Below are 60,948 nucleotides of genomic sequence, written 5' to 3'. Positions count from 1 at the left end.
AAATGTTCCCAACTCATATTTAAGGAGTTCCCAATTAGTTTTCATTGTTTGCATCCTTTTTTAGTTTCACTATTTTGTAGCATAGAGCAGTTAAGTTTCCAGTAACTGGAACAAATGACAGGTGTTAAAGCAGTGAGGACATTAATAGAGATGCATATTAATGTCATGCTTACATCATCCTTTTTACAGTTTGTAAAAATGATACATTTTCATCGATGAAGTAAAGTTTTTAGATAAATAATTAAACGTTTTATCAAAAAGTCTAAAATCATTAAAAAGTCTAAATGTTCAGATACTAAAAACAAATTTAATGTAAAAGAGAAAATATCAAAATGATTTTTGAAAACATTTGTTGAAGATTTTAAAAATTCAACATTTCAAACACAAAGTCAAACATTGTGAGACTGAATGTTAAAATAATGATGTAAAATGATGTAAAATATCAAAAGTCTGCGATCAGAAATCAATAATTCAGTCTATAACTGCACATCATCAGGATGAACCCTGGCTGCTCACCAACCTTCTGCTCATTGGAGCAGAACCAGAGAAGATCTGTCAGCAGGTTGGAAATTCATCTGGGCTGATTGCAGCTCAGTGATTCCTCTCTGATGTCACAGTTTGTCACATGTGCAGCAAACTAACTGCAGCTGACAGCAACTGAATGGTCTCAGCTGCAGTGAGCTGCAGAGAAACACAACGTACTGATATTCAGTGTGAAGCTTTGACTGGAAACACAGAAAAACAACATCCTGGAAGAATGGCAGCTTCCATCTTTAAAGGACTGGAAGAGGAAGAAGTTTCCAAGGAATCATTTATAAGAGTTTCAACCAGAAACTGACTGAATCCATGAATCTGAAAAGGTGTTTCTGAGTGAAAGAGACAGACATGTACAGACTGAACTATCTGTTCAACAGTGATTCTCTGACAGGAGGAAACTCTTTGTGCTCAACACAGAGACACTGAGGAACCATGTGACCAGAACCAGAACCCAAACCCAGGAAGCAGAGGTTCTTCAGTGAATGTGGTGTTGAAGGTGTGGAGGTGGATCAGTGTGTCAGAGGAGACTCTGTAGAAGGACAGAGTGCCAGCAGGACGGTCCACATACACTGCTACTCTGTTAGAGACAGAGGAGAAGGGGATGGATGTTTCTCTGTTATTGTGACAGACAGAGTAACCAGAACCATCACAGCAGCTCAGACTCCAGGACTGATCGTTGTATCCAAACACACAGTCTCCTCCTCTCCTGCTGATTCTTCTGTAACTCACTGATATATAAACTGTTCCTCTCCACTCGACCTCCCAGAAACAGCGACCAGTCAGAACATTTCTACACAGCAGCTGAGACCAGCCATCAAATCTATCTGGATGATCAGGATATGACTGAACCTCCTCCACATGTGTCACCTTCCTGTTGTTGTCAGACAGTTTCAGTCTCCTGTTCACTGTGTTTGTGTCGATGGTGAGTCGACAGGAATCTGATGGAGAGAACAAACACAATCCAGCTGCAGTTATTGATCTATCATCTGTTCACTTTGATCAGTGAGTGATGTGACAGTGTGAAGATGGCTGGATGTCATGAATCAGATGAAGAACACACTTACACTTCCTCAGACCTGGTGTCAGCCATCGTTCTCCAGCAGGCTCCACCCTGAAAGGAGGAGGGGGGTCAGAGCAGCACCGTCTCTTTCAGCATGCACACATGGACATTACATGGCTCTCAAACACACATTGTTCTACACTGAGGAAGATGCTGACTGCTCACGAGTCCTTCACACAGCCCCACTTGAAAAACACAGAAATATCCCTTTAACTGGATGAGTAAAGTCTCTGAATCTGCTGAATATGTTTCCTTACAGGCTGTGCATTAACCAGCAGATGATTGCTGCTATGTATGTTTTCTTTGTGGCCCATTTATCTCAGAAATGACCTGATAAACCTCCATCATTCTGACAGATCCACACTGTTTTAAGGGGACACCGGCTAATGCTGGCAGACATTTCCTCCTCCTCCTGACAGAGGTTTGCTCCTCCCTCGCTGCTCCTCATCACTTCTAACCAGCTCATGAGCCGGTGAAAGGAAAAGCAACCGACTGTGTCTGAAGTTATGGAAATAGGTTATGAAAGTACGTGGACAGTATGGGATGTTTCAGAAGTTTCATCTCCACTTCGGATCAGACTTAAATTACACTGAAAACATCTGTATGCATGGTCTGAGGAATGTGTGAAGTGTGCAGATTCTCTTTATTTAATGCAGGAACATCTGTATGAGTGGTTTGTGTGTTTGTGTGTGAGATGGACTCTAGACCCACCCAGGGTGGATCTGCCTCTCACCCTGTGGCTGCTGGGATAGGCTCCAGTTCCTGCCACCATGAACTAAATTAAGCAGGTAGAGAAAATGGATGAATGGATTTATGCATCTGGTCCCTGGACTTTGGATCATTTTGGATGGATCTAAAACTGAATTATTTGGACACTGTAACAGGGAACTTGTTTGGTGTAAACTAAAGGCAATATTTGAGCAGAAGAACTTTAAACCAACAGTGAAGCCTGAAGCTGTAAATGTAATGGTTTGGGTCTGAGGCAGGGCCCGGTCAACTCTCCATCACAGAATCCAACATGAATTCTTCACCATTTCAGAGGCTGTTTGAGGAAAATGTGAGACCATCTGTCCAGAAACTGAAGCTGAAGCAGAGGTGGACCATGCTACATGACAATGAGAGAAAACATTCCAGTAAATCCACCAAGAAACTTCTCCAAAGGAAACAGAAACACAGGGTTCTGGAACAGCTCAGTCAAAGCCCAAAGAGAAAGAAGATTGGGAAGACAATGACGAGGAAGATTTCTCTGAATCTGAAAATCACATTTACGTCCATTCAGAGTATGACAGTGAGTTTAAAACAGGATGAATTTGATGTTGAACCGATGCCAAAGTGAGCAGGTCAACAGCAGCAGCACCAGTTCATCAGCAGCCAGTCAGCAGAGGCCCATCAGGGCCAGAAATGTGGACGTCATTAAGTGGTGAAACTGCACGGATCACCTGATGCAGCTGGACTGAGAGGTCAAATGTGTGATCTGTAACCATTTCTAATTTAAAACCCTGACTGTGTGTTTTTAACTCCTAACTGTGATCATTGGTGAGTGAGAACGAACTAACAAAGTGAACGGACTGTGGACAACATGTCAGGTTGGTCTGAACTCTGACCTGGGAGTCAGCTGACTGACGTTTAACATGAACATCATCACATAGTGAGATGTAAGCTGTGTCTCTGTAAGAGGGAAAAGTCAGGAACACAGTCATTCCACAGTTTTTCAGCCTTTATGTAGAAACTGTGATGTTTTTGAGCTGCAGACCAACATAAAGCTGTTAAATGTTCTGTGTAAAGATCTGCTTGAGTGAACAAAGGAAAAAGGCTCCTACATGTAGGTTCATATAAAACTCAGAACCAGCATGAAGCAAAAAGACAGGGCTGAGTGAAGGACAGAGAACATGTTTCCAGCTCTTCCTCCTCCATCAGACATTGTGTGATGCTGCAGCAGACCTCTCCATACCTGAGAGTGTCCAGCCTCCACTGTGGATCCTCCAGTCCAGCTGGTAGCTGCTTCACTCCTGAGTCTCCTGGATGGTTGTAGCTCAGGTCCAGCTCTCTCAGATGGGAGGGGTTGGAGGTCAGAGCTGAGATCAGAGAAGCACAGCCTTCCTCTGTGATCAGACAGCCTGACAGGCTGCAGAAAACAACACAAATGGCAGATACTGAGAGAAAAGACACCAACAGCAGACACCATCCTGAACAGGTCAGCTGTTCATCCATGACTGTAAAGCAGAATTATAATGATCAGGAGTTGAACAGCTGAATGAATCCTGACCTGAGAGCTTCCAGGTTACAGTTTGGACTCTGCAGTCCAACAGACAGCTGCTTCACCCCTGAATCCTGCAGGTTGTTGTTACTCAGGTCCAGTTCTGTCAGACTGGAGGACTGGGAGCTGAGAGCTGAGGACAGAGCTGCACAGCTTCTCTCTGAGAGGTTACAGCCACTCAGTCTGAGGAGGAATAACAGGAAAAGAGTTAAGTTATGTAATTATTAATTATTCACATTAAAGATAGTTGAATTAATCAATAATGATGACATTTATCCTAATTCTATATTATAAAGTGTTGCCACATTCTTGCAGCGTGTTTCTTTCCTCTTTATGTAAACTGGTCTGATGTAACTGTTTGCTGTGAATCTGTGTTATCTACAAACTGAAATGATCTGAAAAATAACTCAGTTATTTTCTCTCCTTTTAACAAGTAAACAGAGTATTTAAAACATATTTATCCCTGTACTTACACAGCTTTGTTGGAGGCTTTGACCACTGGCAGCAGCCTCAGAAGAGCCTCCTCTGAAGCAGAGTATTTCTTCAGGTCAAACACATCCAGATGTTTTCCTGATGACAGTAAGATGAAAACCAGAGCTGACCACTGAGCAGGAGACAGTTTATCTGTGGAGAGACGTCCTGAACTCAGGGCCTGTTGGATCTCCTCCACCAGAGAACGATCATTCAGTTCATTCAGACAGTGGAACAGATTGATGCTTCTCTCTGCAGACAGATTCTCACTGATCTTCTTCTTGATGTAATCAACTGTTTCCTGATTGGTCTGTGAGCTACTTCCTGTCTGTGAGCTACTTCCTGTCTGTGTCAGCAGGCCTCGTAGGAGCCTCTGATTGGTCTGCAGGGAAAGACCCAGGAGGAAGCGGAGGAACAGGTCCAGGTGTCCATTTGGACTCTTTAAGGCCTTGTCCACAGAACTCTGATGGAAGAGTCGAAGAGAATCTGCAGATTGATCTTCTGTTGTTTTCATCTTGGAGGATGTTTGTTGTTCTTTCTGCTGATTGACACCAGAGCGAAAACCGAACATTTTTCTCAAAGACTTTAAAGGAAAAGATATTTGTGCCTTTGCGATAGGAGCTTGTGCACTTATTTCTGTTTGACTGTAACTTCTCTCAAGACTCTTTTTTGAATCTTTAGGTATCTGGGATAATGATGATGATGATGATGATTGTTGTTCTCCCATCAGATTAACTCCAGAGCTGATGAAGGTCAGATGGACATGAAGAGCAGCCAGAAACTCCTGAACACTCAGATGGATGAAGCAGAACACCTTCTCCTGGTACAGCCCTCTCTCCTCTTTAAAGATCTGTGTGAACACTCCTGAGCACACTGAGGCTGCTGAGATATCGATGCCACACTCTGTCAGGTCTGATTCATAGAAGATCAGGTTTCCTTTCTGCAGCTGCTCAAAAGCCAGTTTTCCCAGAGACTCAATCATCTTCCTGCTCTCTGGACTCCAGTGTGGATCTGTCTCAGCTCCTCCATCATACTTGACCTTCTTCACTTTGGCCTGGACCACCAGGAAGTGGATGTACATCTCAGTCAGGGTCTTGGGCAGCTCTCCTCCCTCTCTGGTTTCCAACACATCCTCCAGAACTGTAGCAGTGATCCAGCAGAAGACTGGGATGTGGCACATGATGTGGAGGCTTCGTGATGTCTGGATGTGGGAGATGATGCTGCTGGCCTGCTCTGAATCTCTGAATCTCTTCCTGAAGTACTCCTCCTTCTGTGGGTCAGTGAACCCTCTGACCTCTGTCACCATGCCAACACAGCCAGGAGGGATCTGACTGGCTGCTGCAGGCCGTGTGGTTATCCAGAGGCGAGCCGAGGGAAGCAGGTTCCCCCTGATGAGGTTTGTCAGCAGCACATCCACTGAGGTGGACTCTGTAGCATCAGTCAGGGGCTCCTTGCTGTGGAAGTCCAGAGGAAGTCGACACTCATCCAGACCGTCAAAGATGAACACAACCTGGAACTGTTCAAAGCTGCAGATTCCTGCTGCTTTGATTTCAGTAAAGAAGTGATGAACAAGTTCCACCAAGCTGAACTTTTTCTCTTTCAGCACATTCAGCTCTCTGAAAGTGAATGGAAACATGAACTGGATGTCCTGGTTGGCTTTGCCTTCAGCCCAGTCCAGAGTGAACTTCTGTGTTAAGACTGTTTTCCCAATGCCAGCCACTCCCTTTGTCATCACTGCTCTGATTGGTTCATCTCTTCCAGGTGGGAGTTTAAAGATGTCTTCTTGTCTGATGGATGTTTCTGCTCTGCCTGCTTTCCTGGATGCTGCTTCAATCTGTCTGACCTCATGTTCATCATTGACCTCTCCAGTCCCCCCCTCTGTGATGTAGAGCTCTGTGTAGATCTGATTCAGAAGGGTTGGGTTTCCTGCTTTAGGAATCCCCTCAAACACACACTGGAACTTCTTCTTCAGAGCAGATTTAACTTTACCTCCACAAACTGCAGCAAAAAGTTCTGAATGAAGACAAGAAATAACATCAGTAAACAGACATTTCCACCCTGTAAAGAATGAGTATTTGAACATGTGTTGTTCTGTGAGCTGAGACATCAGTAAATGTGTCATTTATCCAGCAGGTTAAATCTTTAGAGAAATCCTCTTACTGCTCTGCAGACGCTCAGCCAGCTCCTCCTGCTTCATTCTCCTCAGGAAGTGAACTGTGATCTTCACTAATGCCTCTCTGCTGCTCCTCTGCTCTTCATCCTCACCCTCCCTCTGACTCTCTAAGCATTCTGGGTAATCTGGACTCAGAACCTTCTGGATCTTCTTCAGCTCCTCCTTCACAAAAGTGAGCATGTTGTCCTCCAGCAGCTGGAACAGAATACTATATGAATGAGCCAATCAGGCTGAAATCATGGAGCCAAACATCAGATCCATGTTGGACACACTGACAATCCGCTGGTCTGCAAAGTGCAGCCTGGAGATGACTGTGAACACAATAGATGGAAAAGTAGCTGTTGTACATGTACAGACCATAAATATGGAGTCCAGCTGTGTCTGATGCTGCTGGGCAGACTGACCACTGGAAACCTCTGGGCTCTGCTGGTCCACTCTGTGGAGGAATGATGAAGAATGAGCTCACATTGTGTCTGTCCACACAGAGACAAACACAAGGTAAAGGTCCATGAAGGGATGTGTGGATGTGAACAGTGAACGCAGCCATAAAGCAGCTGATTAACTCTGAAGCTGCACATCAGCAGCATCTGTGTTCCAGAAGATAAGAGCTCAGTGTGTCTCTAACAGTGGGAGGAAGCTGGTGTCAGATGAAGCAGTTTGAGGAGGAAGGGACACAGAACTGTGTGAACAGACAGAAGATTTGTGTGTTTGTGAGGAGTCGAGCTGACGTGTTGGTTGGATTGTAGCTGTAGTTTCTAAAATACAACAAGAGCTTCAATCTGGAATCAGTTCATTGGTTTTATTGAACAGAAACGAGTCCAAAGAAATGATTTTCAGAGTCTTCACTGACCAACTTCTTTATATTTAGGTACCACTGATGCAGAGCTGGATGCTGAACAGAACAGATCATCTGGGACTGTAAATATCCTGTGTTACATTAAACTAGCTCCATAATTAACACGTTTTTCTCTGACTCAGCCTAAATTAAATGATATTATCTCCTTTCCTGCTTTTCACATGTTGACAGAGAAACTGATGCTGCAGCTAACATAAAGTGATGAGTGATGAATGGGTGAATGATCATCATTCTGTCACAGAATGAGCTGTGAAAGCCTGATTGGACCCTTTCTCTGCAGCAGATCCACATCTCAGGAAGCTCAGGTGACAGTCTTTCATCGTCTGTTAGAAAAATATTAGACCTAAAAAAGTCCTTATCTGAGACTGAAAGCTGAAGTTATTTAGAAGTTAAAGTTATTGGTTGATATTTTAATCATGTTAGTATTTTATTCACATTATCTGTGTGGAGCTCACAAAGACACCAAACCCAAACTTCATGTCTTTGGGATTTCAGATGGTTGCTGACTCGTATAAAACTGGGTCAGCAATCGATGAGGGAATTAATAAAGAACTGGATCCATAAGAAGCATCGATAATGACTTTGTATTGATCAGTTCTTATGGATTCCCATCCCTAATCTGTGCCCCTGAACTCAAACTCTCTGAGTCTGAAATCATTTCAGATCCTTCTAAAAACTTTCTTCTTCGTGAAAACCTTTGAAAATCTGTTCAGACATTTTACCATCAAAGTTATTATTGATCCATGTGACTTTGTTCATGTGAGACTGTTTGTGAAGCAGCTGACATTGTTCAGAACATTTATTTTAGAAACAGCTCCTCTATAATAAATATCATTCTTAATATTTTCCTCACTGAAAGAGACCTGTTTTAACATCCATTCTTTCCACTCTGACAGTTTCACATGTGAACATGAAATGATGTGAATAAGAGCTCACATTAAACACAAGTTGGAATAAGAACTGTTCAGACTGACTCTGGAACATTTTACAGTGTTACACCATTTACACTCAGCTCACCTCAGAGACCGTGAACGTTGGTCTGATTTAAAGTCAATAAGACGATGGTTTGACCTGTCGCTCCTCATGGACACACAGCTGGGTTCAGGTTCAGGTTCAGGTTCAGGTTCAGGTTCAGGTTCAGGTCTCTGAAAGCTGCTGATAGGAAAAAAAAACACTTGTTTAATTTAAATTTACATGTTCAGTAAAATTCAGTTTGGATTAAAAAGTAAAAATGTGACAGAAAATGATTGATTTTGAATAAATCAACAGAAAACTTCACTTTGTTTTAATAAAGAGCAGAAAGACTAAAGTAAACATCACATTACACACATGATGCAGCTGATTAATCTCATCAGAGACATCAAGAACTGATCCAAGTCTGAAATAATTCATCTGAACCATGATGCAGCCTCCACTGAATACTGACAGCTACTCACTGTTTGTCTGATGGAACATCATGTTGGAAATTAATGAAGTCTTCCTTGGACCTGTTGCTCTTAAAGGACACACAGCTGGGTTCAGGTCCAGATTCAGCTGCAGATCCAGCTTGGTTCCTGTGAATAAAGGTGGTTTGGTGATGTGAGCGCTGAGCTCTGACATGGAGAAGAGTCATGGACAGTTAGAGATGGTGGTCTCACCTCTGAGCTTTGCTCTGGCTCTCATGTTCCCCACACAGAGTGGTTTTAGTGTCCTCACACTGATCCATGCTGCTGGATTCACATCAGCTCACACACACTTTCTACCTTCATCTGCAGAGGAAACACAGATCATTCATCTGCACATCAACTCAAATCCTCTTTTCCATCATCTGAGCTGTAAAAAGATCAGCTGCTCCTCCACAGATTGGCTCTGATTCTCTGTTTCATATCAGTGTCTCTGAATGCAGTCAGACAGGAGTGTTGAGGCAGAGGAAGCTGCCATCAGCTGCTGTACTTCCACTACCTGTCCACTAGGTGGAGGCATGGAGCTACAGCCCAGCACACACCTCATGATCCCGATGACCATGATGAAGGATTCTTTAGTTTAGTTTTCAGAGGACTTTTTAACAGCAAATACAAACAGAGACAGATGTTACATCTTAGCTGTGTGTCAAAAGTCTAAATACTGAGAAAAAGGAGCTGAAATTAAATCAAACATGTTAGAAAATGGTACGATCCACCTCAGGGGTGTTTGAGTATTTTTCTGATCATGAATGTGATAAATATATTTATATAACTTGTCAGTATCATGTCTTCAAACATAACGTGAAAATTGGTAAAAGCTGGGAAAACTCATTGTAAATGCATTCAAATTCATGTATAATGGGACAAAAATAGCCGTATTTGGAGTTATGAGACTTCAATTTGAACTCGTTTTCTTGATTCTTTCTCACGGCAGCAGGATGAGTCACAGCTCACATTTATAGTAAAAATGTAAAACCAATCGCAATGACTTTCAAATTGGGTGTAAGGACACAAACCCTGTGCTCCTCTGCTATGACACACAGCCGTCTCCATAGCAACTAATCTGCTGCTGCTCCTTATAAGGGCCAAGATGGCTGCCTTGTTTACGCCAGCCGCTGAGTGTCTGTCTGCTCCATTACAGTATGACTGACAGCCTTACATGTCTGTACACGACACATCTCTGAATGTGATAAATATATTTAACTTAAATAAAATAAAACATGAAGCAGTTTGTTTGAGAAGGAAACAAACAGAAACATCAGCTGATCATCATGTTGATTGATTCCAGTTAATCAATAACCTGATCATCGTGTAGATTTGTCTTCAAACACAAAGTGATCAAAGTTTGTTCTGAAATAAGAAGCGAACATGTTCTCCAACATTACAGAGCAGAAACAAACAGGAAACTCACAGATTGTTCAGAGCTGCAGAAGAAGAAGACTCTCCACTCGACAGACTGAGACACAGGTGAGCTGCTTCCTGGAACCAGTCAGAGCAGAGTCCACCTGTGATGGAGGCGGGACAGATAGAACCTGTCTGACCAGTGGAGTTCATGTTAAAACACGCCTCCAAGCTCCTGAACAACAAACTCTGATCTGAAAACATTTATTCAGCCGTTCTCTCTGAATGTTCTCTGAGATTCTCCAGAATCGCCGTCAGAAACATTAAAACCAGGCTTTGAACTGGGATCTGTTCTGTGCAGCAGCTCTGTAGTTTTAGTGCTGCTGCAGATGCACCAGATGTGTGCAGCTAGACTGAAAACATCTGTCATCATGTGACAAACTGTGAACACATCAAGGTGACATCTCTCTGGTCTGCAGACCAATCAGAGCCATCCTGGATCCAGCTGTCTGTGTAAAACTGATGCTAATAAAATGTTAAAGTCCTCTCTCCTGTGTATCTGCATCAGCTCCAACAGCAGTGCTGTAATGCTGATGATGGGATGAGACACGAATACCACAGTTTTTCAGATTTACAGTAAACTGGAGCTGATTTATCTCCTACAAACTGGATCAGATCTTTCCAGGACTTTTCAGTTTCCTTTTCTTTGTTCAGATATTTCACCTGCAGCTCTGAACCTTCAACATTTAAAGGGAAACATCCTGTGTGTTCATTAGAAAATAAGAGTAAAGAGATGAAGAAACTAACAGAGTCAAGTTTGGTTTCAGTGTGAGAAAAAAGGCCAAAAAGAAAGCAGGCTGATTCATTTTCATTAGTTAATGTTACAGCTGGAGTTGATCTGATCAGCATCACATCATTACATGATGTAATGCTGAGAGCTTTCAGCTAATCTGCCTTATAGGTTAGTTTGAGCTGGAATTCAGCAGCTAGTTTCATTTAACAGGAAATAGAGGAAACACAGTTTATCCAACTGTGAGATCTTTCAGACAGCCACACCTTCATCTCTTCAGCGTGAAAATATGTCGTTGGACCGGTCAGACTCGGTTAAAGTCAGATGCTGACGCCTGAAGACATTAACCCTTCTCATGATGCTCAGAGGGAACAATCAAACACTCTGTTTCTGTTTCCATGTGTCACTGTTTGGCTGTTGAAGCTCTGATGAACAAAGTGGACTCTTCATTGATCTGCATTTATCTCCCTCTGGTGGTGAAAAGATGAACCTCATGATGTCAGTTCAATGAACAGATTAAATGATGTGTTTTTAAACACTTAAATACTTCAGTGTAGTTATTAAAGTTGTAATAATGACAGTTGATAACCACATGAAACCATGAACTGAACATATAATATCTAATCAGGTTTAGAGTCATTGAACAGAAAGAGCTCAACTCAAAGCAATTAATTATTCAATTCGATAAAAGCGCTACAGGTCGATGTTTTCCACATGATTCCACATCCATTCCATATTTTTTTACCATCCTCACCGCTGTCTGAGATTCTCTTTTGTTAATATATTTTGTCACTTGTTTCTTTAGCGTAGAATAAAGTTTTCTGTCTACAGTAGAAGCAGAAAGCACAGCAGCCTTTTTAGCCTCATCCCTTTTAAACATCAAACTCTTTAATTCATCATCAGTCCAAGGAGCACTTTTGGCTTTAACTGTAAATTTCTTTAACGGGTCATGATTGTTAACAATTTTAATCCAAATATCCATAAATAAATTAAGAGGTATCCACATCATTAACAGTTTATATATCACCCCATTGAATGTTCACTGAGAAAATTCTCCACATTAAACGTTCTATCAGTTCTTTTCATTATAATTTTGGGACAGGCTGTAGATGGCTTTGTTTTCCTGGAAAAAGCAACACAGTTATGATTTCTGAAGCCAACTGGTACAGAAACAGGTGTAGAGCACATATCAGGAATACTACAGTAAATATGATCAATACATTTTGATGTTAAAGATCCTTTACTGTGAGGAGAAATTCTTGTAGGTTGATGCATTAATTCAGACAAACCACAGGTGTCAGTAATAGATTTAAGCTTATTCTTCAGAGGACAGTTCTCAGACAGCCAGTCAATATTTAAATCTCCCAGCCGGTATAGCTCTCTGTTTTCCTGTCGCTTTGTCCAACATATTATAGCATACATTTAAATAATCTATCCTGGCACTTGGTGGCCTGTAACAACAGCCAACAAGTATTCGTTTTAAGGAGTTCTACCTGCAGCCATAACACTTCAACATCATTAACCATCAGATTCTGTCTCAATTTCACAGGAAAATGGCCACATACAGTAATACTGATGTTCTGACCAACATTACTCCTCTTACTGCAGGATTCTGGCTCTAATGTTCATCAGTCTGATAATGAGAGAGTCAGCAGAGAGATAACTGACTGATATGAACTGATTAAAGGTTCTTCAGCTTCTTTATTTCTTTTCAGTTGAGACAACATCTGTTCAGAGTTAGACATCAAAATGTTTCATATGTTAAAGTCATCGTCAAACAACATGTTGCAGTGCACAAGTTTACTAAAGCTGAAGAAGAGCGGTTGATGACGTCACTCTCCTGCGCCGCTTGGTATTCTTTTAAAGAAACTCTATTGTTCTACGTAAATGTGCAAAAAGCACAGCACACAAAACATTGTACAGATACAGCAGACTCCCGAGCCATCCCACCAAGAACTGTGAAAGAAATTGTTTTCAGATATTATCTTTATGGTTGTTAGAAAATTTAATGGAGAAAATAAACTGCCTGAGCTCACTGTGAAAGGCAACAAAAGAAGGTTTTCTCTGAGTAAATATACATTTATGAATGTGAAATTTCGCCATCAGTATGATGAGGTTAATAATAAATGTTTTGTTGAATTTTTCTTTATTTTTGTTGAAGTCAAAGAGCCCAAACAGAACATCCCTCTGATGTGGAGGCATTGGTTATTTCTATATTCTATAAAGACTTTCTGTAAAAAGGGAGTCAGTTCAGCAATGAAAGATTTCTAAAATTCAGCTGTTAGTCCATCAGACCCTGGAGATTTATTGTTTCTGAGCTGATTGATGGCTTGCTGCACTTCTACAGCAGATAAAGGCCTGTCACAGGATACTTTATCTGCTTCACCTGTTGTCTTAACCCACAGGGAATTTAAAAACTATCAGCTGCCGATTGACAACATTTGGAACTGTACAGGTCTTTAGAAAAATGAGAACAAAAACCTGCTATTTTACGATGATCTTCAGTAACAGCTCCGTTAATACTGAACCTACTAATATTATTGTTGGCGGCATTAAAGATTAAAGAAGTAATGAGTGTTTTGTTCTCCTTCTTCTCACCATTTGGAGCGAGACCTGATAAAGGCACCCTTTGCTTTCTGGAAATATAAGTCATGGAGTTTGATTTGCAGGAGAACGAGTTCTTCTGTTTCTTCCTCTGTTGAGGAGTTGGGTTTTTGCTGGATAAGTTAGTTCTGCTCCACACAGGCTTCAACTCTTCTGCTTTTCTCGCTTTGACAGCTTGAGCTCCACACTTTCCTAAAAATGTTCCCAACTCATATTTAAGGAGTTCCCAATTAGTCCCAAAAGAGTTTTCATTGTTTGCTTTGGACCAGTAAAATGAGGTCATATCCCTCATCCTTTTTTAGTTTCACTATTTTGTAGCATAGAGCAGTTAAGTTTCCAGTAACTGGAACAAATGACAGGTGTTAAAGCAGTGAGGACATTAATAGAGATGCATATTAATGTCATGCTTACATCATCCTACATACATTTTAAAGGAACAGGCAGAACAGAAAAATGTGGAAATAAAATCTTTATAAAATAAAAAAAGCTTTTTTTTTTTATTTTTCAAACTAAAAAGCTGCAATTTGTAAAAATTATACATTTTCATCGATGAAGTAAAGTTTTTAGATAAATAATTGAACGTTTTATCAAAAAGTCTAAAATCATTAAAAAGTCTAAATGTTCAGATACTAAATACAAATTTAATGTAAAAGAGAAAATATCAAAATTATTTTTGAAAACATTTGTTGAAGATTTTAAAAATTCAACATTTCAAACACAAAGTCAAACATTGTGAGACTGAATGTTAAAAATAATGATGTAAAATGATGTAAAATATCAAAAGTCTGCGATCAGAAATCAATAATTCAGTCTATAATTGCACATCATCAGGATGAACCCTGGCTGCTCACCAACCTTCTGCTCATTGGAGCAGAACCAGAGAAGATCTGTCAGCAGGTTGGAAATTCATCTGGGCTGATTGCAGCTCAGTGATTCCTCTCTGATGTCACAGTTTGTCACATGTGCAGCAAACTAACTGCAGCTGACAGCAACTGAATGGTCTCAGCTGCAGTGAGCTGCAGAGAAACACAACATACTGATATTCAGTGTGAAGCTTTGACTGGAAACACAGAAAAACAACATCCTGGAAGAATGGCAGCTTCCATCTTTAAAGGACTGGAAGAGGAAGAAGTTTCCAAGGAATCATTTAGAAGAGTTTCAACCAGAAACTGACTGAATCCATGAATCTGAAAAGGTGTTTCTGAGTGAAAGAGACAGACATGTACAGACTGAACTATCTGTTCAACAGTGATTCTCTGACAGGAGGAAACTCTTTATGCTCAACACAGAGACACTGAGGAACCATGTGACCCAAACCAGAATGTAAACCCAGGATGCAGAGGTTCTTCAGTGAATGTGGTGTTGAAGGTGTGGAGGTGGATCAGTGTGTCAGAGGAGACTCTGTAGAAGGACAGAGTGCCAGCAGGACGGTCCACATACACTGCTGCTCTGTTAGAGACAGAGGAGGAGATGGATGTTTTTGTGTTATTGTGCCAGACAGAGTAACCAGAGCGATGATCAGAACAGCAGAACAGACTCCAGGACTGATCGTTGAATCCAAACACACAGTCTCCTCCTCTCCTGCTGATTCTTCTGTAACTCACTGATATATAAACTGTTCCTCTCCACTCGACCTCCCAGAAACAGCGACCAGTCAGAACATTTCTACACAGCAGCTGAGACCAGCCATAAAATCTGTCTGGATGATCAGGATATGACTGAACCTTCTTCACACGTGTCACCTTCCTGTTGTTGTCAGACAGTTTCAGTTCTGTGTTCACTGTGTTTGTGTCGATGGTGAGTTGACAGGAATCTGATGGAGAGAACAAACACAATCCAGCTGCAGTTATTGATCTATCATCTGTTCACTTTGATCAGTGAGTGATGTGACAGTGTGAAGATGGCTGGATGTCATGAATCAGATGAAGAACACACTTACACTTCCTCAGACCTGGTGTCAGCCATCGTTCTCCAGCAGGCTCCACCCTGAAAGGAGGAGGGGGGTCAGAGCAGCACCGTCTCTTTCAGCATGCACACATGGACATTACATGGCTCTCACACACACATTGTTCTACACTGAGGAAGATGCTGACTGCTCATGAGTCCTTCACACAGCCCCACTTGAAAAACACAGAAATATCCCTTTAACTGGATGAATAAAGTCTCTGAATCTGCTGAATATGTTTCCTTACAGGCTGTGCATTAACCAGCAGATGATTGCTGGTATGTATGTTTTCTTTGTGGCCCATTTATCTCAGAAATGACCTGATAAACCTCCATCATTCTGACAGATCCACACTGTTTTAAGGGGACACCGGCTAATGCTGGCAGACATTTCCTCCTCCTCCTGACAGAGGTTTGCTCCTCCCTCGCTGCTCCTCATCACTTCTAACCAGCTCATGAGCCGGTGAAAGGAAAAGGAGCCGACTGTGTCTGAAGTTATGGAAATAAGTTATGAAAGTACGTGGACAGTATGGGATGTTTCAGAAGTTTAATCTCCACTTCGGATCAGACTTAAATTACACTGAAAACATCTGTATGCATGGTCTGAGGAATGTGTGAAGTGTGCAGATTCTCTTTATTTAATGCAGGAACATCTGTATGAGCGGTTTGTGTGTTTGTGTGTGAGATGGACTCTAGACCCACCCAGGGTGGACCTGCCTCTCGCCCTGTGGCTGCTGGGATAGGCTCCAGTTCCTGCCACCATGAACTAAATTAAGCAGGTAGAGAAAATGGATGAATGGATTTATGCATCTGGTCCCTGGACTTTGGATCATTTTGGATGGATCTAAAACTGAATTATTTGGACACTGTAACAGGGAACTTGTTTGGTGTAAACTAAAGGCAATATTTGAGCAGAAGAACTTTAAACCAACAGTGAAGCCTGAAGCTGTAAATGTAATGGTTTGGGTCTGAGGCAGGGCCCGGTCAACTCTCCATCACAGAATCCAACATGAATTCTTCACCATTTCAGAGGCTGTTTGAGGAAAATGTGAGATCATCTGTCCAGAAACTGCAGCTGAAGCAGAGGTGGACCATGCTACATGATAATGAGAGAAAACATTCCAGTAATTCCACCAAGAAACTTCTCCAAAGGAAACAGAAACACAGGGTTCTGGAACAGCTCAGTCAAAGCCCAAAGAGAAAGAAGATTGGGAAGACAATGACGAGGAAGATTTCTCTGAATCTGAAAATCACATTTACGTCCATTCAGAGTATGACAGTGAGTTTAAAACAGGATGAATTTGATGTTGAACCGATGCCAAAGTGAGCAGGTCAACAGCAGCAGCACCAGTTCATCAGCAGCCAGTCAGCAGAGGCCCATCAGGGCCAGAAATGTGGACGTCATTAAGTGGGGAAACTGCACGGATCACCTGATGCAGCTGGACTGAGAGGTCAAATGTGTGATCTGTAACCATTTCTAATTTAAAACCCTGACTGTGTGTTTTTAACTCCTAACTGTGATCATTGGTGAGTGAGAACGAACTAACAAAGTGAACGGACTGTGGACAACATGTCAGGTTGGTCTGAACTCTGACCTGGGAGTCAGCTGACTGACGTTTAACATGAACATCATCACATAGTGAGATGTAAGCTGTATCTCTGGAAGAGGGAAAAGTCAGGCAAACAGTCATTCCACAGTTTTTCACCCTTTATGTAGAAACTGTGATGTTTTTGAGCTGCAGACCAACATAAAGCTGTTAAATGTTCTGTGTAAAGATCTGCTTGAGTGAACAAAGGAAAAAGGCTCCTACATGTAGGTTCATATAAAACTCAGAACCAGCATGAAGCAAAAAGACAGGGCTGAGTGAAGGACAGAGAACATGTTTCCAGCTCTTCCTCCTCCATCAGACATTGTGTGATGCTGCAGCAGACCTCTCCATACCTGAGAGTGTCCAGCCTCCACTGTGGATCCTCCAGTCCAGCTGATAGCTGCTTCACTCCTGAGTCTCCTGGATGGTTGTAGCTCAGGTCCAGCTCTCTCAGATGGGAGGGGTTGGAGGTCAGAGCTGAGATCAGAGAAGCACAGCCTTCCTCTGTGATCAGACAGCCTGACAGGCTGCAGAAAACAACACAAATGGCAGATACTGAGAGAAAAGACACCAACAGCAGACACCATCCTGAACAGGTCAGCTGTTCATCCATCACTGTAAAGCAGAATTAAAATGATCAGGAGTTGAACAGCTGAATGAATCCTGACCTGAGAGCTTCCAGGTTACAGTTTGGACTCTGCAGTCCAACAGACAGCTGCTTCACCCCTGAATCCTGCAGGTTGTTGTTACTCAGGTCCAGTTCTGTCAGACTGGAGGACTGGGAGCTGAGAGCTGAGGACAGAGCTGCACAGCTTCTCTCTGAGAGGTTACAGCCACTCAGTCTGAGGAGGAATAACAGGAAAAGAGTTAAGTTATGTAATTATTAATTATTCACATTAAAGATGGTTGAATTAATAAATAATGATGACATTTATCCTAATTCTATATTATAAAGTGTTGCCACATTCTTGCAGCGTGTTTCTTTCCTCTTTATGTGAACTGATCTGATGGAACTGTTTGCTGTGAATCTGTGTTATCTACAAACTGAAATTATCTGAGAAATAACTCCGTTATTTTCTCTCCTTTTAACAAGTAAACAGAGTATTTAAAACATATTTATCCCTGTACTTACACAGCTTTGTTGGAGGCTTTGACCACTGGCAGCAGCCTCAGAAGAGCCTCCTCTGAAGCAGAGTATTTCTTCAGGTCAAACACATCCAGATGTTTTCCTGATGACAGTAAGATGAAGACCAGAGCTGACCACTGAGCAGGAGACAGTTTATCTGTGGAGAGACGTCCTGAACTCAGGGCCTGTTGGATCTCCTCCACCAGAGAACGATCATTCAGTTCATTCAGACAGTGGAACAGATTGATGCTTCTCTCTGCAGACAGATCCTCACTGATCTTCTCCTTGATGTAATCAACTGTTTCCTGATTGGTCTGTGAGCTACTTCCTGTCTGTGAGCTACTTCCTGTCTGTGAGCTACTTCCTGTCTGTGAGCTACTTCCTGTCTGTGTCAGCAGGCCTCGTAGGAGCCTCTGATTGGTTTGCAGGGAAAGACCCAGGAGGAAGCGGAGGAACAGGTCCAGGTGTCCATTTGGACTCTGTAAGGCCTTGTTCACAGAACTCTGATGGAAGAGTCGAAGAGAATCTGCAGATTGATCTTCAGTTGTTTTCATCTTGGAGGATGTTTGTTGTTCTTTCTGCTGATTGACACCAGAGCGAAAACCGAACATATTTATAAAAGACAAAAAAAGAGATGTTTGAGCCCCGATAGGAGCTGATGATGATTGTTGTTCTCCCATCAGATTAACTCCAGAGCTGATGAAGGTCAGATGGACATGAAGAGCAGCCAGAAACTCCTGAACACTCAGATGGATGAAGCAGAACACCTTCTCCTGGTACAGCCCTCTCTCCTCTTTAAAGATCTGTGTGAACACTCCTGAGTACACCGAGGCTGCTGAGATATCGATGCCACACTCTGTCAGGTCTGATTCATAGAAGATCAGGTTTCCTTTCTGCAGCTGCTCAAAAGCCAGTTTTCCCAGAGACTCAATCATCTTCCTGCTCTCTGGACTCCAGTGTGGATCTGTCTCAGCTCCTCCATCATACTTGACCTTCTTCACTTTGGCCTGAACCACCAGGAAGTGGATGTACATCTCAGTCAGGGTCTTGGGCAGCTCTCCTCCCTCTCTGGTTTCCAACACATCCTCCAGAACTGTAGCAGTGATCCAGCAGAAGACTGGGATGTGGCACATGATGTGGAGGCTTCGTGATGTCTGGATGTGGGAGATGATGCTGCTGGCCTGCTCCTCATCTCTGAATCTCTTCCTGAAGTACTCCTCCTTCTGTGGGTCAGTGAACCCTCTGACCTCTGTCACCATGCCAACACAGCCAGGAGGGATCTGACTGGCTGCTGCAGGCCGTGTGGTTATCCAGAGGCGAGCCGAGGGAAGCAGGTTCCCCCTGATGAGGTTTGTCAGCAGCACATCCACTGAGGTGGACTCTGTAGCATCAGTCAGGGGCTCCTTGCTGTGGAAGTCCAGAGGAAGTCGACACTCATCCAGACCGTCAAAGATGAACACAACCTGGAACTGTTCAAAGCTGCAGATTCCTGCTTCTTTGGTTTCAGTAAAGAAGTGATGAACAAGTTCCACTAAGCTGAACTTTTTCTCTTTCAGCACATTCAGCTCTCTGAAAGTGAATGGGAACATGAACTGGATGTCCTGGTTGGCTTTGCCTTCAGCCCAGTCCAGAGTGAACTTCTGTGTTAAGACTGTTTTCCCAATGCCAGCCACTCCCTTTGTCATCACTGCTCTGATTGGTTCATCTCTTCCAGGTGGGAGTTTAAAGATGTCTTCTTGTCTGATGGATGTTTCTGCTCTGCCTGCTTTCCTGGATGCTGCTTCAATCTGTCTGACCTCATGTTCATCATTGACCTCTCCAGTCCCCCCCTCTGTGATGTAGAGCTCTGTGTAGATCTGATTCAGAAGGGTTGGGTTTCCTGCTTTAGGAATCCCCTCAAACACACACTGGAACTTCTTCTTCAGAGCAGATTTAACTTTACGTCCACATAGTTCTGAATGAAGACAAGAAATAACATCAGTAAACAGACATTTCCACCCTGTAAAGAATGAGTATTTGAACATGTGTTGTTCTGTGAGCTGAGACATCAGTAAATGTGTCATTTATCCAGCAGGTTAAATCTTTAGAGAAATCCTCTTACTGCTCTGCAGACGCTCAGCCAGCTCCTCCTGCTTCATTCTCCTCAGGAAGTGAACTGTGATCTTCACTAATGCCTCTCTGCTGCTCCTCTGCTCTTCATCCTCACCCTCCCTCTGACTCTCTAAGCATTCTGGGTAATCTGGACTCAGAACCTTCTGGATCTTCTTCAGCTCCTCCTTCACAAAAGTGAGCATGTTGTCCTCCAGCAGCTGGAACAGAATACTATATGAATGAGCCAATCAGGCTGAAATCATGGAGCCAAACATCAGATCCATGTTGGACACACTGACAATCCGCTGGTCTGCAAAGTGCAGCCTGGAGATGACTGTGAACACAATAGATGGAAAAGTAGCTGTTGTACATGTACAGACCATAAATATGGAGTCCAGCTGTGTCTGATGCTGCTGGGCAGACTGACCACTGGAAACCTCTGGGCTCTGCTGGTCCACTCTGTGGAGGAATGATGAAGAATGAGCTCACATTGTGTCTGTCCACACAGAGACAAACACAAGGTAAAGGTCCATGAAGGGATGTGTGGATGTGAACAGTGAACGCAGCCATAAAGCAGCTGATTAACTCTGAAGCTGCACATCAGCAGCATCTGTGTTCCAGAAGATAAGAGCTCAGTGTGTCTCTAACAGTGGGAGGAAGCTGATGTCAGATGAAGCAGTTTGAGGAGGAAGGGACACAGAACTGTGTGAACAGACAGAAGATTTGTGTGTTTGTGAGGAGTCGAGCTGACGTGTTGGTTGGATTGTAGCTGTAGTTTCTAAAATACAACAAGAGCTTCAATCTGGAATCAGTTCATTGGTTTTATTGAACAGAAACGAGTCCAAAGAAATGATTTTCAGAGTCTTCACTGACCAACTTCTTTATATTTAGGTACCACTGATGCAGAGCTGGATGCTGAACAGAACAGATCATCTGGGACTGTTACATTAAACTAGCTCCATAATTAACACGTTTTTCTCTGACTCAGCCTAAATTAAATGATATTATCTCCTTTCCTGCTGTTCACATGTTGACAGAGAAACTGATGCTGCAGCTAACATAAAGTGATGAGTGATGAACGGGTGAATGATCATCATTCTGTCACAGAATGAGCTGTGAAAGCCTGATTGGACCCTTTCTCTGCAGCAGATCCACATCTCAGGAAGCTCAGGTGACAGTCTTTTATCGTCTGTTAGAAAAATATTAGACCTAAAAAAGTCCTTATCTGAGACTGAAAGCTGAAGTTATTTAGAAGTTAAAGTTATTGGTTGATATTTTAATCATGTTAGTATTTTATTCACATTATCTGTGTGGAGCTCACAAAGACACCAAACCCAAACTTCATGTCTTTGGGATTTCAGATGGTTGCTGACTCGTATAAAACTGGGTCAGCAATCGATGAGGGAATTAATAAAGAACTGGATCCATAAGAAGCATCGATAATGACTTTGTATTGATCAGTTCTTATGGATTCCCATCCCTAATCTGTGCCCCTGAACTCAAACTCTCTGAGTCTGAAATCATTTCAGATCCTTCTAAAAACTTTCTTCTTCGTGAAAACCTTTGAAAATCTGTTTTTTACCATCAAAGTTATTATTGATCCATGTGACTTTGTTCATGTGAGACTGTTTGTGAAGCAGCTGACATTGTTCAGAACATTTATTTTAGAAACAGCTCCTCTATAATAAATATCATTCTTAATATTTTCCTCACTGAAAGAGACCTGTTTTAACATCCATTCTTTCCACTCTGACAGTTTCACATGTGAACATGAAATGATGTGAATAAGAGCTCACATTAAACACAAGTTGGAATAAGAACTGTTCAGACTGACTCTGGAACATTTTACAGTGTTACACCATTTACACTCAGCTCACCTCTGAGACCGTGAACGTTGGTCTGATTTAAAGTCAATAAGATGATGGTTTGACCTGTCGCTCCTCATGGACACACAGCTGGGTTCAGGTTCAGGTTCAGGTTCAGGTTCAGGTTCAGATTCAGGTTCAGGTTCAGGTTCAGGTTCAGGTTCAGGTTCAGGTTCAGGTTCAGGTTCAGATTCAGGTTCAGGTTCAGGTTCAGGTTCAGGTTCAGGTTCAGGTTCAGGTCTCTGAAAGCTGCTAATAGGAAAAAAACACTTGTTTAATTTAAATTTACATGTTCAGTAAAATTCAGTTTGGATTAAAAAGTAAAAATGTGACAGAAAATGATTGATTTTGAATAAATCAACTGAAAACTTCACTTTGTTTTAATAAAGAGCAGAAAGACTAAAGTAAACATCACATTACACACATGATGCAGCTGATTAATCTCATCAGAGACATCAAGAACTGATCCAAGTCTGAAATAATTCATCTGAACCATGATGCAGCCTCCACTGAATACTGACAGCTACTCACTGTTTGTCTGGTGGAACATCATGTTGGAAATAAATGATCTGATCCTTGGACCTGTTGCTCTTAAAGGACACACAGCTGGGTTCAGGTCCAGATTCAGCTGCAGATCCAGCTTGGTTCCTGTGAATAAAGGTGGTTTGGTGATGTGAGCGCTGAGCTCTGACATGGAGAAGAGTCATGGACAGTTAGAGATGGTGGTCTCACCTCTGAGCTTTGCTCTGGCTCTCATGTTCCCCACACAGAGTGGTTTTAGTGTCCTCACACTGATCCATGCTGCTGGATTCACATCAGCTCACACACACTTTCTACCTTCATCTGCAGAGGAAACACAGATCATTCATCTGCACATCAACTCAAATCCTCTTTTCCATCATCTGAGCTGTAAACAGATCAGCTGCTCCTCCACTGATTGGCTCTGATTCTCTGTTTCATATCAGTGTCTCTGAATGCAGTCAGACAGGAGTGTTGAGGCAGAGGAAGCTGCCATCAGCTGCTGTACTTCCACTACCTGTCCACTAGGTGGAGGCATGGAGCTACAGCCCAGCACACACCTCATGATCCCGATGACCATGATGAAGGATTCTTTAGTTTAGTTTTCAGAGGACTTTTTAACAGCAAATACAAACAGAGACAGGTGTTAGATCTTAGCTGTGTGAGGCTTTAATAAAGCTGATCAAAAGTCTAAATACTGAGAAAAAGGAGCTGAAATTAGATCAAATGAAACATTTGAAAACAGGAAACAGGTCAACAGCAGAAACTAAAGGATGATGTTAAAGAATTATTTTAGTCTGAATGTAAAGTCTGACTGAAGCACAATGAACTCTGAACATCCTCCTCATCATCAGACTAAACAAGTTAAATATATGCTGCATCACAGCTTCATCACTGACATTCAGCTCATTTTATTCTGAAAGAAGAAGACTCTCCACTCGACAGACTCAGATTGGTGTAAAAAGACCTACAGATATTTAATAATAACAATAATTAATTAACTAAAACTGGCTACATGAAATAACGCTGTTGACTTAATTAGTTAAAGAGCAGTCAGCTAATACCTCCCAATGCCAAAGAATCTTGTAATTTCATCAACTTACCAGAGAAAATACTTTAGAAACACCAAAAATAAACAGCGTTCAATGGTGGAACTGCTGCGGTTTGGAACTATGTGCAGCTCCATGATCCACATGACTTCTGCATTACTTTCTTTCTGTAGAAGTCTGAGGGAGTGTCGCCTCTCTGCTTTTACAGCACTGTTCAGGGCTGCATGAACCATGTGACGGTGTGTTGGTTAGTTGTGAGAATGCTGATTAAGCATTCTCACTACAGTGTTCCTGTTTTTTTTCTCCATATTCCCAGTTCTTCTGTCACTTAACTACTCCTGTATACTTTCACTGATTTCAACAAATTTGGTCTCAAAACGTTCAGCAGGTACAGGAGATGGCTGCTGTGACTTTTGGTATTTCTAGCTTTTATACTTTTCAAAATATTAAACTTTTATATGAATTTTCCCGTCTTTTAAATGAGTTGGAAACGCTTCAAACCCTTCATCCTCTTTTCAACCCATACTTCTGCATACTTCCAGTTAGAGAGACCATTCAAACTTTAAACGGGTCACAAGACATTCAGCTATTACCAAATGGTTCAGCTTTTTCAAATATTAAGCCAATTTTGAAATATCACAGCTTCAAAAACATGAACATTGTTGCTCCTTCTTGTTTTTATGAATGGGGAGCCAGCAGAGTGAGGCACTGATCATTTTCAGCTTGTTCTGATATTCAACTAAATAATCAAACAAATTCCTCTAACTTTCTTATAGTTTAACTTACACAAAGAAATTACACCCTTAAAACATAGCTGAATCTCTCCTCTTTCAGTCAATGTTATTACCAAAGAGATGACATGGGCGTAGGTTTGCGTATGGGCGGTATGGACATGTCCAGAACCAATATTTTGAAAGAGCAGATTTGTCTCTACCAATAAACTGAACCAACTGTATGTCTGTTGTTCACACAATCATTCATCTGATGTACGCGACACTTCACCATGTATTGCATTAAGCAAACATCACATTACACACATGATGCAGCTGATTAATCTCATCAGACACATCAAGAACTGATCCAAGTCTGAAATAATTCATCTGAACCATGATGCAGCCTCCACTGAATACTGACAGCTACTCACTGTTTGTCTGGTGGAACATCATGTTGGAAATTAATGAACCGATCCTTGGACCTGTTTCTCTTAAAGGACACACAGCTGGGTTCAGGTCCAGATTCAGCTGCAGATCCAGCTTGGTTCCTGTGAATAAAGGTGGTTTGGTGATGTGAGCGCTGAGCTCTGACATGGAGAAGAGTCATGGACAGTTAGAGATGGTGGTCTCACCTCTGAGCTTTGCTCTGGCTCTCATGTTCCCCACACAGAGTGGTTTTAGTGTCCTCACACTGATCCATGCTGCTGGATTCACATCAGCTCACACACACTTTCTACCTTCATCTGCAGAGGAAACACAGATCATTCATCTGCACATCAACTCAAATCCTCCTTCCTTTTAAGGGTTAACATGTTGCTGAATAACTTTTATCTTTAGTAGGATCTACTCTTTCATTCTCAACCAGTCTAAGAATCTGGTTAGATTTTCATCATCAGGAGCAGCTCTTTACAGAGTTTTTATGAACGCAGCCCCTGATCTTTAACATCTCCTATAAACTGACTTTTAGACACTTCAGAGTTTCTTTTCCTGCTGACAACTGAAAAACAGCAGCATCTGTACTCTGAATGTAATGAATAAATATCAACAACAGAAACTGAAGGATGATGTTAAAGAATGATTTCAGTCTGACTGAAAGAGCAACAGAATCCCACACTGCAGGTTCTGATTGGTCCAAATGGATCCTGCAGCACAATGCAGGAAGTGAAGAGACTGAACCACAATGAACACTGAACTTCCTCATACATACACTGCATCACAGCTTCAGAACGGAAGGTCATTTAAGCTCATTTTATTTGGAAAGGTCAGACAGGAAGCTGCTCTTTCTGACTTTAAAGGTGGAAAGATACAGATGAGTGTCTCTTCAGCACTTCAACGACATCACTCAGGGCTGATTAGTTAGAAGCAACAAAACATGAAGCAGTTTCTTTGAGAAAGAAACAAACAGAAACATCAGCTGATCATCATGCTGATTGATTCCAGTTAATCAATAACCTGATCATCATGTAGATTTGTCTTCAAACACAAAGTGATCAAAGTTTGTTCTGAAATAAGAAGCGAACATGTTCTCCAACATTACAGAGCAGAAACAAACAGGAAACTCACAGATTGTTCAGAGCTGCAGAAGAAGAAGACTCTCCACTCGACAGACTGAGACACAGGTGAGCTGCTTCCTGGAACCAATCAGAGCAGAGTCCACCTGTGATGGAGGCGGGACAGATAGAAGCTGTCTGACCAGTGGAGTTCATGTTAGAACACGCCTCCAAGCTCCTGAACAACAAACTCTGAACTTTGTTCTGCAGTTCTCTCTGAGATTCAGCCTCTAACTTCCCCTCATGAACATGTCTCTGCTTCCTGTAGGGCTGTCTCTGCATCAGAACAGGTGTGTTCAGGTGTGACTGATGTTCACCAGCTCAGGATCAACAGTGAAATGAACTCTGGGTGAACAGACCACTCATCCTGGCAGTCAGGGAGCAGAGGATGGGCTGAACTGGATCCAGGGTTGGCTTTGAGTCAGGCTTTAATCTCAGTCGATATTTTGCTCTGATTTTCCTGCTGATGACCAGTTTTGATCTCAGTAGAATAAAAAAAGATGGATTTTAAGTCTAAGACAAAGGTGTTTTTAGCAAACTGGGTGGAACATTTCCCCAGAGTTTTAGGTGTGTTTGACTGCTGCTTTTGTCCTGCGTCAAAGCTTCAAACTAAAGGTGTATTTCTCTGTTTCTCCCAGCAGAAGCAGGATTTAAACATTAAACAGCAGCACAGTGAGCCTCAGAGCTTCATCATCAACACTTCAGCCACAACAAGGTTTGAGTGTTTCACTGCTGTCTTTCTGAATATTTCATGCTGTTGCCTCAAACAGCCCAAATGTAGTGTGGTGTGGACAGAATTTATGCTCTTATGCTGCTGACTGTAGAGAAAGACTTTCCTGCTCTTTTATTCTGAAATGTTCCCTTCAAAGACTCAGAAGTGTCTCCACAGTGATGCCTGCAGGATGAGCTGAGAAAGCCTGAAGCTGCTGATGCGGTTCAGCTCTTCCTTGACCCCCTGTGATCTAATTGTGTTTCCATCAGCTGGTTTGGGCTGAATAAAGTAGTGCGTGCTGCGGTCAGCAGGGGGCGCTAAAGGCTGCTGTCCAAATAAACAGAGTATCGGTGGCTCACTGGAAACTAAACCTGAAGGAAGAAAACACAAGAAAAAGCAGAGAAACATGGAGAGAGATCTGCAGGAATCCTTTAAACTGCTGGGACTCTTCTTTTATATCAGTGCTGCTCATGTTTATTGCCTCAAACAGCTGATTGATCATGTGATCAGTCATGTGGGGAAGGTGTTTAGGAATGATTCACAAAAGCTAAAGGAAACAAAACTTTCCTGTAATTTTCTGTTTGGTTTTCAGATGTTTGGTGGTTCAGACGGTGGATAAAGAGCAGAAATAATGAAAATCTGGGCCCTCTGAGGGCCGAAGCTCAGACAGTAAATGTTCAGGAGGGCAGGAGTCGATCAGGACACCCGCCTCCCCTCCCAGAGGAGATTCATGTTGAAATAACACAGAAACAAGTGATTTATCCAGAAAAAGTGTTTCACTTGGATTTGGTTTTTAATATGTTCTTAAAGGGTGGATAAAACCAACAAAGACAAACATTCAGAAGCACAGCTGCTGGCCTCTGCAGGCAGATAGACTTTACAGGCCATAACCAGCAGAGAACACATCCCACAGCAGCCACCTTTGATAGCCTGAGGAGTCAATAATTCATCTATCTGAGCAGCTCAGAGTGACTCCATAAAACTGAGCCCATCATGGAGGCTTCAGGAATGGGTGTGGCTAAATCCCACAGTCAGAGAAACTGAACAGAGGTCATAGGTCGCCTTTATTCCTGTGTTATCTCTGGTGTAGGTTCCTAAATAATGAAGCCATGAGCTGGACGCTCTCAGCCTCGTTATCCACCTCACACTCAGAGGAAAAACTCCACAGGATCCTCTCCTTAGTTTCCTTCATTTACTTATAAAATAAAGCAAGATGCAACAGTCCAGCATGACCATCCACAAAAATGAGAAATACAAATAAAAAGAGTGAGGTCAAAAAACTGTGTGGCTCCACTCAGGGCCGTAAGCAGAATAAATACTGAGGTCATGAGTCACAACTCCTAAAAAGGATAAAGAATAAAGAATACCGAGGACACGACCTCTGAGGCCTCAATGGTAGTTACGGCCTTGGCTCCACTCCATGATGCCTGACGTGACTAAATCACAGTGTCACACACTGCTTGTTCACAGATCAAAGCTTCTGCCAGGTCTGAAGTCTCTTTCAGAGCTGAGATATAACTACTGAGCAAAAAACACCAAAGACGTGCACAGATTGTCTACAGGATGCAAGCCAGGTTTTTATTTGTCAAACACAGAGCATTTGGTTTACTGACTCCATGAGACTTTCTGCTGTTAGCTGGGGATGGAGCTAACTAACTGTTACTACCAGCAGTGATGAAGAAGGACTTTTTGGAAGAACGTGCTTCTATCCATTCTTCATCCATCCGTTCTTCTCCTGATGCTGTTCTGTTGGGCTCTGAGTGCTTCAAAGGTACAGCGCTGCAGGTACCGACTGCAAGCAAAGTCACAGGGAAACGTGGACAGGATGTTCAGTGATGTGGGAGTTCTCCATATGAACAGGTGGAATGGGCTGGATAACGAGGCCCTGAAGGGGCTCTCTCTACCTTACGCTATGAAGTGAGGGGAAACTGACAGATTTATCATCATATTCAAGGGAATAATGACAAGTTATATTATTATTTATTCAAACTCATATTCTGGCCATTTTATATTGAATATGTCGGCATTTTTTTATTCAAAAAATATGATTATAATTAATTTTATTTAAAAAATAATATTTTAGGGGGGCTTCAGCCTAATGACGCCACTGTTAATAAGTAGTTTTATTGCACTGCCATATTTATACAACTTTTAAATCTTGGGACACTCTGTAGATAAAGTTCTATATTTTTAATATATATTTTCAGCTGTTCTGTCATTATTTATTCTTGTTGGTTATTCTAACATAATGTTCTGTATAAACTACTTTAACTGTTGCATTGTGACTCCCTGCTGCTTGCTGACGTCATTGTCATCATGTGGACTGTAACAGAGAAACTACGATCATCACTGCCCTCCAGTGGTCACGGTCAGTAACTACAACTCCTCACATACAGTAATACTGATGTTCTCACCAACATTACTCCTCTTACTGCAGGATTCTGGCTCTAATGTTCATCAGTCTGATAATGAGAGAGTCAGCAGAGAGATAACTGACTGATATGAACTGATTAAAGGTTCTTCGGCTTCTTTATTTTCTCGGTTAAATTCACTCTTTTTAATGTAAAAAAGCTCTTTCCAACAGCACTTTGATTTTAGATGGTTTTATCATTTATATTCAGCCCGATTTTATATTTTTAAATGAGATGTGGCTGAAATCTGGAGATAATTCTCAGCTTTCTGAACTATACCCTCCAAGTTGTGACAGTTTGAACCAGCCCACAGTATGTGGCAGAGCGGATTTTTACATGTTTTTAACTCTCTGTGACTTCTACAGAAATATTGTAACTTGTGACATTCACACAGCATGATGGGAATCTCAACCCTCCAACATTAAAAGTTCCAACCATGTAGATTTGTCAGCCCGTCACCACGATGAGAACAGCCGCATTCATTCAGCGCATTCTTGGCTGGAAACCTCTTCCAGCGTGTTATTGGACACCGCTTCTTCACAGGATTCGTGGAATCGCGTCAGGACACGCGCGCATTAAAACATTGTTAAAAGATAAAGAAAAGAATGAGACGGATTTTGGTGGGAAATAGTTTGGGCTACAGTACGATTGTTTAGTTCTCTGTGCGGGTGTTCTCAGCTCTTTGAAATGAATCATAGCGCCCTACGTTGGCTCGACAAACGCAGAAGAAGAGCGGTCACTGACGTCACTCTCCTGCGCCGCTTGGGATTATTTTAAAGAAACTTTATTATTATTATTACTTATATTATTCTACGTAAATGTGCAAAAAGCACAGCACACAAAACATTGTACAGATACAGCAGACTCCCGAGTCATCCCACCAAGAATGTAAAATAAATTGTTTTCAGATATTATCTTTACGGTTGTTAGAAAATTTAATGGAGAAAATAAACTGCCTGAGCTCACCGTGAAAGGCAACAAAAGAAGGTTTTCTCTGAGTAAATTTACATTTATGAATGTGAAATTTCGCCATCAGTATGATGAGGTTAATAATAAATGTTTTGTTGAATTTTTCTTTATTTTTGTTGAAGTCAAAGAGCCCAAACTGAACATCCCTCTGATGTTCTGAGCTGAGCTGCAAGTAAGAACAGGTGAAGCAGGGCACCGATGTCTAATGCCTCTGGAGACCTTAAATCCAGGAGACATTCCACCCATTAGTTTAACTGAGCTGTTACTTCTGTGATGTAGACTTCTAACAGCTGAGAAAAAATAGTTGCCAAAGCCAAATTTCTTAAGGGATTGTAAAATGAACGGATGTTGGACTGTATCAAAGGCTTTGTAGGAATCCAGAAACACAATGAACCCATCATCCTCCACCATTTCTGGATAATCCAACATGTCTCGGACGAGCCTCACATTATCTGCAACATGCCTCTTCTTCATAAAGCCTGACTGTGTTTCCATGGTAACAGAGTCCAGCTCTGATCTGAATCTTGTTGCTAATAAGTGAGCTAATATGTTGGAATCGTTCTTTAGTAGCAGATCGCTCGCCTATTGTCTAAAAGTAGATTTTCCTTTTTCGCTTTGGGAATTAAGAGTGAGAGTAAATGTGTTGGGGGGGGGGGGGGGGGGGGGGGCATTGGTTATTTCTATATTCTATAAAGACTTTCTGTAAAAAGGGAGTCAGTTCAGCAATGAAAGATTTCTAAAATTCAGCTGTTAGTCCATCAGACCCTGGAGATTTATTGTTTCTGAGCTGATTGATGGCTTGCTGCACTTCTACAGCAGATAAAGGCCTGTCACAGGATACTTTATCTGCTTCACCTGTTGTCTTAACCGACAGGGAATTTAAAAACTATCAGCTGCAGATTGACAACATTTGGAACTGTACAGGTCTTTAGAACAATGAGAACAAAAATCTGCTATTTTACGATGATCTTCAGTAACAGCTCCGTTAATACTGAACCTACTAATATTATTGTTGGCGGCATTAAAGATTAAAGAAGTAATGAGTGTTTTGTTCTCCTTCTTCTCACCATTTGGAGCGAGACCTGATAAAGGCACCCTTTGCTTTCTGGAAATATAAGTCATGGAGTTTGATTTGCAGGAGAAGGAGTTCTTCTGTTTCTTCCTCTGTTGAGGAGTCGGGTTTTTGCTGGATAAGTTAGTTCTGCTCCACACAGGCTTCAACTCTTCTGCTTTTCTCGCTTTGACAGCTTGAGCTCCACACTTTCCTAAAAATGTTCCCAACTCATATTTAAGGAGTTCCCAATTAGTCCCAAAAGAGTTTTCATTGTTTGCTTTGGACCAGTAAAATGAGGTCATATCCCTGATCCTTTTTTAGTTTCACTATTTTGTAGCATAGAGCAGTTAAGTTTCCAGTAACTGGAACAAATGACAGGTGTTAAAGCAGTGAGGACATTAATAGAGATGCATATTAATGTCATGCTTACATCATCCTACATACATTTTAAAGGAACACGCATATGAAGAATGCAGAACAGAAAAATGTGGAAATAAAATCTTTATAAAATAAAAATTGTTCTGGCTTTTTTCGTATCTTTCAAACTAAAAAGCTGCTATTTGTAAAAATGATACATTTTCATCGATGAAGTAAAGTTTTTAGCTAAATAATTAAACGTTTTATCAAAAAGTCTAAAATCATTAAAAAGTCTAAATGTTCAGATACTAAAAACAAATTTAATGTAAAAGAGAAAATATCAAAATTATTTTTGAAAACATTTGTTGAAGATTTTAAAAATTCAACATTTCAAACACAAAGTCAAACATTGTGAGACTGAATGTTAAAAATAATGATGTAAAATGATGTAAAATATCAAAAGTCTGCGATCAGAACTCAATAATTCAGTCTATAACTGCACATCATCAGGATGAACCCTGGCTGCTCACCAACCTTCTGCTCATTGGAGCAGAATCAGAGAAGATCTGTCAGCAGGTTGGAAATTCATCTGGGCTGATTGCAGCTCAGTGATTCCTCTCTGATGTCACAGTTTGTCACATGTGCAGCAAACTAACTGCAGCTGACAGCAACTGAATGGTCTCAGCTGCAGTGAGCTGCAGAGAAACACAACATACTGATATTCAGTGTGAAGCTTTGACTGGAAACACAGAAAAACAACATCCTGGAAGAATGGCAGCTTCCATCTTTAAAGGACTGGAAGACGAAGAAGTTTCCAAGGAATCATTCAGAAGAGTTTCAACCAAAAACTGACTGAATCCATGAATCTGAAAAGGTGTTTCTGAGTGAAAGAGACAGACATGTACAGACTGAACTATCTGTTCAACAGTGATTCTCTGACAGGAGGAAACTCTTTATGCTCAACACAGAGACACCGAGGAACCAGGTGACCAGACTCCAAACCCAGGAAGCAGAGGTTCTTCAGTGAATGTGGTGTTGAAGGTGTGGAGGTGGATCAGTGTGTCAGAGGAGACTCTGTAGAAGGACAGAGTGCCAGCAGGACGGTCCACATACACTGCTGCTCTGTTAGAGACGGAGGAGGAGGAGGAGGAGGAGGAGGAGGAGGAGGAGGAGGAGGAGGAGGAGGAGGAGGAGGAGGAGGAGGAGGAGGAGGAGGAGGAGGAGGAGGAGGAGGAGGAGGAGGAGGAGATGAGTGTTTTTCTGTTATTGTGCCAGACAGAGTAACTTAAGTAACCTAAACTATCTGAACTATCAGAGCATCTCAGACTCCAGGACTGATCGTTGAATCCAAACAAACAGTCTCCTCTCCTGCTGATTCTTCTGTAACTCACTGATATATAAACCCATCCTCTCCACTCGACCTCCCAGTAACAGCGACCAGTCAGAACATTTCTACACAGCAGCTGAGGACAGACATTAAATCTATCTGGATGATCAGGATATGACTGAACCTTCTTCACACGTGTCACCTTCCTGTTGTTGTCAGACAGTTTCAGTTCACTGTTCACTGTGTTTGTGTCGATGGTGAGTCGACAGGAATCTGATGGAGAGAACAAACACAATCCAGCTGCAGTTATTGATCTATCATCTGTTCACTTTGATCAGTGAGTGATGTGACAGTGTGAAGATGGCTGGATGTCATGAATCAGATGAAGAACACACTTACACTTCCTCAGACCTGGTGTCAGCCATCGTTCTCCAGCAGGCTCCACCCTGAAAGGAGGGGGGGGGGTCAGAGCAGCACCGTCTCTTTCAGCATGCACACATGGACATTACATGGCTCTCACACACACATTGTTCTACACTGAGGAAGATGCTGACTGCTCATGAGTCCTTCACACAGCCCCACTTGAAAAACACAGAAATATCCCTTTAACTGGATGAATAAAGTCTCTGAATCTGCGGAATATGTTTCCTTACAGGCTGTGCATTAACCAGCAGATGATTGCTGGTATGTATGTTTTCTTTGTGGCCCATTTATCTCAGAAATGACCTGATAAACCTCCATCATTCTGACAGATCCATGCTGTTTTAAGGGGACACCGGCTAATGCTGGCAGACATTTCCTCCTCCTCCTGACAGAGGTTTGCTCCTCCCTCGCTGCTCCTCATCACTTCTAACCAGCTCATGAGCCGGTGAAAGGAAAAGGAGCGGACTGTGTCTGAAGTTATGGAAATAAGAAATAATGAAAGTATGAGGACAGTATGGGATGTTTCAGAAGTTTCATCTCCACTTCGGATCAGACTTAAATTACACTGAAAACATCTGTACGCACGGTCTGAGGAATGTGTGAAGTGTGCAGATTCTCTTTATTTAATGCAGGAACATCTGTATGAGCGGTTTGTGTGTTTGTGTGTGAGATGGACTCTAGACCCACCCGGGGTGGACCTGCCTCTCACCCTGTGGCTGCTGGGATAGGCTCCAGTTCCTGCCACCATGAACTGAATTAAGCAGGTAGAGAAAATGGATGAATGGATTTATGCATCTGGTCCCTGGACTTTGGATCATTTTGGATGGATCTAAAACTGAATTATTTGGACACTGTAACAGGGAACTTGTTTGGTGTAAACTAAAGGCAATATTTGAGCAGAAGAACTTTAAACCAACAGTGAAGCCTGAAGCTGTAAATGTAATGGTTTGGGTCTGAGGCAGGGCCCGGTCAACTCTCCATCACAGAATCCAACATGAATTCTTCACCATTTCAGAGGCTGTTTGAGGGAAAAATGTGAGACCATCTGTCCAGAAACTGCAGCTGAAGCAGAGGTGGACCATGCTACATGATAATGAGAGAAAACATTCCAGTAAACCCACCAAGAAACTTCTCCAAAGGAATCAGAAACACAGGGTTCTGGAACAGCTCAGTCAAAGCCCAAAGACAAAGAAGATTGGGAAGACAATGACCAGGAAGGTTTCTCTGAATCTGAAAATCACATTTACGTCCATTCAGAGTATGACAGTGAGTTTAAAACAGGATGAATTTGATGTTGAACCGATGCCAATGTGAGCAGGTCAACAGCAGCAGCACCAGTTCATCAGCAGCCAGTCAGCAGAGGCCCATCAGGGCCAGAAATGTGGACGTCATTAAGTGGTGAAACTGCACGGATCACCTGATGCAGCTGGACTGAGAGGTCAAATGTGTGATCTGTGACCATTTCTAATTTAAAACCCTGACTGTGTGTTTTTAACTCCTAACTGTGATCATTGGTGAGTGAGAACGAACTAACAAAGTGAACGGACTGTGGACAACATGTCAGGTTGGTCTGAACTCTGACCTGGGAGTCAGCTGACTGACGTTTAACATGAACATCATCACATAGTGAGATGTAAGCTGTGTCTCTGTAAGAGGGAAAAGTCAGGAAAACAGTCATTCCACAGTTTTTCACTCTTTATGTAGAAACTGTGATGTTTTTGAGCTGCAGACCAACATAAAGCTGTTAAATGTTCTGTGTAAAGATCTGCTTGAGTGAACAAAGGAAAAAGGCTCCTACATGTAGGTTCATATAAAACTCAGAACCAGCATGAAGCAAAAAGACAGGGCTGACTGAAGGACAGAGAACATGTTTCCAGCTCTTCCTCCTCCATCAGACATTGTGTGATGCTGCAGCAGATCTCTCCATACCTGAGAGTGTCCAGCCTCCACTGTGGATCCTCCAGTCCAGCTGATAGCCGCTTCACTCCTGAGTCTCCTGGATGGTTGTAGCTCAGGTCCAGCTCTCTCAGATGGGAGGGGTTGGAGGTCAGAGCTGAGCTCAGAGAAGCACAGCCTTCCTCTGTGATCAGACAGCCTGACAGGCTGCAGAAAACAACACAAATGGCAGATACTGAGAGAAAACACACCAACAGCAGACCATCCTGAACAGGTCAGCTGTTCATCCATGACTGTAAAGCAGAATTAAAATGATCAGCAGTTGAACAGCTGAATGAATCCTGACCTGAGAGCTTCCAGGTTACAGTTTGGACTCTGCAGTCCATCAGACAGCTGCTTCACCCCTGAATCCTGCAGGTTGTTGTTACTCAGGTCCAGTTCTGTCAGACTGGAGGACTGGGAGCTGAGAGCTGAGGACAGAGCTGCACAGCTTCTCTCTGAGAGGTTACAGCCACTCAGTCTGAGGAGGAATAACAGGAAAAGAGTTAAGTTATGTAATTATTAATTATTCACATTAAAGATGGTTAAATTAATAAATAATGAGGACATTTATCCTAATTCTACATTATAAAGTGTTGCCACATTCTTGCAGCGTGTTTCTTTCCGCTTTATGTGAACTGATCTGATGTAACTGTTTGCTGTGAATCTGTGTTATCTACAAACTGAAATTATCTGAGAAATAACTCTTTTCTCTCCTTTTAACAAGTAAACAGAGTATTTAAACATATTTATCTCTGTACTTACACAGCTTTGTTGGAGGCTTTGACCACTGGCAGCAGCCTCAGAAGAGCCTCCTCTGAAGCAGAGTATTTCTTCAGGTCAAACACATCCAGATGTTTTCCTGATGACAGTAAGATGAAGACCAGAGCTGACCACTGAGCAGGAGACAGTTTATCTGTGGAGAGACGTCCTGAACTCAGGGCCTGTTGGATCTCCTCCACCAGAGAACGATCATTCAGTTCATTCAAACAGTGGAACAGATTGATGCTTCTCTCTGCAGACAGATCCTCACTGATCTTCTCCTTGATGTAATCAACTGTTTCCTGGTTGGTCTGTGAGCTACTTCCTGTCTGTGAGCTACTTCCTGTCTGTGAGCTACTTCCTGTCTGTGAGCTACTTCCTGTCTGTGTCAGCAGGCCTCGTAGGAGCCTCTGATTGGTCTGCAGGGAAAGACCCAGGAGGAAGCGGAGGAACAGGTCCAGGTGTCCATTTGGACTCTGTAAGGCCTTGTTCACAGAACTCTGATGGAAGAGTCGAAGAGAATCTGCAGATTGATCTTCTGTTGTTTCAGATGTCTGGGAGGATGTTTGTTGTTCTTTCTGCTGATTGACACCAGAGCGAAAACCGAACATATTTATAAAAGACTGCAAAAAAAGAGATGTTTGTGCCCCGACAGGAGCTGATGATGATTGTTGTTCTCCCATCAGATTAACTCCAGAGCTGATGAAGGTCAGATGGACATGAAGAGCAGCCAGAAACTCCTGAACACTCAGATGGATGAAGCAGAACACCTTCTCCTGGTACAGCCCTCTCTCCTCTTTAAAGATCTGTGTGAACACTCCTGAGTACACCGAGGCTGCTGAGATATCGATGCCACACTCTGTCAGGTCTGATTCATAGAAGATCAGGTTTCCTTTCTGCAGCTGCTCAAAAGCCAGTTTTCCCAGAGACTCAATCATCTTCCTGCTCTCTGGACTCCAGTGTGGATCTGTCTCAGCTCCTCCATCATACTTGACCTTCTTCACTTTGGCCTGAACCACCAGGAAGTGGATGTACATCTCAGTCAGGGTCTTGGGCAGCTCTCCTCCCTCTCTGGTTTCCAACACATCCTCCAGAACTGTAGCAGTGATCCAGCAGAAGACTGGGATGTGGCACATGATGTGGAGGCTTCGTGATGTCTGGATGTGGGAGATGATGATGCTGGCCTGCTTCTTATCTCTGAATCTCTTCCTGAAGTACTCCTCCTTCTGTGGGTCAGTGAACCCTCTGACCTCTGTCACCATGCCAACACAGCCAGGAGGGATCTGATTGGCTGCTGCAGGCCGTGTGGTTATCCAGAGGCGAGCAGAGGGAAGCAGGTTCCCCCTGATGAGGTTTGTCAGCAGCACATCCACTGAGGTGGACTCTGTAGCATCAGTCAGGGGCTCCTTGCTGTGGAAGTCCAGAGGAAGTCGACACTCATCCAGACCGTCAAAGATGAACACAACCTGGAACTGTTCAAAGCTGCAGATTCCTGCTGCTTTGGTTTCAGTAAAGAAGTGATGAACAAGTTCCACCAAGCTGAACTTTTTCTCTTTCAGCACATTCAGCTCTCTGAAAGTGAATGGAAACATGAAGTGGATGTCCTGGTTGGCTTTGCCTTCAGCCCAGTCCAGAGTGAACTTCTGTGTTAAGACTGTTTTCCCAATGCCAGCCACTCCCTTTGTCATCACTGCTCTGATTGGTTCGTCTCTTCCAGGTGGGAGTTTAAAGATGTCTTCTTGTCTGATGGATGTTTCTGCTCTGCCTGCTTTCCTGGATGCTGCTTCAATCTGTCTGACCTCATGTTCATCATTGACCTCTCCAGTCCCTCCCTCTGTGATGTAGAGCTCTGTGTAGATCTGATTCAGAAGGGTTGGGTTTCCTGCTTTAGGAATCCCCTCAAACACACACTGGAACTTCTTCTTCAGAGCAGATTTAACTTTACGTCCACATAGTTCTGAATGAAGACAAGAAATAACATCAGTAAACAGACATTTCCACCCTGTAAAGAATGAGTATTTGAACATGTGTTGTTCTGTGAGCTGAGACATCAGTAAATGTGTCATTTATCCAGCAGGTTAAATCTTTAGAGAAATCCTCTTACTGCTCTGCAGACGCTCAGCCAGCTCCTCCTGCTTCATTCTCCTCAGGAAGTGAACTGTGATCTTCACTAATGCCTCTCTGCTCCACCTCTGCTCTTCATCCTCACCCTCCCTCTGACTCTCTAAGCATTCTGGGTAATCTGGACTCAGAACCTTCTGGATCTTCTTCAGCTCCTCCTTCACAAAAGTGAGCATGTTGTCCTCCAGCAGCTGGAACAGAATACTATATGAATGAGCCAATCAGGCTGAAATCATGGAGCCAAACATCAGATCCATGTTGGACACACTGACAATCCGCTGGTCTGCAAAGTGCAGCCTGGAGATGACTGTGAACACAATAGATGGAAAAGTAGCTGTTGTACATGTACAGACCATAAATATGGAGTCCAGCTGTGTCTGATGCTGCTGGGCAGACTGACCACTGGGAACCTCTGAGCTCTGCTGGTCCACTCTGTGGAGGAATCATGAAGAATGAGCTCACATTGTGTCTGTCCACACAGAGACAAACACAAGGTAAAGGTCCATGAAGGGATGTGTGGATGTGAACAGTGAACGCAGCCATAAAGCAGCTGATTAACTCTGAAGCTGCACATCAGCAGCATCTGTGTTCCAGAAGATAAGAGCTCAGTGTGTCTCTAACAGTGGGAGGAAGCTGATGTCAGATGAAGCAGTTTGAGGGTTAGTTAGTTCCTATATACTGAGGTTCAGCTTCATATTATTGATCCATGTGACTCTGTTCATGTGAGACTGTTTGTAAAGCAGCTGACATTGTTCAGAACATTTATTTTAGAAACAGCTCCTCTATAATAAATATCATTCTTAATATTTTCCTCACTGAAAGAGACTTGTTTTATCATCCATTCTTTCCACTCTGACAGTTTCACATGTGAACATGAAATGATGTGAATAAGAGCTCACATTAAACACAAGTTGGAATAAGAACTGTTCAGACTGACTCTGGAACATTTTACAGTGTTACACCATTTACACTCAGCTCACCTCAGAGACCGTGAACGTTGGTCTGATTTAAAGTCAATAATATGACCCTTTGACCTGTCGCTCCTCATGGACACACAGCTGGGTTCAGGTTCAGGTTCAGATGCAGATTCATATTCAGATTCAGATTCAGATTCAGGTTCAGGTTCAGGTTCAGGTTCAAGTCTCTGAAAGCTGCTGATAGGGAAAAAAACACTTGTTTAATTTAAATTTACATGTTCAGTAAAATTCAGTTTGGATTAAAAACTAAAAATGTGACAGAAAATGATTGATTTTGAATAAATCAACAGAAAACTTCACTTTGTTTTAATAAAGAGCAGAAAGACTAAAGTAAACATCACATTACACACATGATGCAGCTGATTAATCTCATCAGAGACATCAAGAACTGATCCAAGTCTGAAATAATTCATCTGAACCATGATGCAGCCTCCACTGAATACTGACAGATACTCACTGTTTGTCTGATGAAACATCATGTTGGAAATGAATGATCTGATCCTTGGACATGTCGCTCTTAAAGGACACACAGCTGGGTTCAGGTCCAGATTCAGCTGCAGATCCAGCTTGGTTCCTGTGAATAAAGGTGGTTTGGTGATGTGAGCGCTGAGCTCTGACATGGAGAAGAGTCATGGACAGTTAGAGATGGTGGTCTCACCTCTGAGCTTTGCTCTGGCTCTCATGTTCCCCACACAGAGTGGTTTTAGTGTCCTCACACTGATCCATGCTGCTGGATTCACATCAGCTCACACACACTTTCTACCTTCATCTGCAGAGGAAACACAGATCATTCACCTGCACATCAACTCAAATCCTCTTTTCCATCATCTGAGCTGTAAACAGATCAGCTGCTCCTCCACAGATTGGCTCTGATTCTCTGTTTCATATCAGTGTCTCTGAATGCAGTCAGACAGGAGTGTTGAGGCAGAGGAAGCTGCCATCAGCTGCTGTACTTCCACTACCTGTCCACTAGGTGGAGGCATGGAGCTACAGCCCAGCACACACCTCATGATCCCGATGACCATGATGAAGGATTCTTTAGTTTAGTTTTCAGAGGACTTTTTAACAGCAAATACAAACAGAGACATGTGTTAGATCTTAGCTGTGTGAGGCTTTAATAAAGCTGATCAAAAGTCTAAATACTGAGAAAAAGGAGCTGAAATTAGATCAAATGAAACGTTTGAAAACAGGAAACAGGTCAACAGCAGAAACTAAAGGATGATGTTAAAGAATTATTTTAGTCTGAATGTAAAGTCTGACTGAAGCACAATGAACTCTGAACATCCTCATCATCATCAGACTAAACAAGTTAAATATATGCTGCATCACAGCTTCATCACTGACATTCAGCTCATTTTATTCTGAAAGAAGAAGACTCTCCACTCGACAGACTCAGATTGGTGTAAAAAGACCTACAGATATTTAATAATAACAATAATTAATTAACTAAAACTGGCTACATGAAATAACGCTGTTGACTTAATTAGTTAAAGAGCAGTCAGCTAATACCTCCCAATGCCAAAGAATCTTGTAATTTCATCAACTTACCAGAGAAAATACTTTAGAAACACCAAAAATAAACAGCGTTCAATGGTGGAACTGCTGCGGTTTGGAACTATGTGCAGCTCCATGATCCACATGACTTCTGCATTACTTTCTTTCTGTAGAAGTCTGAGGGAGTGTCGCCTCTCTGCTTTTACAGCACTGTTCAGGGCTGCATGAACCATGTGACGGTGTGTTGGTTAGTTGTGAGAATGCTGATTAAGCATTCTCACTACAGTGTTCCTGTTTTTTTTCTCCATATTCCCAGTTCTTCTGTCACTTAACTACTCCTGTATACTTTCACTGATTTCAACAAATTTGGTCTCAAAACGTTCAGCAGGTACAGGAGATGGCTGCTGTGACTTTTGGTATTTCTAGCTTTTATACTTTTCAAAATATTAAACTTTTATATGAATTTTCCCGTCTTTTAAATGAGTTGGAAACGCTTCAAACCCTTCATCCTCTTTTCAACCCATACTTCTGCATACTTCCAGTTAGAGACACCATTCAAACTTTAAACGGGTCACAAGACATTCAGCTATTACCAAATGGTTCAGCTTTTTCAAATATTAAGCCAATTTTGAAATATCACAGCTTCAAAAACATGAACATTGTTGCTCCTTCTTGTTTTTATGAATGGGGAGCCAGCAGAGTGAGGCACTGATCATTTTCAGCTTGTTCTGATATTCAACTAAATAATCAAACAAATTCCTCTAACTTTCTTATAGTTTAACTTACACAAAGAAATTACACCCTTAAAACATAGCTGAATCTCTCCTCTTTCAGTCAATGTTATTACCAAAGAGATGACATGGGCGTAGGTTTGCGTATGGGCGGTATGGACATGTCCAGAACCAATATTTTGAAAGAGCAGATTTGTCTCTACCAATAAACTGAACCAACTGTATGTCTGTTGTTCACACAATCATTCATCTGATGTACGCGACACTTCACCATGTATTGCATTAAGCAAACATCACATTACACACATGATGCAGCTGATTAATCTCATCAGACACATCAAGAACTGATCCAAGTCTGAAATAATTCATCTGAACCATGATGCAGCCTCCACTGAATACTGACAGCTACTCACTGTTTGTCTGATGGAACATCATGTTGGAAATTAATAAACTCATCCTGGGACCTGTTTCTCTTAAAGGACACACAGCTGGGTTCAGGTCCAGATTCAGCTGCAGATCCAGCTTGGTTCCTGTGAATAAAGGTGGTTTGGTGATGTGAGCGCTGAGCTCTGACATGGAGAAGAGTCATGGACAGTTAGAGATGGTGGTCTCACCTCTGAGCTTTGCTCTGGCTCTCATGTTCCCCACACAGAGTGGTTTTAGTGTCCTCACACTGATCCATGCTGCTGGATTCACATCAGCTCACACACACTTTCTACCTTCATCTGCAGAGGAAACACAGATCATTCATCTGCACATCAACTCAAATCCTCCTTCCTTTTAAGGGTTAACATGTTGCTGAATAACTTTTATCTTTAGTAGGATCTACTCTTTCATTCTCAACCAGTCTAAGAATCTGGTTAGATTTTCATCAGCAGGAGCAGCTCTTTACAGAGTTTTTATGAACGCAGCCCCTGATCTTTAACATCTCCTATAAACTAACTTTTAGACACTTCAGAGTTTCTTTTCCTGCTGACAGCTGAAAAACAGCAGCATCTGTACTCTGAATGTAATGAATAAATATCAACAACAGAAACTGAAGGATGATGTTAAAGAATGATTTCAGTCTGAATGTGAAGTCTGACTGAAAGAGCACCAGAATCCCACACTGCAGGTTCTGATTGGTCCAACTGGATCCTGCAGCACAATGCAGGAAGTGAAGAGACTGAACCACAATGAACACTGAACTTCCTCATACATACACTGCATCACAGCTTCAGAACGGAAGGTCATTTAAGCTCATTTTATTTGGAAAGGTCAGACAGGAAGCTGCTCTTTCTGACTTTAAAGGTGGAAAGATACAGATGAGTGTCTCTTCAGCACTTCAACGACATCACTCAGGGCTGATTAGTTAGAAGCAATAAAACACGAAGCAGTTTCTTTGAGAAAGAAACAAACAGAAACATCAGCTGATCATCATGCTGATTGATTCCAGTTAATCAATAACCTGATCATCATGTAGATTTGTCTTCAAACACAAAGTGATCAAAGTTTGTTCTGAAATAAGAAGCGAACATGTTCTCCAACATTACAGAGCAGAAACAAACAGGAAACTCACAGATTGTTCAGAGCTGCAGAAGAAGAAGACTCTCCACTCGACAGACAGAGACACAGGTGAGCTGCTTCCTGGAACCAGTCAGAGCAGAGTCCACCTGTGATGGAGGCGGGACAGATAGAAGCTGTCTGACCAGTGGAGTTCATGTTAAAACACGCCTCCAAGCTCCTGAACATCAAACTCTGAACTTTGTTCTGCAGTTCTCTCTGAGATTCAGCCTCTAACTTCCCCTCATGAACATGTCTCTGCTTCCTGTAGGGCTGTCTCTGCATCAGAACAGGTGTGTTCAGGTGTGACTGATGTTCACCAGCTCAGGATCAACAGTGAAATGAACTCTGGGTGAACAGACCACTCATCCTGGCAGTCAGGGAGCAGAGGATGGGCTGAACTGGATCCAGGGTTGGCTTTGAGTCAGGCTTTAATCTCAGTCGATATTTTGCTCTGATTTTCCTGCTGATGACCAGTTTTGATCTCAGTAGAATAAAAAAAGATGGATTTTAAGTCTAAGACAAAGGTGTTTTTAGCAAACTGGGTGGAACATTTCCCCAGAGTTTTAGGTGTGTTTGACTGCTGCTTTTGTCCTGCGTCAAAGCTTCAAACTAAAGGTGTATTTCTCTGTTTCTCCCAGCAGAAGCAGGATTTAAACATTAAACAGCAGCACAGTGAGCCTCAGAGCTTCATCATCAACACTTCAGCCACAACAAGCTTTGAGTGTTTCACTTCTGTCTTTCTGAATATTTCATGCTGTTGCCTCAAACAGCCCAAATGTAGTGTGGTGTGGACAGAATTTATGCTCTTATGCTGCTGACTGTAGAGAAAGACTTTCCTGCTCTTTTATTCTGAAATGTTCCCTTCAAAGACTCAGAAGTGTCTCCACAGTGATGCCTGCAGGATGAGCTGAGAAAGCCTGAAGCTGCTGATGCGGTTCAGCTCTTCCTTGACCCCCTGTGATCTAATTGTGTTTCCATCAGCTGGTTTGGGCTGAATAAAGTAGTGTGTGCTGCGGTCAGCAGGGGGCGCTAAAGGCTGCTGTCCAAATAAACAGAGTATCGGTGGCTCACTGGAAACTAAACCTGAAGGAAGAAAACACAAGAAAAAGCAGAGAAACATGGAGAGAGATCTGCAGGAATCCTTTAAACTGCTGGGACTCTTCTTTTATATCAGTGCTGCTCATGTTTATTGCCTCAAACAGCTGATTGATCATGTGATCAGTCATGTGGGGAAGGTGTTTAGGAATGATTCACAAAAGCTAAAGGAAACAACACTTTCCTGTAATTTTCTGTTTGGTTTTCAGATGTTTGGTGGTTCAGACGGTGGATAAAGAGCAGAAATAATGAAAATCTGGGCCCTCTGAGGGCCGAAGCTCAGACAGTAAATGTTCAGGAGGGCAGGAGTCGATCAGGACACCCGCCTCCCCTCCCAGAGGAGATTCATGTTGAAATAACACAGAAACAAGTGATTTATCCAGAAAAAGTGTTTCACTTGGATTTGGTTTTTAATATGTTCTTAAAGGGTGGATAAAACCAACAAAGACAAACATTCAGAAGCACAGCTGCTGGCCTCTGCAGGCAGATAGACTTTACAGGCCATAACCAGCAGAGAACACATCCCACAGCAGCCACCTTTGATAGCCTGAGGAGTCAATAATTCATCTATCTGAGCAGCTCAGAGTGACTCCATAAAACTGAGCCCATCATGGAGGCTTCAGGAATGGGTGTGGCTAAATCCCACAGTCAGAGAAACTGAACAGAGGTCATAGGTCGCCTTTATTCCTGTGTTATCTCTGGTGTAGGTTCCTAAATAATGAAGCCATGAGCTGGACGCTCTCAGCCTCGTTATCCACCTCACACTCAGAGGAAAAACTCCACAGGATCCTCTCCTTAGTTTCCTTCATTTACTTATAAAATAAAGCAAGATGCAACAGTCCAGCATGACCATCCACAAAAATGAGAAATACAAATAAAAAGAGTGAGGTCAAAAAACTGTGTGGCTCCACTCAGGGCCGTAAGCAGAATAAATACTGAGGTCATGAGTCACAACTCCTAAAAAGGATAAAGAATAAAGAATACCGAGGACACGACCTCTGTGGCCTCAATGGTAGTTACGGCCTTGGCTCCACTCCATGATGCCTGACGTGACTAAATCACAGTGTCACACACTGCTTGTTCACAGATCAAAGCTTCTGCCAGGTCTGAAGTCTCTTTCAGAGCTGAGATATAACTACTGAGCAAAAAACACCAAAGACGTGCACAGATTGTCTACAGGATGCAAGCCAGGTTTTTATTTGTCAAACACAGAGCATTTGGTTTACTGACTCCATGAGACTTTCTGCTGTTAGCTGGGGATGGAGCTAACTAACTGTTACTACCAGCAGTGATGAAGAAGGACTTTTTGGAAAAACGTGCTTCTATCCATTCTTCATCCATCCGTTCTTCTCCTGATGCTGTTCTGTTGGGCTCTGAGTGCTTCAAAGGTACAGCGCTGCAGGTACCGACTGCAAGCAAAGTCACAGGGAAACGTGGACAGGATGTTCAGTGATGCGGGAGTTCTCCATATGAACAGGTGGAATGGGCTGGATAACGAGGCCCTGAAGGGGCTCTCTCTACCTTACGCTATGAAGTGAGGGGAAACTGACAGATTTATCATCATATTCAAGGGAATAATGACAAGTTATATTATTATTACTCATATTCTGGCCATTTTATATTGAATATGTCGGCATTTTTTTATTTAAAAAATAATATTTTAGGGGGGCTTCAGCCTAATGACGCCACTGTTAATAAGTAGTTTTATTGCACTGCCATATTTATACAACTTTTAAATCTTGGGACACTCTGTAGATAAAGTTCTATATTTTTAATATATATTTTCAGCTGTTCTGTCATTATTTATTCTAACATAATGTTCTGTATAAACTACTTTAACTGTTGCATTGTGACTCCCCTGCTGCTTGCTGACGTCATTGTCATCATGTGGACTGTAACAGAGAAACTACGATCATCACTGCCCTCCAGTGGTCACGGTCAGTAACTACAACTCCTCACATACAGTAATACTGATGTTCTCACCAACATTACTCCTCTTACTGCAGCATTCTGGCTCTAATGTTCATCAGTCTGATAATGAGAGAGTCAGCAGAGAGATAACTGACTGATATGAACTGATTAAAGGTTCTTCAGCTTCTTTATTTTCTCGGTTAAATTCACTATTTTTAATGTAAAAAAGCTCTTTCCAACAGCACTTTGATTTCAGATGGTTTTATCATTTATATTCAGCCTGATTTTATATTTTTAAATGAGATGTGGCTGAAATCTGGAGATAATTCTCAGCTTTCTGAACTATACCCTCCAAGTTGTGACAGTTTGAACCAGCCCACAGGATGTGGCAGAGCGGATTTTTACATGTTTTTAACTCTCTGTGACTTCTACAGAAATATTGTAACTTGTGACATTCACACAGCATGATGGGAATCTCAACCCTCCAACATTAAAAGTTCCAACCATGTAGATTTGTCAGCCCGTCACCACGATGAGAACAGCCGCATTCATTCAGCGCATTCTTGGCTGGAAACTTCTTCCAGCGTGTTATTGGACACCGCTTCTTCACAGGATTCGTGGACTCGCGTCAGGACACGCGCGCATTAAAACATTGTTAAAAGATAAAGAAAAGAATGAGACGGATTTTGGTGGGAAATAGTTTGGGCTACAGTGCGATTGTTTAGTTCTCTGTGCGGGTGTTCTCAGCTCTTTGAAATGAATCATAGCGCCCTACGTTGGCTGCAGACAAATCCAAGCAGGTGTTGTGCTGCAAATAATGAGAGACTTAGCAAAACCTCACTGACAGCAGCAGCCATCAAACAATAACTCCAGGGACCTGCAGACTGTTCTTTCCTCTGGACATGGGTGCAATCGGGTATAGTTAGGAGGAGCCAGCTCTCCTACAGCTTCTGTCGGGGAGAACTACTTCGGCACGACACCGGTCGTCCCCTCTCAGGCACCGCGGCGTCGAGTCGCTGAAGGACTGAGAGCCAGTTAGCTCGGGCAGCTTCGCTGACATCGTATCTGTGACGGCAGAGTATGCAGCCAAGTTCTCTATAATCTGCTCAAGTCTGTCACGGGAATCCGACTCAGAAACTGTGTTTAACTCCACATGGGAAGCTAATTCTCACAAGGATTGTGCGACGGTGTCAGAGGGCGCCATGTTGTGTGCAGCTGAGCCCGACAAACGCAGAAGAAGAGCGGTTGATGACGTCACTCCCCTGCGCCGCTTGTGATTCTTTTAAAGAAACTATTAAAGAAATTATTATTATTATTACTTATATTATTCTACGTAAATGTGCAAAAAGCACAGCACACAAAACATTGTACAGATACAGCAGACTCCCGAGCCATCCCACCAAGAACTGTTAAAGAAATTGTTTTCAGATATTATCTTTATGGTTGTTAGAAAATTTAATGGAGAAAATAAACTGCCTGAGCTCACTGTGAAAGGCAACAAAAGAAGGTTTTCTCTGAGTAAATTTACATTTAGGAATGTGAAATTTCGCCATCAGTATGATGAGGTTAATAATAAATGTTTTGTTGAATTTTTCTTTATTTTTGTTGAAGTCAAAGAGCCCAAACAGAACATCCCTCTGATGTTCTGAGCTGAGCTGCAAGTAAGAACAGGTGAAGCAGGGCACCGATGTCTAATGCCTCTGGAGACATTAAATCCAGGAGACATTCCACCCATTAGTTTAACTGAGCTGTTACTTCTGTGATGTAGACTTTTGACAGCTGAGAAAAAATAGTTGCCAAAGCCAAATTTCTTAAGGGATTGTAAAATGAACGGATGTTGGACTGTATCAAAGGCTTTGTAGGAATCCAGAAACACAATGAACCCATCATCCTCCACCATTTCTGGATAATCCAACATGTCTCGGACGAGCCTCACATTATCTGCCACATGCCTCTTCTTCATAAAGCCTGACTGTGTTTCCATGGTAACAGAGTCCAGCTCTGATCTGAATCTTGTTGCCAATAAGTGAGCTAATATGTTGGAATCGTTCTTTAGTAGCAGGTCGCTCGCCAATTGTCTAAAAGTAGATTTTCCTTTTTCGCTTTGGGAATTAAGACTTGAGTCAAAGTGCGTGGGGGCATTGGTTAATTCTATATTCTATAAAGACTTTCTGTAAAAAGGGAGTCAGTTCAGCAATGAAAGATTTCTAAAATTCAGCTGTTAGTCCATCAGACCCTGGAGATTTATTGTTTCTGAGCTGATTGATGGCTTGCTGCACTTCTACAGCAGATAAAGGCCTGTTACAGGATACTTTATCTGCTTCACCTGTTGTCTTAACCGACAGGGAATTTAAAAACTATCAGCTGCCGATTGACAACATTTGGAACTGTACAGGTCTTTAGAACAATGAGAACAAAAACCTGCTATTTTACGATGATCTTCAGTAACAGCTCCGTTAATACTGAACCTACTAACATTATTGTTGGCGGCATTAAAGATTAAAGAAGTAATGAGTGTTTTGTTCTCCTTCTTCTCACCATTTGGAGCGAGACCTGATAAAGGCACCCTTTGCTTTCTGGAAATATAAGTCATGGAGTTTGATTTGCAGGAGAAGGAGTTCTTCTGTTTCTTCCTCTGTTGAGGAGTCGGGTTTTTGCTGGATAAGTTAGTTCTGCTCCACACAGGCTTCAACTCTTCTGCTTTTCCCGCTTTGACAGCTTGAGTTCCACACTTTCCTAAAAATGTTCCCAACTCATATTTAAGGAGTTCCCAATTAGTTTTCATTGTTTGCATCCTTTTTTAGTTTCACTATTTTGTAGCATAGAGCAGTTAAGTTTCCAGTAACTGGAACAAATGACAGGTGTTAAAGCAGTGAGGACATTAATAGAGATGCATATTAATGTCATGCTTACATCATCCTACATACATTTTAAAGGAACACGCATATGAAGAATGCAAAACAGAAAAATATGGAAATAAAATCTTTATAAAATAAAAAAAGCTCTGTTTTTTTTTTATTTTTCAGACTAAAAAGCTGCAATTTGTAAAAATTATACATTTTCATCGATGAAATAAAGTTTTTAGATAAATAATTAAACGTTTTATCAAAAAGTCTAAAATCATTAAAAAGTCTAAATGTTCAGATAATAAATACAAATTTAATGTAAAAGAGAAAATATCAAAATTATTTTTGAAAACATTTGTTGAAGATTTTAAAAATTCAACATTTCAAACACAAAGTCAAACATTGTGAGACTGAATGTTAAAAATAATTATGTAAAATATCAAAAGTCTGCGATCAGAAATCAATAATTCAGTCTATAATTGCACATCATCAGGATGAACCCTGGCTGCTCACCAACCTTCTGCTCATTGGAGCAGAACCAGAGAAGATCTGTCAGCAGGTTGGAAATTCATCTGGGCTGATTGCAGCTCAGTGATTCCTCTCTGATGTCACAGTTTGTCACATGTGCAGCAAACTAACTGCAGCTGACAGCAACTGAATGGTCTCAGCTGCAGTGAGCTGCAGAGAAACACAACATACTGATATTCAGTGTGAAGCTTTGACTGGAAACACAGAAAAACAACATCCTGGAAGAATGGCAGCTTCCATCTTTAAAGGACTGGAAGAGGAAGAAGTTTCCAAGGAGTCATTTAGAAGAGTTTCAACCAAAAACTGACTGAATCCATGAATCTGAAAAGGTGTTTCTGAGTGAAAGAGACAGACATGTACAGACTGAACTATCTGTTCAACAGTGATTCTCTGACAGGAGGAAACTCTTTATGCTCAACACAGAGACACTGAGGAACCAAGTGACCAGGACCTGAATCCAAACCCAGGAAGCAGAGGTTCTTTAGTGAATGTGGTGTTGAAGGTGTGGAGGTGGATCAGTGTGTCAGAGGAGACTCTGTAGAAGGACAGAGTGCAAGCAGGACGGTCCACATACACTGCTGCTCTGTGAGAGACAGAGGAGGAGGAGGAGGAGGAGGAGGAGGAGGAGATGAGTGTTTTTCTGTTATTGTGCCAGACAGAGTAACCAGAACGATCAGAGCAGATCAGCCTCCAGGACTGATCGTTGTATCCAAACACACAGTTTTTACTGTCTCCTCTCCTGCTGATTCTTCTGTAACTCACTGATATATAAACTCTTCCTCTCCACTCGACCTCCCAGTAACAGCGACCAGTCAGAACATTTCTACACAGCAGCTGAGGCCAGCGATCAAATCTGTGTGGATGATCAGGATATGACTGAACCTCCTCCACATGTGTCACCTTCCTGTTGTTGTCAGACAGTTTCAGTTCACTGTTCACTGTGTTTGTGTCGATGGTGAGTCGACAGGAATCTGATGGAGAGAACAAACACAATCCAGCTGCAGTTATTGATCTATCATCTGTTCACTTTGATCAGTGAGTGATGTGACAGTGTGAAGATGGCTGGATGTCATGAATCAGATGAAGAACACACTTACACTTCCTCAGACCTGGTGTCAGCCATCGTTCTCCAGCAGGCTCCACCCTGAAAGGAGGAGGGGGGTCAGAGCAGCACCGTCTCTTTCAGCATGCACACATGGACATTACATGGCTCTCACACACACATTGTTCTACACTGAGGAAGATGCTGACTGCTCATGAGTCCTTCACACAGCCCCACTTGAAAAACACAGAAATATCCCTTTAACTGGATGAGTAAAGTCTCTGAATCTGCTGAATATGTTTCCTTACAGGCTGTGCATTAACCAGCAGATGATTGCTGGTATGTATGTTTTCTTTGTGGCCCATTTATCTCAGAAATGACCTGATAAACCTCCATCATTCTGACAGATCCACGCTGTTTTAAGGGGACACCGGCTAATGCTGGCAGACATTTCCTCCTCCTCCTGACAGAGGTTTGCTCCTCCCTCGCTGCTCCTCATCACTTCTAACCAGCTCATGAGCCGGTGAAAGGAAAAGGAGCGGACTGTGTCTGAAGTTATGGAAATAAGTTATGAAAGTATGAGGACAGTATGGGATGTTTCAGAAGTTTCATCTCCACTTCGGATCAGACTTAAATTACACTGAAAACATCTGTACGCACGGTCTGAGGAATGTGTGAAGTGTGCAGATTCTCTTTATTTAATGCAGGAACATCTGTATGAGTGGTTTGTGTGTTTGTGTGTGAGATGGACTCTAGACCCACCCGGGGTGGACCTGCCTCTCACCCTGTGGCTGCTGGGATAGGCTCCAGTTCCTGCCACCATGAACTGAATTAAGCAGGTAGAGAAAATGGATGAATGGATTTATGCATCTGGTCCCTGGACTTTGGATAATTTTGGATGGATCTAAAACTGAATTATTTGGACACTGTAACAGGGAACTTGTTTGGTGTAAACTAAAGGCAATATTTGAGCAGAAGAACTTTAAACCAACAGTGAAGCCTGAAGCTGTAAATGTAATGGTTTGGGTCTGAGGCAGGGCCCGGTCAACTCTCCATCACAGAATCCAACATGAATTCTTTACCATTTCAGAGGCTGTTTGAGGAAAATGTGAGACCATCTGTCCAGAAACTGCAGCTGAAGCAGAGGTGGACCATGCTACATGATAATGAGAGAAAACATTCCAGTAAATCCACCAAGAAACTTATCCAAAGGAAACAGAAACACAGGGTTCTGGAACAGCTCAGTCAAAGCCCAAAGAGAAAGAAGATTGGGAAGACAATGACGAGGAAGATTTCTCTGAATCTGAAAATCACATTTACGTCCATTCAGAGTATGACAGTGAGTTTAAAACAGGATGAATTTGATGCTGAACCGATGCCAAAGTGAGCAGGTCAACAGCAGCAGCACCAGTTCATCAGCAGCCAGTCAGCAGAGGCCCATCAAGGCCAGAAATGTGGACGTCATTAAGTGGTGAAACTGCACGGATCACCTGATGCAGCTGGACTGAGAGGTCAAATGTGTGATCTGTAACCATTTCTAATTTAAACCCTGACTGTGTGTTTTTAACTCCTAACTGTGATCATTGGTGAGTGAGAACGAACTAACAAAGTGAACGGACTGTGGACAACATGTCAGGTTGGTCTGAACTCTGACCTGGGAGTCAGCTGACTGACGTTTAACATGAACATCATCACATAGTGAGATGTAAGCTGTATCTCTGGAAGAGGGAAAAGTCAGGAACACAGTCATTCCACAGTTTTTCACCCTTTATGTAGAAACTGTGATGTTTTTGAGCTGCAGACCAACATAAAGCTGTTAAATGTTCTGTGTAAAGATCTGCTTGAGTGAACAAAGGAAAAAGGCTCCTACATGTAGGTTCATATAAAACTCAGAACCAGCATGAAGCAAAAAGACAGGGCTGAGTGAAGGACAGAGAACATGTTTCCAGCTCTTCCTCCTCCATCAGACATTGTGTGATGCTGCAGCAGACCTCTCCATACCTGAGAGTGTCCAGCCTCCACTGTGGATCCTCCAGTCCAGCTGATAGCTGCTTCACTCCTGAGTCTCCTGGATGGTTGTAGCTCAGGTCCAGCTCTCTCAGATGGGAGGGGTTGGAGGTCAGAGCTGAGATCAGAGAAGCACAGCCTTCCTCTGTGATCAGACAGCCTGACAGGCTGCAGAAAACAACACAAATGGCAGATACTGAGAGAAAAGACACCAACAGCAGACACCATCCTGAACAGGTCAGCTGTTCATCCATGACTGTAAAGCAGAATTATAATGATCAGGAGTTGAACAGCTGAATGAATCCTGACCTGAGAGCTTCCAGGTTACAGTTTGGACTCTGCAGTCCAACAGACAGCTGCTTCACCCCTGAATCCTGCAGGTTGTTGTTACTCAGGTCCAGTTCTGTCAGACTGGAGGACTGGGAGCTGAGAGCTGAGGACAGAGCTGCACAGCTTCTCTCTGAGAGATTACAGTCACTCAGTCTGAGGAGGAATAACAGGAAAAGAGTTAAGTTATGTAATTATTCATTATTCACATTAAAGATGGTTGAATTAATAAATAATGATGACATTTATCCTAATTCTATATTATAAAGTGTTGCCACATTCTTGCAGCGTGTTTCTTTCCTCTTTATGTGAACTGATCTGATGTAACTGTTTGCTGTGAATCTGTGTTATCTACAAACTGAAATTATCTGAGAAATAACTCAGTTATTTTCTCTCCTTTTAACAAGTAAACAGAGTATTTAAAACATATTTATCTCTGTACTTACACGGCTTTGTTGGAGGCTTTGACCACTGGCAGCAGCCTCAGAAGAGCCTCCTCTGAAGCAGAGTATTTCTTCAGGTCAAACACATCCAGATGTTTTCCTGATGACAGTAAGATGAAGCCCAGAGCTGACCACTGAGCAGGAGACAGTTTATCTGTGGAGAGACGTCCTGAACTCAGGGCCTGTTGGATCTCCTCCACCAGAGAACGATCATTCAGTTCATTCAGACAGTGGAACAGATTGATGCTTCTCTCTGCAGACAGATCCTCACTGATCTTCTCCTTGATGTAATCAGCTGTTTCCTGATTGGTCTGTGAGCTACTTCCTGTCTGTGAGCTACTTCCTGTCTGTGAGCTACTTCCTGTCTGTGAGCTACTTCCTGTCTGTGAGCTACTTCCTGTCTGTGTCAGCAGGCCTCGTAGGAGCCTCTGATTGGTCTGCAGGGAAAGACCCAGGAGGAAGCGGAGGAACAGGTCCAGGTGTCCATTTGGACTCTTTAAGGCCTTGTCCACAGAACTCTGATGGAAGAGTCGAAGAGAATCTGCAGATTGATCTTCTGTTGTTTCAGATGTCTGGGAGGATGTTTGTTGTTTATTCTGCTGATTGACACCAGAGCGAACACCGAACATTTTTCTCAAAGACTTTAAAGGAAAAGATATTTGTGCCTTTGCGATAGGAGCTTGTGCACTTATTTCTGTTTGACTGTAACTTCTCTCAAGACTCTTTTTTGAATCTTTAGGTATCTGGGATAATGATGATGATGATGATGATTGTTGTTCTCCCATCAGATTAACTCCAGACTTGATGAAGGTCAGATGGACATGAAGAGCAGCCAGAAACTCCTGAACACTCAGATGGATGAAGCAGAACACCTTCTCCTGGTACAGCCCTCTCTCCTCTTTAAAGATCTGTGTGAACACTCCTGAGTACACTGAGGCTGCTGAGATATCGATGCCACACTCTGTCAGGTCTGATTCATAGAAGATCAGGTTTCCTTTCTGCAGCTGCTCAAAAGCCAGTTTTCCCAGAGACTCAATCATCTTCCTGCTCTCTGGACTCCAGTGTGGATCTGTCTCAGCTCCTCCATCATACTTGACCTTCTTCACTTTGGCCTGAACCACCAGGAAGTGGATGTACATCTCAGTCAGGGTCTTGGGCAGCTCTCCTCCCTCTCTGGTTTCCAACACATCCTCCAGAACTGTAGCAGTGATCCAGCAGAAGACTGGGATGTGGCACATGATGTGGAGGCTTCGTGATGTCTGGATGTGGGAGATGATGCTGCTGGCCTGCTTCTTATCTCTGAATCTCTTCCTGAAGTACTCCTCCTTCTGTGGGTCAGTGAACCCTCTGACCTCTGTCACCATGCCAACACAGCCAGGAGGGATCTGATTGGCTGCTGCAGGCCGTGTGGTTATCCAGAGGCGAGCAGAGGGAAGCAGGTTCCCCCTGATGAGGTTTGTCAGCAGCACATCCACTGAGGTGGACTCTGTAGCATCAGTCAGGGGCTCCTTGCTGTGGAAGTCCAGAGGAAGTCGACACTCATCCAGACCGTCAAAGATGAACACAACCTGGAACTGTTCAAAGCTGCAGATTCCTGCTTCTTTGGTTTCAGTAAAGAAGTGATGAACAAGTTCCACCAAGCTGAACTTTTTCTCTTTCAGCACATTCAGCTCTCTGAAAGTGAATGGAAACATGAAGTGGATGTCCTGGTTGGCTTTGCCTTCAGCCCAGTCCAGAGTGAACTTCTGTGTTAAGACTGTTTTCCCAATGCCAGCCACTCCCTTTGTCATCACTGCTCTGATTGGTTCATCTCTTCCAGGTGGGAGTTTAAAGATGTCTTCTTGTCTGATGGATGTTTCTGCTCTGCCTGCTTTCCTGGATGCTGCTTCAATCTGTCTGACCTCATGTTCATCATTGACCTCTCCAGTCCCCCCCTCTGTGATGTAGAGCTCTGTGTAGATCTGATTCAGAAGGGTTGGTTTTCCTGCTTTAGGAATCCCCTCAAACACACACTGGAACTTCTTCTTCAGAGCAGATTTAAGTTTATAAACTGGAGAAAGTTCTGAATGAAGACAAGAAATAACATCAGTAAACAGACATTTCAACCCTGTAAAGAATGAGTATTTGAACATGTGTTGTTCTGTGAGCTGAGACATCAGTAAATGTGTCATTTATCCAGCAGGTTAAATCTTTAGAGAAATCCTCTTACTGCTCTGCAGACGCTCAGCCAGCTCCTCCTGCTTCATTCTCCTCAGGAAGTGAACTGTGATCTTCACTAATGCCTCTCTGCTCCACCTCTGCTCTTCATCCTCACCCTCCCTCTGACTCTCTAAGCATTCTGGGTAATCTGGGCTCAGAACCTTCTGGATCTTCTTCAGCTCCTCCTTCACAAAAGTGAGCATGTTGTCCTCCAGCAGCTGGAACAGAATACTATATGAATGAGCCAATCAGGCTGAAATCATGGAGCCAAACATCAGATCCATGTTGGACACACTGACAATCCGCTGGTCTACAAAGTGCAGCCTGGAGATGACTGTGAACACAATAGATGGAAAAGTAGCTGTTGTACATGTACAGACCATAAATATGGAGTCCAGCTGTGTCTGATGCTGCTGGGCAGACTGACCACTGGGAACCTCTGGGCTCTGCTGGTCCACTCTGTGGAGGAATGATGAAGAATGAGCTCACATTGTGTCTGTCCACACAGAGACAAACACAAGGTAAAGGTCCATGAAGGGATGTGTGGATGTGAACAGTGAACGCAGCCATAAAGCAGCTGATTAACTCTGAAGCTGCACATCAGCAGCATCTGTGTTCCAGAAGATAAGAGCTCAGTGTGTCTCTAACAGTGGGAGGAAGCTGGTGTCAGATGAAGCAGTTTGAGGAGGAAGGGACACAGAACTGTGTGAACAGACAGAAGATTTGTGTGTTTGTGAGGAGTCGAGCTGACGTGTTGGTTGGATTGTAGCTGTAGTTTCTAAAATACAACAAGAGCTTCAATCTGGAATCACTTCATTGGTTTTATTGAACAGAAACGAGTCCAAAGAAATGATTTTCAGAGTCTTCACTGACCAACTTCTTTATATTTAGGTACCACTGATGCAGAGCTGGATGCTGAACAGAACAGATCATCTGGGACTGTAAATATCCTGTGTTACATTAAACTAGCTCCATAATTAACACGTTTTTCTCTGACTCAGCCTAAATGAAATGATATTATTTCTTTTCCTGCTGTTCACATGTTGACAGAGAAACTGATGCTGCAGCTAACATAAAGTGATGAATGGGTGAATGATCATCATTCTGTCACAGAATGAGCTGTGAAAGCCTGATTGGACCCTTTCTCTGCAGCAGATCCACATCTCAGGAAGCTCAGGTGACAGTCTTTTATCGTCTGTTAGAAAAATATTAGACCTAAAAAAGTCCTTATCTGAGACTGAAAGCTGAAGTTATTTAGAAGTTAAAGTTATTGGTTGATATTTTAATCATGTTAGTATTTTATTCACATTATCTGTGTGGAGCTCACAAAGACACCAAACCCAAACTTCATGTCTTTGGGATTTCAGATGGTTGCTGACTCGTATAAAACTGGGTCAGCAATCGATGAGGGAATTTATAAAGAACTGGATCCATAAGAAGCATCGATAATGACTTTGTATTGATCAGTTCTTATGGATTCCCATCCCTAATCTGTGCCCCTGAAGTCAAACTCTCTGAGTCTGAAATCATTTCAGATCCTTCTAAAAACTTTCTTCTTTGTGAAAACCTTTGAAAATCTGTTTTTTACCATCAAAGTTATTATTGATCCATGTGACTTTGTTCATGTGAGACTGTTTGTAAAGCAGCTGACATTGTTCAGAACATTTCTTTTAGAAACAGCTCCTCTATAATAAATATCATTCTTAATATTTTCCTCACTGAAAGAGACCTGTTTTAACATCCATTCTTTCCACTCTGACAGTTTCACATGTGAACATGAAATAATGTGAATAAGAGCTCACATTAAACACAAGTTGGAATAAGAACTGTTCGGACTGACTCTGGAACATTTTACAGTGTTACACCATTTACACTCAGCTCACCTCAGAGACCGTGAACGTTGGTCTGATTTAAAGTTAATAAAACGACGGTTTGACCAGTCGCTCCTCATGGACACACAGCTGGGTTCAGGTTCAGGTTCAGGTCTCTGAAAGCTGCTGATAGGAAAAAAACACTTGTTTAATTTAAATTTACATGTTCAGTAAAATTCAGTTTGGATTAAAAAGTAAAAATGTGACAGAAAATGATTTATTTTGAATAAATCAACAGAAAACTTCACTTTGTTTTAATAAAGAGCAGAAAGACTAAAGTAAACATCACATTACACACATGATGCAGCTGATTAATCTCATCAGAGACATCAAGAACTGATCCAAGTCTGAAATAATTCATCTGAACCATGATGCAGCCTCCACTGAATACTGACAGCTACTCACTGTTTGTCTGGTGGAACATCATGTTGGAAATTAATAATATCTTCCTTGGACCTGTCGCTCTTAAAGGACACACAGCTGGGTTCAGGTCCAGATTCAGCTGCAGATCCAGCTTGGTTCCTGTGAATAAAGGTGGTTTGGTGATGTGAGCGCTGAGCTCTGACATGGAGAAGAGTCATGGACAGTTAGAGATGGTGGTCTCACCTCTGAGCTTTGCTCTGGCTCTCATGTTCCCCACACAGAGTGGTTTTAGTGTCCTCACACTGATCCATGCTGCTGGATTCACATCAGCTCACACACACTTTCTACCTTCATCTGCAGAGGAAACACAGATCATTCATCTGCACATCAACTCAAATCCTCTTTTCCATCATCTGAGCTGTAAACAGATCAGCTGCTCCTCCACTGATTGGCTCTGATTCTCTGTTTCATATCAGTGTCTCTGAATGCAGTCAGACAGGAGTGTTGAGGCAGAGGAAGCTGCCATCAGCTGCTGTACTTCCACTACCTGTCCACTAGGTGGAGGCATGGAGCTACAGCCCAGCACACACCTCATGATCCCGATGACCATGATGAAGGATTCTTTAGTTTAGTTTTCAGAGGACTTTTTAACAGCAAATACAAACAGAGACAGATGTTAGATCTTAGCTGTGTGAGGCTTTAATAAAGCTGATCAAAAGTCTAAATACTGAGAAAAAGGAGCTGAAATTAGATCAAATGAAACATTTGAAAACAGGAAACAGTTCAACAGCAGAAACTAAAGGATGATGTTAAAGAATTATTTTAGTCTGAATGTAAAGTCTGACTGAAGCACAATGAACTCTGAACATCCTCCTCATCATCAGACTAAACAAGTTAAATATATGCTGCATCACAGCTTCATCACTGACATTCAGCTCATTTTATTCTGAAAGGTCTGACAGGAAGCTGCTCTTTCGGACTTTAAAGCTGGAGACGACACTTTGATTCCAGGTACCGCAGTTCCTCTGCAGCTGACAGCTGTTATGCACAGAAATGCATCCATATGCGCGGGAGCGCGCGGGAGTGCGCGGGAGCCGTTTCAGGTGTGGATTATTACATTTATCCAATAAAGTTACAGTGATAACACTGAGCTGACAACGGTGTTTCATTCCTTCATCTTTTTTCTCATGTCTTCATGGATGAATAATACATGCACACTTATGTTAATCCAACAATTGTACAGTTTAGAGCATCTGTTTCACCTGTTATTATATTATTGTAGAAATCCTCCAAAGTAAGGCCCTGAGCAACACTTCTGCAGTCAGCCCGAAACACGGCTGGAGACATTTTCTATCAACAATCTTTACTCAGTGTAGCCCAATGAAATCATCTAAAAATGAACCTAAAACTGTGAAACCTGATTATGTTAATGCTTCATCAGGTAAACAGATTATGATGAAGTCCCATCATTCCATCCCAGACTCTCTTTAAAGCAGGACCAGCAGGGGATGCATTTCATAACACCGCAGAGCACTCCAGCGGGTGGTAAAGACCGCCCAACGCATCACAGGCGCCCAGTTACCCTCCATCCAGGACATTTAGCACAGATGCTGCCTGGGCAGGGTGAGGAACATCATCAAGGACGTGTCTCATCCCAGCCACGGTCTTTCCACCCTTCTCCCATCTGGCAGACGTTACAGGAGCCTCAGGAAGAGCTTCTTTCTGAGGCTGTGACCCTGCTGAGTTCTGCACCGTCACTTTAACTTCTACCATCGTCACTTCACTGCAGCCTTGCACCTTCTGCACAGCTTATGTGTCTCACTCAGGCCTCACGCCTTTGTACATATTATTCATTCTACAACACTGTCTGCATGCAGCTCTTAGCACATGTAAGCTGCCCTCTCCACTCACTGAATGTGCACACCTCATCTGTATGCACTCTCTTCACAATGTACATATATTTATAATAGATATTTATTCCTAGAAGATTTCCACTGCACTTTCTGTAAATAATTCTGTATTTTGCCCTTCTGGTTAGATGCTAACTGCATTTCTTTGGCTCTGTACCTGTACTCTGCACAATGACAATAAAGTTGAATCTAATCTGATCTAAGTCCCACAGTCAGATAAACTAAACACTGTCAGAGGTCATAGGTCGCCTTTATTCCTGTGTTATCTCTGGAGGAGGCAGAATCTCATTTATTACATGTGATACTCGCCTGCTGGGGGAGGACAAGGCGTCTGTAAAATGGAAAACTGTAAAATATCTGTTACGGTGTTTTTTTTCACAGGAAGCTGCTCTTTCTGACTTTAAAGCTGGAGACGACACTTTGAATCCAGAAATAAAACACGAAGCAGTTTGTTTGAGAAGGAAACAAACAGAAACATCAGCTGATCATCATGCTGATTGATTCCAGTTAATCAATAACCTGATCATCATGTAGATTTGTCTTCAAACACAAAGTGATCAAAGTTTGTTCTGAAATAAGAAGCGAACATGTTCTCCAACATTACAGAGCAGAAACAAACAGGAAACTCACAGATTGTTCAGAGCTGCAGAAGAAGAAGACTCTCCACTCGACAGACTGAGACACAGGTGAGCTGCTTCCTGGAACCAGTCAGAGCAGAGTCCACCTGTGATGGAGGCGGGACAGATAGAAGCTGTCTGACCAGTGGAGTTCATGTTAAAACACGCCTCCAAGCTCCTGAACATCAAACTCTGAACTTTGTTCTGCAGTTCTCTCTGAGATTCAGCCTCTAACTTCCCCTCATGAACATGTCTCTGCTTCCTGTAGGGCTGTCTCTGCATCAGAACAGGTGTGTTCAGGTGTGACTGATGTTCACCAGCTCAGGATCAACAGTGAAATGAACTCTGGGTGAACAGACCACTCATCCTGGCAGTCAGGGAGCAGAGGATGGGCTGAACTGGATCCAGGGTTGGCTTTGAGTCAGGCTTTAATCTCAGTCGATATTTTGCTCTGATTTTCCTGCTGATGACCAGTTTTGATCTCAGTAGAATAAAAAAAGATGGATTTTAAGTCTAAGACAAAGGTGTTTTTAGCAAACTGGGTGGAACATTTCCCCAGAGTTTTAGGTGTGTTTGACTGCTGCTTTTGTCCTGCGTCAAAGCTTCAAACTAAAGGTGTATTTCTCTGTTTCTCCCAGCAGAAGCAGGATTTAAACATTAAACAGCAGCACAGTGAGCCTCAGAGCTTCATCATCAACACTTCAGCCACAACAAGCTTTGAGTGTTTCACTGCTGTCTTTCTGAATATTTCATGCTGTTGCCTCAAACAGCCCAAATGTAGTGTGGTGTGGACAGAATTTATGCTCTTATGCTGCTGACTGTAGAGAAAGACTTTCCTGCTCTTTTATTCTGAAATGTTCCCTTCAAAGACTCAGAAGTGTCTCCACAGTGATGCCTGCAGGATGAGCTGAGAAAGCCTGAAGCTGCTGATGCGGTTCAGCTCTTCCTTGACCCCCTGTGATCTAATTGTGTTTCCATCAGCTGGTTTGGGCTG

General features: G+C 42.4%; 5 protein-coding genes across 5 annotated transcripts; all 5 read right to left on the bottom strand.

Annotated features, from left to right (window-relative positions):
• Positions 1-685: 685 nt before the first annotated feature.
• On the bottom strand, positions 686-41,749 carry LOC140273183 (uncharacterized; the record flags this gene model as incomplete). The annotated part of the gene is made up of 12 exons (XM_072368699.1): positions 686-1,475; positions 1,602-1,648; positions 3,549-3,722; positions 3,864-4,037; positions 17,418-17,591; positions 17,733-17,906; positions 35,160-35,333; positions 35,473-35,646; positions 35,931-37,884; positions 38,032-38,239; positions 38,402-38,480; positions 41,664-41,749. Coding segments are annotated over 12 exons (3,948 nt in total), but the record flags the coding sequence as incomplete, so codon positions are not given.
• On the bottom strand, positions 4,186-9,358 carry LOC140273087 (protein NLRC3-like). The gene is made up of 6 exons (XM_072368612.1): positions 9,296-9,358; positions 8,791-8,849; positions 6,856-6,934; positions 6,486-6,693; positions 4,596-6,338; positions 4,186-4,223 (listed from the first exon to the last, which is right to left on the bottom strand). Exons 1-6 carry the CDS (start codon positions 9,356-9,358, stop codon positions 4,186-4,188), a joined length of 2,190 nt encoding a protein of 729 aa, XP_072224713.1.
• On the bottom strand, positions 14,209-16,950 carry LOC140273086 (neoverrucotoxin subunit alpha-like). The gene is made up of 3 exons (XM_072368611.1): positions 16,906-16,950; positions 15,471-15,552; positions 14,209-15,344 (listed from the first exon to the last, which is right to left on the bottom strand). The coding sequence occupies exons 1-3, from the start codon at positions 16,948-16,950 to the stop codon at positions 14,812-14,814; spliced, it is 660 nt and encodes a 219-aa protein (XP_072224712.1). The 3' UTR covers positions 14,209-14,811.
• On the bottom strand, positions 18,001-23,245 carry LOC140273084 (protein NLRC3-like). Its single transcript, XM_072368609.1, has 6 exons — positions 23,183-23,245; positions 22,159-22,439; positions 20,662-20,740; positions 20,292-20,499; positions 18,688-20,144; positions 18,001-18,006 (listed from the first exon to the last, which is right to left on the bottom strand). The coding sequence occupies exons 1-6, from the start codon at positions 23,243-23,245 to the stop codon at positions 18,001-18,003; spliced, it is 2,094 nt and encodes a 697-aa protein (XP_072224710.1).
• Positions 32,320-33,669, bottom strand: LOC140273083 (stonustoxin subunit alpha-like). The gene is made up of 3 exons (XM_072368608.1): positions 33,602-33,669; positions 33,207-33,289; positions 32,320-33,080 (listed from the first exon to the last, which is right to left on the bottom strand). Exons 1-3 carry the CDS (start codon positions 33,667-33,669, stop codon positions 32,440-32,442), a joined length of 792 nt encoding a protein of 263 aa, XP_072224709.1. The 3' UTR covers positions 32,320-32,439.
• Positions 41,750-60,948: the final 19,199 nt, after the last annotated feature.

The sequence above is a fragment of the Leuresthes tenuis genome, unplaced genomic scaffold (genome assembly GCF_036924035.1).
Source record: "Leuresthes tenuis unplaced genomic scaffold, fLeuTen1.0.hap1 SCAF_17, whole genome shotgun sequence".
Taxonomy (NCBI): domain Eukaryota; kingdom Metazoa; phylum Chordata; class Actinopteri; order Atheriniformes; family Atherinopsidae; genus Leuresthes; species Leuresthes tenuis.
This window is presented reverse-complemented; position numbering and strand designations above follow the sequence as displayed.

Bases quoted from the DNA above. Each gene is read 5' to 3' on its own strand.
- LOC140273084 (XM_072368609.1), bottom strand. From the start codon at position 23,245: ATGGTCATCGGGATCATGAGGTGTGTGCTGGGCTGTAGCTCCATGCCT. The intron at 20,500-20,661 runs GTCTGTACATGT...ATTCTGTTCCAG, and splicing joins AGCTGGACTCCATATTTATG to CTGCTGGAGGACAACATGCT. The intron at 20,145-20,291 runs GTAAGAGGATTT...GTCTTCATTCAG, and splicing joins GGCTGAGCGTCTGCAGAGCA to AACTATGTGGACGTAAAGTT.
- LOC140273086 (XM_072368611.1), bottom strand. From the start codon at position 16,950: ATGGTTACAGATCACACATTTGACCTCTCAGTCCAGCTGCATCAG. The intron at 15,553-16,905 runs GTGATCCGTGCA...GCATGCTGAAAG, and splicing joins TCTCAGTCCAGCTGCATCAG to AGACGGTGCTGCTCTGACCC. The intron at 15,345-15,470 runs GTAAGTGTGTTC...TCTCTCCATCAG, and splicing joins GACACCAGGTCTGAGGAAGT to ATTCCTGTCAACTCACCATC.
- LOC140273083 (XM_072368608.1), bottom strand. From the start codon at position 33,669: ATGAGCTGGTTAGAAGTGATGAGGAGCAGCGAGGGAGGAGCAAACCTC. The intron at 33,290-33,601 runs GTCTGCCAGCAT...GCATGCTGAAAG, and splicing joins TGTCAGGAGGAGGAGGAAAT to AGACGGTGCTGCTCTGACCC. The intron at 33,081-33,206 runs GTAAGTGTGTTC...TCTCTCCATCAG, and splicing joins GACACCAGGTCTGAGGAAGT to ATTCCTGTCGACTCACCATC.
- LOC140273087 (XM_072368612.1), bottom strand. From the start codon at position 9,358: ATGGTCATCGGGATCATGAGGTGTGTGCTGGGCTGTAGCTCCATGCCT. The intron at 8,850-9,295 runs GTAGTGGAAGTA...GTGTCCTTTAAG, and splicing joins TGCCTCCACCTAGTGGACAG to AGCAACAGGTCCAAGGAAGA. The intron at 6,935-8,790 runs GTGAGTAGCTGT...ATTCCTCCACAG, and splicing joins GATGTTCCATCAGACAAACA to AGTGGACCAGCAGAGCCCAG.